At 32.9% G+C, this 67,299-nt stretch overlaps 5 protein-coding genes and 1 long non-coding RNA gene across 8 annotated transcripts; 2 read left to right on the top strand and 4 right to left on the bottom strand.

Annotated features, from left to right (window-relative positions):
• LOC109359338 lies at positions 9,857-11,824 on the top strand. The gene is made up of 2 exons (XM_019603963.1): positions 9,857-10,465; positions 11,791-11,824. The coding sequence occupies exon 1, from the start codon at positions 9,929-9,931 to the stop codon at positions 10,394-10,396; it is 468 nt and encodes a 155-aa protein (XP_019459508.1). The 5' UTR covers positions 9,857-9,928; the 3' UTR covers positions 10,397-10,465; positions 11,791-11,824.
• On the bottom strand, positions 12,579-23,576 carry LOC109361204 (pleiotropic drug resistance protein 2-like). 2 transcript variants are annotated; one of them, XM_019606578.1, is made up of 21 exons: positions 23,406-23,576; positions 22,872-23,225; positions 22,376-22,496; positions 21,752-21,840; positions 21,420-21,504; positions 19,537-19,827; positions 19,162-19,252; positions 18,142-19,042; positions 17,846-18,006; positions 17,602-17,705; positions 17,338-17,503; positions 16,953-17,087; positions 16,572-16,684; positions 15,782-16,114; positions 14,982-15,272; positions 14,800-14,883; positions 14,582-14,715; positions 14,244-14,471; positions 13,809-13,980; positions 13,455-13,709; positions 12,579-12,976 (listed from the first exon to the last, which is right to left on the bottom strand). In XM_019606578.1, the coding sequence occupies exons 1-21, from the start codon at positions 23,489-23,491 to the stop codon at positions 12,707-12,709; spliced, it is 4,464 nt and encodes a 1,487-aa protein (XP_019462123.1). In that variant the 5' UTR covers positions 23,492-23,576; the 3' UTR covers positions 12,579-12,706. The 2 variants fall into 2 exon arrangements, with proteins under 2 accessions (XP_019462123.1, XP_019462124.1); XM_019606579.1 differs by having other exon boundaries at positions 12,592-12,976; positions 23,429-23,534.
• LOC109359313 lies at positions 31,613-37,454 on the bottom strand. The gene is made up of 4 exons (XM_019603930.1): positions 36,311-37,454; positions 33,512-34,792; positions 32,354-32,468; positions 31,613-32,069 (listed from the first exon to the last, which is right to left on the bottom strand). Exons 1-4 carry the CDS (start codon positions 36,902-36,904, stop codon positions 31,837-31,839), a joined length of 2,223 nt encoding a protein of 740 aa, XP_019459475.1. The 5' UTR covers positions 36,905-37,454; the 3' UTR covers positions 31,613-31,836.
• On the top strand, positions 39,616-41,543 carry LOC109360186. Its single transcript, XR_002109134.1, has 3 exons — positions 39,616-39,683; positions 40,215-40,286; positions 41,370-41,543. It is a non-coding gene; the product is annotated as an uncharacterized LOC109360186 (long non-coding RNA).
• Positions 55,682-58,353, bottom strand: LOC109361077 (high mobility group B protein 10-like). 2 transcript variants are annotated; one of them, XM_019606391.1, is made up of 6 exons: positions 58,125-58,353; positions 57,443-57,518; positions 56,912-57,086; positions 56,538-56,648; positions 56,174-56,394; positions 55,682-56,091 (listed from the first exon to the last, which is right to left on the bottom strand). In XM_019606391.1, the coding sequence occupies exons 1-6, from the start codon at positions 58,310-58,312 to the stop codon at positions 55,945-55,947; spliced, it is 918 nt and encodes a 305-aa protein (XP_019461936.1). In that variant the 5' UTR covers positions 58,313-58,353; the 3' UTR covers positions 55,682-55,944. The 2 variants fall into 2 exon arrangements, with proteins under 2 accessions (XP_019461936.1, XP_019461937.1); XM_019606392.1 differs by having other exon boundaries at positions 56,174-56,391; positions 58,125-58,352.
• On the bottom strand, positions 63,122-66,215 carry LOC109361078 (bZIP transcription factor 60). The gene is made up of 3 exons (XM_019606394.1): positions 65,702-66,215; positions 64,499-64,725; positions 63,122-63,570 (listed from the first exon to the last, which is right to left on the bottom strand). The coding sequence occupies exons 1-3, from the start codon at positions 66,100-66,102 to the stop codon at positions 63,314-63,316; spliced, it is 885 nt and encodes a 294-aa protein (XP_019461939.1). The 5' UTR covers positions 66,103-66,215; the 3' UTR covers positions 63,122-63,313.

The following is a 67,299-nucleotide window of genomic DNA, read 5'->3' as shown; positions in this document are numbered from 1 at the left end:
CAAATCATCTCAAACAATTATATGTGTAATGACCAACTAATGTTATGCTTATATGTTTACTTCATTTTAATTGTAGACCCCTTGCCAAACAAATCAGGTAGATTGTGATTATTACGTGCTGAAATTCATGAAGGAAATTATTAAGCAGTGGCCAACTAATGAAATCAAGTTTGTTAGCAAATCATATATAGATGACCAAGTCAAACACATTAGAGAATAATGATCAAAGTTTGTACTTAGTTTAGTAGATTAGTTTTGCACATATTGTACCTTAGGTAATTCAATTAATGTTCAATGTAATGTATATGACTTGATCTATGTAATATATGTTTATGTAAACAATGTAATTAATTTTCAATATATAAATTCAGTTGTGTTCATATAGTTGTCATTTGGTATTTCTGTATGCATTCATTTTGTTGTTATGTTCTGTTTCTATATGCATCAGGATATTTTCTGTTGTGTGCGTAACTTTGTAGCATTAGGAATAATGGTCTTTGACAGCGCTTTTGTATTATTGCGTTGTTGTTATACGCATACAACATCACTTTTTTAACTGTGCGCTATTGATTACGTTGAATTCAACAACACATTCTCAAAAAAACAATGTTGGTTTCGTTGAATACAACAACGTATGAACAGAGAAGCACTGTTGAATACTTATCTCTCATTTATTCTCTTTCAGATATACAACAACGCATGTGGTAAGAAGCACTGTCGATATGACCAAAACTATCTCATCTACAATTAATCGCTTAACACAGTGCTTAATCAATTAATTGCTTGAATGTTACTTATTGTCATTATTAATTGTTCTATATATTTAATTAATTGTCATTAATCAAATGTCATAACGTAATTACTAATTTGAATTTCATTAAAAAAAATGAATTAGTAAAAAAATTATTATATCTTCCACAACGTTTCCTTAAGATTGCGATGTGGAACACTTACCTTCATATTTGAATGGGGAGTTTTTTCACAACGTTTCCTTTAGGTTGTGTTGTTGATTAGGTATCATTGACAGCGACGTCTTCATTATGTGTTGTTGAACATACTATCAGACCTTAAAAAATTAAAATGTTCTCGTATTCTCACACATTCATTAAAAATCCCAACACTCATTTACTCAGCAGCGAAACGCATTATCAAAATCATTCACTCATTCAACACCGAAAATCATTCACTCATTCAACACAAAATTCATTCAACACCATTTTCGAAAATCCTTCACTCGTTTAACCTCAAAATCATCATTTACGCATTCAACACCAAATTGAAAGTGAGTTTTTCTTATAATTATTTGCCTTTTTAATTACATTACATTTAGCTTGTATTGAGTTATAAATATTTTCCTTATAAATGAGTGAAAGTGATTTCACTCATTTAGCTTGTATTGAGTTGGGGTTTCCGACTCATTTAGCTTACATTATGAGTTAGGGTTCCGATCATAATAATACATTTGCTCTACTTGGTGAGCTTAACTCCAAGCCTTAGGGATTTATGCTCATTATATTTTTTGTTAATAGAAAATGGATCAAAAATGGATGAGTGACAAACTATTGACGAAGGAGTATGAAGAAGGAATGAAATCATTTGTTAGGTTTGCAATTGAGAATGCTGAAAACCCTAATAGAATTGTATGTCCTTGCTTAAGATATTGTTACTCAAACCGAATTACTCCAAATTAGTTAAAAGGTCATTTAGTGTGTCATGGTATTGATCAAAGTTACACATGGTGAGATAAGAGACGTTATGGATTATGATGATGAGATGCATATGAAAGACAACTACACAAATGCATATGAAGATGGTCGTTTCGAGGAAATGACAAACATTGTCGAAGAGGATCTTCAGGATTGTCCTGAGATGTTTCAGCGGTTGATAAGTGATGCTGACAAACCATTATATGATGGTTGTACTAAATTCACAAGATTGGCAGTGGTGTCAAGGGTGTATAAGTTGAAATCTGTTAATGGATTGACTGATAAGAGAAAGAAGATAATGAGTCTGATTCAGATATTGATAATGAAACATTGAGCCTTATCATACGAAAATTCGGGAAATTCTTAATGAAAATAGGCTTTAAACGTTTTCAGAAGAAAAAAACGCGTGAGTCAACTAGAAAAGGCAAAGGTAACAAAGAGCATTTCACTTGCCACAAATGTGGTAAGCCAGGACACATTAGATTTCAATGTCCTACTTACCTCATGAAAGTTGATTCGGAGAAGAGCACTCCTCGAGACTTCAAGTCAAAGAAGGCCTACATTGTCTGGGACATACCAGAGGAGGATACGACATCAAGCACCTCAGATGAAGAGGAGATCGCCAATCTATGCCTAATGACTAGAACAAATGAAGTTTGAGACTCAAATTCAAAGGAGGTAAACAATGAGGTATACTCTGACACCTCATCTTCTTCTTCTGATGATTCACATCCTTATGAGGACTTACAGAATGCTTATGTCGAATTGCATGAAGAATTAAAAAAAATTAGCTAGGATTAGTTCTAATAGAAAACGAGTAATCCTTCTAAATGAACAGAAAATAGTTTTATTACATAAAGAATTAGATGAGGTGAAACTTGAGAATGAAAAATTAGATCTAATATTTTCCTGTAATACATGCAATTGCTCAAATGACAATTTATGTCAATCAACTGTCTGTGAGTCTTGCGAAACTTTGAAAAATGAGAATTTGAAACTTAATGAAAAACTCGCAAAACTCGTAGAGAGTCAAAATCAATTAGAAACTATGCTTAGTCAAACTAGAAATGTTGGTGACCATACTAGATTAGGATATATTCCCCATATGCGTAGGAAAAGACCATATAGGAAACTTGTAACTCGACCTAATAAAAAGTTTTATAATAAGAAAGTTCCTACATGTTTCTGTTGTGACACACATGGCCACACTTCCTACTCTTGCTATATCAGGAAGTATGGTATACCTAGTGGTGTATATGTCGGTATGAAAAGGGAGATAACTCCCTGGTTACTAACAGAAAAGGACCCAATATAAATTGGGTACCTGAAAAATGCGAAGATCTATTTTGAAGGTATGTCTACGAGCACACGGACAACATTGGTATCTTGATAGTGGAGGCTCGGGGCATATTAAGGGTGATAGATCGAAATTCCTAGATCTATCATTGAAAGAGAAAGGGTTTGTCACGTATGGAGACAACAACAAAGGAAAGATACTTGGTACCGGGACAATTGGCAACTCTACTCAGGCAGTGATCGAGAATGTACTATATGTTGAAGGCATGGAGCATAATCTATTGAGTATCATCCAACTCTGCAAGAAAGGCAATCATGTATCTTTCTACTCTGAGTGTTGCATAATTCGTGCCAATTTATCTAATAAGGTTAATTCTGACGGATATCGTATAAATAACATCTATATGGTTAACCTAGAAGATGTCACAACATTATTTTCAAAATGTTTTATATCTAAAGAAAATGATATATGGCTTTGGCATAGGCGCATCGCTCGTATTCATGTAAAACATCTAGATAAACTATCTAAAAATAATTTGGTTGAGGGTCTACCAAAACTTGATTTTAAAACTCAAGAAACTTGCGATACTTGTAAAAATGTAAACAAGTTAAGAACGCTTTTGGTAAAAAGAATGTAATATCCATAACAAGACCTTTAGAGCTTCTCCATATGGACTTTTTTGGACCTTCACAAATAATGAATTTTGGTGGTAGTTTCTATGCTTTAGTAATTGTTGATGATTTCTCTAGATTCACATGGACACTGTTTTTATCTTCTAAGAATGATGCATTCAAATCTTTCAAAAACCTTGCCAAACAAATTCAAAATCAGTTTAATCTTAAAAATTTATTCATTCGATCTGATCATGGTGGCGAGTTTAAAAACCAACAGTTTGACAAATTTTGTAATAAACATGGTATCGTACATTTGTTCTCCACTCCTCGTACCCCTCAACAAAATGGAGTTGTTGAGAGGAAGAATCGAGTTCTAGAGGAGCTTGCTAGAACCATGCTAAACGAAAGCAAGGTTCCTAAGTACTTCTAGGTTGATGCAGTGCATACTGCTTGCTATGTGATAAGTCGTATACTCTTGAGGCCTACTTTTATGAACTTTTAAAAGGCCGAAAACCTAATATTGCTCATTTTCATGCTTTTGGATGTAAATGCTTTATTTTAAATAATGGAAAAAGAGCGCTAGGAAAATTTGACTCAAAAGCGAATGAGGGAATATTTTTAGGATATTCTGCATAGTAAAAGCTTATCGAGTGTTTAATAAATATTCCATGCAAGTAGAAGAGTCTGTACATGTTCATTTTGATGAATCTTCTCCAAAAGATAAGAGAAAGATATTTTCTGATGATGGTATAGGTGCTTTAGAAGAAGCATACTCTAAGGACATGGACCAGGACAAAGAAGAATAAGCATAGCAAATTGTCCAAGATGAGCATCAGGACTTGTCGATCACGTGGAAGACTAAGAAAGATCATCCACTTGACAAAGTTATAGGTGATAACTCTACAGGGGTGGTAGCCCGTAGTTCTTTACATAATTTTTGTAACTTCGTTGCTTTCGTATCTCAAATCGAGCCAAAGACTATCAATGAGGCCATTGAGGATGTGTACTGGGGTATAGCTATGCAAGAAGAGCTAAACCTGATCGAGCACAATAATGTATGGGACTTGGTCCCTAAGCCAAAAGAACATCCAGTGATTGGTAACAGATGGGTCTTCCGAAACAAACTAGATGAATCGGGCTTGATCATAAGAAATAAGGCACACTTAGTGGCCAAAGGTTACAACTAGGAGGAAGATATCAATTATGATGAGACCTACGCTCTTGTAGCCAGATTAGAGGCCATTAAGATGCTTCTATCATTTGCATCTATTATGAACTTTAAGCTATTTCAAATGGATATTAAAAGTGTCTTTTTGAATGTCTACATTCAAGATGAGGTGTATGTTGATCAACCTCCCGGCTTTGAAAATTTTAAATATCTGAACCATGTATGTAAGCTCAAGAAGACTCTCTATGGCCTGAAATAGGCTCCTAGAGCTTGGTATGACAGATTGAGCTCTTTCCTTTTGGAAAAAGGGTTCGTGAGGGGTATGGTTGATACTATCCTCTTTATCTGTAGATTAGATTATCATGTATTATTAGTTCAAATATACGTTGATGATATAATTTTCGGATCTACTAACGACATTCTTTGTAGATAATTTTCTGAGATGATGCAGGGAAAATTTGAGATGTCGATGATGAATGAACTGACTTTCTTCCTTGGGCTACAAATTAAACAAATGGAAATTGGCATCTTCATTCATCAATCAAAGTACTGCAAGGAGTTACTCAAAAAGTTCGATATGGAAAAAGGTAAAGAAGCGTCTACACCTATGGCGTCCGCTTGCTATCTAGACAAAGACGAAAAGGGAAAAGCTATTGAGGTAACCAAGTATCGAGGGATAATCGGCTCTTTATTATATTTGACTATGAGTCGCCCCGATATTATATTTAGTGTTTGCATGTGTAATAGATTTCAAGCATTACCTAAAGATTCACATTATAGTGTTGTTAAAAGTATCATGAGATATTTAAAAGGAACAATAAATATGGGATTATGGTATCCTATGCATGCTTCATTATCCTTGGTAGGGTATTCCGATTCCGATTTTGCTGGATGTAAGTTGGATCGGAAGAGCACTAGTGGGACATGTCACTTACTAGGAAGTTCCTTAGTTGCATGGCACAGTAAAAAGCAAGCTTGTATTGCTTTGTCCACTGCCGAAGCGGAATACATTGTCGCCAGTGTGTGTTGCGCTCAAATCCTATTGATGAAGGAGCAACTTAAGGACTTTGGTCTTAATCTAGAAAATATCCCCATTAAATGTGACAATACAAGTGTCATAAACCTATCCAAGAATCTCATTTTGTATTCGAGAACCAAGCATATAGAAATTAGACATCACTTATTGCGTGATCATGTTCAAAAAGGCGATTGTGTGTTTCAATTTGTCGAAACTACTAAACAATTAGCTGATATTTTCACCAAGCCTTTGATGAAAAATATCTTGATTAAGTTGTCTAACACTTTATTATGTGCTTCGCATGTTAAATGTCTAATATGCTTCAAAATGAATACTTGTTGAATGCATTCTATTCCTAATATGATTCATGGTCTAGTATAATAAGCTCTATATGTATATATGTTTGCTTAAAATTGCTTAATTTATGTTAGAAATCTTTGCATGCTTCTAAAACTCAAAAACCTATTTGATTCTACAAATCTGATGACTGTTAATTGATTAACCATGAGTCTTAACCGATTAGAATGAGTTCCAGTAGCCAACACTTTATTTTTCATGAAATTTAATCGATTAATGTCTCATCTTAATCGATTACCTGAGCTTATTTTTCTGAAAATCTGGAATTTTAACTATGATTAATCGATTAAGTACAACTCTTTATCGATTAATGGCATCATATAAAGTAGAAACAACAATGTTTTTTGGCATTTTTTTAAATCCTCTCTATCCCATTTTCTCTCTAAATCTCAGAGACAACAACACAATCTGAATTCTTAGCTTAAAAGAATATTAAACTTCACCCTCTACCCACATTGCACTTCATTTCATCCCTTTACTTCTCAAATTTTCCAAAAACCCCATTTTCCCCAATTCTAAACCCTAAGTTTAGGTTCCTCCCAAAATCCTCCTTCACCTCTCAATTCTCATGGTTTTGCGATCAAAATAGAAAGAGGTCATTCAAAAAGGATTAAGACAACTACGCAACACACACGAAGGGCTCCTATTGCTTCATCTTCGAATCCAAGTGTGAGGCAGGATCATGGAGACCCATACTACTCTCTCATATTGTAGGAGACTCGGTTGTCAAAGTTTCAGGGCAGGAAACCAATTTATATTAGCTATGCCGATTTAATCTGGATGGCGGAACAAAATTTTGAATTTCCGCAAGGCATGCAAGCGCAAGAAGCTGTCACTTTTCTGGAATTAAAGGGAAATATATACCCTGCTTTGATTAGAGAATTTTAAGAAGCTGTCACCTTGTGTTTTGTCCACTGATACCTAACACAAGACCTATCAGATTTAGTGACTATGAAGTGCACACTGATGATCAGATAAATGAAGAAAGAGATCTGATTCACCTGGCACTGATGGCATAGGCATTACCCATAGATGAAATTGATGATCTAATACAGAAGGTGTGGAAGGAAGCAATGGATGAAGAAATCAAATCCATTGAAAGGAATGAAAGATGGAGTCTAATTGAGCTACCAAGAGACAAACATCAAATAGGGGTGAAGTGGATCTTTAAGCAGAAGATAAATCCTGATGGATCAATCTCCAAATACAAGGCCAGATTGGTTGCAAAATGATTTCTACAAAAACAAGGCTTAGACTATATAGAAGTGTTTGCTCTTGTGGCTAGAATTGAGACTATCAGATTGGTTATTACAATTGCTTGTGCAAGAAACTGGACTTTATTTCAGCTTGATGTAAAAGTCTATGTACAACAACCTCCAGGCTTCATAACCAATGGAAAGAAGCATCTAGTTTATAAACTAAACAAGGCTTTGTATGGCCTGAAACAAGCACCCATGGCCTAGAACAGAAGAATAGACCCATTCCTAGACAAACTCAGCTTCCAAAAATGTTCAGTTGAGCATGGAGTGTATGTCAAAGAAGGAAGACAAGGAGAGTTGCTAATCATTTGTTTATGTGTTGATGATCTACTTGTAACTGGATCAAATCCAGAAGGAAATGAAGAATTCAAGAGGACTATGAAATCTGAATTTGATATAACTGGCCTAGGGAGGCTAAGCTACTTCCAAAAGTGTTCAGTTGAGCATGGAGTGTATCTCAATATGAACTCTTGCAACACAACAGGCACCCCTACTGAAACCAATCTGAAACTAACAAGAGATGAGGACGGTGAAGCAGTAAATGAGACTATGTTTAAACAAATAGTTGGATAACTAAAGTTCTTATGCAATAGCGGGTCTAGTGAGCAGGTTTATGTGCAAACCAAATAAAATTCCCATGTTGGATGCTAAAAGAATCTTGAGGCACATCAGATTATCGAATCATGTTTCCAACAAGAAAACAGAAACCTACTCTTGAATTACTTGGCTTTGCATATTCAGACTATGGTGGTGATCTAGTTGAAAGGAAGAGCACATCTGGTTACATATTCCTATTGAATGAAGCTCCCATCTCATGGTGCTCCAAGAAGCAAGAAGTCATTGTTTTGTCAATTTGTGAAGCAGAATACATCTCAGGATGTTATGTTGGATGCCAATTTGTATGGTTGGAAGAATTGCTTAAAGAGATGAAAACAAAAGTGAAAATACCTCTACAACTCTTGATAGACAATATCTCATCCATTAATCTATCAAAGAACTCAGTAAGCCATGGTAGAAGCAAGCATATAGAGGTGAGATTCCACTTTCTAAGAAACATGGTGAACAGAGGAAAGCTTGAGGTTGTGCATTGCAAAACTGATATACAACTTGCAGATGGTTTCACTAAGGCATTAAAACCAGAAAGATTTGTGAAGTTAAGGAGAGGAATAGGTGTTGAAACACCTAGATACTTGAATTAGGGGGGAATAGTAGAAATACAAAGTTCAAGTATATAAATGTAAGTTGGTAAAGTTGTTAGGATTTACCAAATGTAGAAGGTAGTTAATTCAAAGTTAGTTGGTAGTTAAAAAGGCTTACTATAAATAGAATGCAATGTATCTTTGTTATAGTTAGTTGAATTCCTCACATTCAATACAATCATTCATTCTCATCCTATACTTTATCTCTTCTTCTACTCTCAGTTTCATTGTCTTCCTTTCTAAAGTTCTAACAACATCAACACTTATTGAAAATTTCTTAATGTCATAGATGAAAATCAAAACTTTTGAACATTTTAAAGTTAATTACAGTAAAGAAAAGTTGTAGACACTAAGATTTTGTTTGGTTGAAGAGTAGAAAACCATAGAGGATAAAGAATGAATAAAGATAGAAATGAGAAAGAAAAATATAAAAAATGAAGTAGATTTTTATATTGTTTGGCATGAGAGAAAGATAAGATAAAGATAAGAGAATTTGTAGATATGGATTATTGAATGAAAAAAAATTCACACACTAAAAAATAAAAAAAATATATTCACAAGCTAAAAATGAAAAAAGTGTGTGTAAAAATAAATAATAATATTATATAAAGTGGTTAAAGTGTTGATTTTGTCATTTCACGCTTCCTCATGAAGAAATCCACTTTCTCTACAAATTCTCTCCTCTCAAGTTGTTTCCTCTCTTTCTCTATTCAACCAAAGCAAGGTTACAATAAAATACAGGAGCACATCTGTTGTCTCATAGCTGTGTGTTACTCCATATGTCAGAAGATGTGATTGACCAGAAAAATATTTGATAATTACAATTTTAACTTAAATATATTTTTTCGACAAATTAGAGTTAATGATACATGAAGTTGTACAAAAAGTGGAACAACATGTCCCTAAAATACGATCAACTTTTTAGGAGAAAGAGCTTTAATAATCCATTTCTTTCTTTTTTGTTATCATGTGTTGAATTAAAGCCTTTAACTTGCAGATAAAATTAGCTTGGGCGCATAGTGTTTCCATGTAGTAGTCTTTGCCTTTAAGCAACTACTGAAGCATAATAGGTTAACCCTTTGCCAAGCAATCTTTTTCTGCTGATTATAACAAACCAAATATTCTTTTATTTCCATTCAAGTCATTCTACTAACTTTATTCCTCGCATGAATTAAGCTAAAGCCCTTGTTGCTCCCTTATATAATAAACACACCAAAAAATTCACATTGAACTCAACCAACCCAAAACACCACAACTAGTGCAATAAAGTACCAATCTTCATAACCATTCATTCATTCACTTTGAAGAAAATGCCTTCACCAGTAAAACCAAGTCACCATGCATCTGCTGAAGGTGAAAAGCATAAGCAACAACTAGGTAAAGAGATAAGGGACATGGTCTTTGCCATCACTCATGGTGTCACAGGTTTTCAGAAGCAAGGCTCAACAAACCAGCATTTGGAGAATGATGATGAACATGGCTTGAGCATGATCACCCTTGCAGGAACCAACAATGGTGCAACAATGAGAAGTGAAATAGATGAAAAATATGGTAACTCTTCTCATGATGATGATGATGATGAGGTTGAAGCATTGAACACCTATGTTAATAGCAATTTTCAGGCCATTAACAACTCAATCATGCTTGGTGGTAGTTACAGTGCCAATGATCCTGGTGTGCATATGGATATCTCAGATTTCTTCACTGAGCCTCAAAGCCACCATCATAAGGCAGAAAAGCAAGGAAAGAAGAAAGAGAAAGAAGCTTCTAAGTCTTAAAATCATTCACTACATTCTGATTAAGATCAGTGTAGGTGCTGGCTAATAACAGTGGAGTGCAAAAGAATAAATGCAATATACACCATTTCATGATTAGGTTTTGTTGTGTAATTGTTTAAAACCATTTTTAAAGTGTGTTTGAATGATCATGTTTTTGGAATGTGTTTCATACTTTCATGTTTTGTATTTGTACTTTGTTAAAGCATCTTGAATGCAAAGAGTATAGAAGTTGATGATTTGATTATAAATGATGAATAATAATAATTGTCGCTCTGATACCATATTAAGAATCAAAAAGCAAGAAGTAGATGTGAAATTCATTCTTTGAATTGAATGAATGAATTGAATTTTGAATAGTTAAAATGAAATCTTTTTATAAAAGGAAGAAAAAACTAACTACTTTAACATTTAAACTAACTAACCAACTAACCTCTTTTACTACTAGAAACTAATAACTTGGGCTAAAATGGCAGAAGTGCATCCAAAATAGCCATGTTGTTTGGAATGTTAACTACCTTATTGTAGTAAGAAATATTGGTGATGAAATTGTATGGATTACTCAGGTCTAATGAAATTGGCATGCAAGCCCTAAGGGTGCATACACTCTCATTCTTTCAATAGCTCCTCAACTATGACCTTTGTTTTGTAATAAAAAGAACCCATGAAAATGGGTTTGTGTTCCTCCTTAAAACCAATGCTAGAACCTTCTGAATGAGCCGCAGAAGCTATGAGAAGGGATAATTAATTGCTATGATACCATTTTAATTTCTTGGTAATTCAACAAGAAAGAAAAGAAGAAAATTGAAAGAGCAAAAGGAGAAGAAAATCTATTGAACTTTCATTATTGGAATTAACTTTGCACAAAGGCAAAGTGTAGAGAATTTATACAATGGAGAAATTAGTAATTGCTTGAAACCCAAGTTACCATTTAAAGTAAAACTAATCCTAATTACCATAACTAAAAACTATTTAAGAATGAGTCATCTTTAGTAACCCTTATGCTAGAATGTATAAAACATTGGGAGGGTTGTATGTTGAGTCAAGCATCAAATTTAATAGGTACCTTATTTTATCATTGCAATTCATATAAACGGCTAATCAAAAGATAGAACAATGTTTGGTTCTTGATAAACTAGAGTTTAGTTGCCACGGTCAGCAATATGAGTAAAACCATGAGTAATCAAGCTTCAATTCATTCGAGTGACACATGATCGGAGGGACAATCACACACTCCGAAAGAGATTAGTTCCTTACTCATAAGATGAGGGGATAGTCTTGGTAGTACCAAAAAAACTTCACTTCCTAGTTAGTATCAGGTTGGAAACTGATTGAGATCCACATATAGGTGCTGACCAAAAACAGTGGAGTGCCAAAGAATTAATACAATATACACCATTGCATGATTTGAATCTCTTGTGTAACTGTTTAACAAACTGGTTAATCATTTTTAAGTATGTTGTTTCAATAACTGACCTAGGCTTTGATGGTTTTTCATGGTTAGTAAGTGGTGCCATATTATGAGAGTTCTATGCACTATTTAATCATTCCTACTAGTAATACTGGTTTGTGCAGAATTTGTCTTATTGGTGTTAAAGTTTCATCTCAAAATCAATCGCTAATGAGATTAGTAGCCGAACAGGTATTTAAACAATGCCTAAGAGAATAAAACAGACAATGTTAGACTTATTTCTTAACATGCCTCCTTCCTTTTAGTCATTGGATCTTGTTGCGGGTGTTGAGGCTCTTCATTTGGAGAACATCCAACATTTATCTGTATTTGCTTTGATGCCTCAGCAGGTCTGCATAAATCCTGGAAATTTCTCTGCTTGTGAACCAAACGTGCATTTAGTAGGCTTCAAAAACATATTGTTATTCGTAATTTGGATGAATATCTCATTCATATCTTTGATGTGGTCTCTAGTTGAGGTGGATTTGACAATCATATCATTTATGTAAACTTCCGGGATCGATTTGATTTTCGAATACCAGTACCCACACATGTTTTAAATTATGGACACAATTACGATTGCAGGTATATTGCCTTTGTCATAATTGAGGAGAACTATAAGCTTAAAACATTAGCAAAACCTTCTGAAATCACAAAATAAGGGCAACAATTACAGTTGCATATAGTAAAACCTGTAGGCATTTAATAATAATAAATAAATTTCTCTATTGAAGATTAAATAGCCAAATTGAAGATTTAACAAGACATTAACTCCAAGATATAGGTTGTGTACATTTGTTCTATTGTTAAATCTACTCAGTGCCCTTTTTACAGCACTTTCCATATCCATTCCTCTGTGATTCTTATCTTTTTTGGAAATTTAGGAACTTGATGCCATATGCAAATACAAAAAGGAAGAGAAGGGCAAAAGCAATGTGAGTAACTGCAACAACTCCAAGGAAGCCATGTTCAAAACCCAAGTGCCTCTCAAGGTATTCTTTTACTGTCATTGGTTTATAACCAAGAACCTCTATTGGATCATTCTTGTCACCCACCAAAGATGTCACCAGGCCATTTAGAGTCCAAGACACAGGAGATGCCCAATAATACCACCTCCACCATATTGGAATTTGCTGCAAATGTCAAAAGCAATTCATGGTTTTAGAACATGGTATTAAATTATGGAGTTAGATTAGAGAAGTATTATTTAAACAATTGTTTTAATACAACTTCTCGCGATACTTGATAGTTTATACGTGAAGTGCGTGTGCATTATCATTGTCTCGAGAAGTTGTCAAAATCAATTGTTCAAATCACGCTTTCGTATAAATAATCAAAAGTATTTTCAAATGAGTGACTCTGGTTGCCGACAATGATCCATGGATTGGACCCCAACCAGGAAGCAGTCTGAAGTATTCCTATCTACCCCGGGTGATTATTTACTGGATGAGTACTTCTAGTCAATACTAGCCAGTGCTAAACAAGACTTCTATCCTTTCTAATTTTGAGAGATTGTGAAACACTCTCCATTAATTGAATAGTGCAAGCTAATATGCACTATCCATTTTGTTAATCCCAGGGTACAAATGAACATTGCTATGATACACATACCATTTTTACTATGATAAAACCAGAGAACAGGTTCCAGAAACTGATGAAGAAAGACATAACAATTGCAGCAACTTGATGGCTTGGAGTCAGAGCTACAGTCATCATTCCATAAAGTGTGAAGTACAAAAAGCACATGAATATGAAGTAATAGAACCACAAGAAATTGTCAACACGTGGTTCGAAACCAATCATCCAGTACAGGATAATGCTATAAGCCAGACTCTGGATGGCAACATATATTACTTCAATTGCTACCTGCAAGGTAATAGTTACTTAATGAATTTTTTTATTTTGCTAAGTTTGTCTGTTAAACGGTTTTATCTTGCTCGAAGTGAAGAGATCAACTTGTTTTACCTGACCAAATGCATAAGGCAGTTCTGAGTACATTCCGGCTGCTCTTTCACGGTAGAAAACTGTTCTTTCTGTTGCAACAACAGGTTGCACGGTGCTAGTGTTGGAGGTTCCAAGGAAAATAACAGCTGCATACATAGCTCCAAGGAGATTCAACAGGTCTTGTTCATTTTCCCTGCAAACATAATATTTCGTCGGCACCTAGTGTATACAATTTTGACTCAAATAATATTTTTCATGAACACGCTGATAAAGAAATTGCGGATTGCATTTTTTCAGATAAGGAAAGGAAGAGTTCTTATTTAGGCATGCAGCTAAAAAGATTACCAAAATGATTCTTTTTAATCCTTCTATTTTCTTAATTTATCAAGGATGATGTTTACTGTTTCTATATATTCTAGCTAAGGATGATTATATCCAAATAACTTCAAGACTTACGTCTTATCTCCTTTATTCCAGAATATTAGTCCAAAGAAGACACCAATAACTATTGTGATGAAGAATCTGATGGCATTATACTCTGGATTCCTCCAATATGAGCGGCGCTGTTTCCAGAAGCAAGCTTTGCATTGAGTAACAAAGGATTGGGAGTACTTATCTGGAAAGTAAAGTTCCTTTGTTCCAGGTACTGGTGTGCTTAGTTCCTTAATAAGTTCTTGATTCTTTCTGGAAAAGTGTTGTAAAAGTCAGGACAAGTAAATATTCATAAACAATTTCAGATAAAATGGGTAAAAATAAGCAGGTTGATCTCTGGGAATATGACTGAGTGGCCTTACAGGTAAAGATCTGACTTGGTGTATAATTCAGCAAAGTCTATATCAAGCTGAGATTCAAATTCTGGAGTAGTGATATCCAACATCCATGTGGCCGGATTATATCCCTCTTTAATCTTAGGAACTCCCGTAATAGCCTGAAAAATATTATACACATTTAGTAAGAATACTGGCATCTTAATGATTCAAGAATTCATACATTATTCAGGTAGAAAATTTACTTCAAAGTACTCTATAAGGTTCTGAGAATTTCGACCAAGGGGACCGCCATATATCACTTGTCCACCTTTCTTCATCAAAAGCAGCTGAAGGCAAGATGTAATTGAAGAGTGAGTATGGTGCCTTCAAAGCTTTTTTAAACGAAAAACAATGTCATTTAAAAATTCTTGTTATTCATATATACCTCATCAAAAGCTTCAAATATGTCAATGCTTGGTTGATGAATTGTGCATACAACAGTTCGCCCCGTATCCACTGTATTTCTGACAGTACGCATAACAACTGCTGCAGCTCTTGCATCAACACCGGTTGTTGGCTCATCCATAAAGATAATGGAAGGATTTGCAACCAATTCTACAGCGATGGTAAGCCTCTTTCTCTGTTCAGTTGTCAAGCCACTTATTCCTGGAAGGCCTACTATAAAACTCCTAAATGGGTGTAGTTCAACCAACTCCATAACCTCCTCAATGAACATCTATAAAATAGAAAGTAGAGTAGTAAAATTTAAGTACAATTCTGAAGAAACCTCTTGATCTGGTGTTTTGCTTTGTCAAGTTTTCTTCATCTTTCTTTCTTTTATGAGGATTCGTTGTTATTTTTCATAAATAAAAATGAGAGTTCTTTATCATCTTGCCATGTATTTCCTTTCTCTTCACCGATTTTTTTTTTCCGGAAAGAGAAACTGTAATGCTAAAGATCATAAACTATATTTTATAATCAATTACAACAAAATAAAACAATTGTAGAATTGTTGGTTATATATCTACTGATAGAAATTACAATGTTGGTTACAACCTTAAGCTAACAAATTTTGAAACCATGATCTCACTATCCATGCTTGTCCGTGAAGCAAAAGAAGGTGCACTAGATCAATAGATCATTGTCAAGATTCAGACCTAGGGGGCAGATACATATTTCAAATAGACAGAGACAAGAATCTGCAAAAGGATGTTTAACATGAGAATTGGTTAGAATAAAACATACCTTCCGTGTTTCTTTCTTAACCTCCCTACCGAGGCGCAGCCAAGAAGAAAACATAAGAGATTCATAGACTGTAACATTTGGAGAATGGATATCATTTTGTTCACAATAGCCACTAATCCGAGCAAAAGTTGCTTGGTTCTTTGGGTAACCAGAAACGCTGATGCTTCCTTCAATATAACCATTAGTTTTTCTTCCTGCAAGCACATCCATCAACGTGGTTTTTCCAGCACCACTTACACCAACTAATGCAGTTAAAATTCCAGGTCTGAAAGCACCATTTATATCTCTTAGTAGTTGGAGTCTACTCTCTTCAACTCCTTTTTTCTTCATTTCCTGATAATAAATCACCGAAATTACATTTTGAACATTTGGAGCTTTGATTCCATAATATAATTTCAAAATAATTTTGAATTTAGTGTTCAAGTTATATGATTTTATTTTAGAAAACAGCTATATGAAAACTAATTTTGATGTTCTTTCAGCAATTAGTTCTTTCCTATGTTCCAAATGTTTTCACCTGTCTTTCAATAATGATCAAAATAAACTGATTATGCACAAGTCATAAATATATGTATGTGTGTGTTTGTATATTCTTTTTATGCCTAATATAGAACTACCATGGAAGTTGAGTTACAATTGTGAGTGCATAAAAAAAGTTCAGATGTTTAGAATAGCCAGAAAAATACAAATGTGAAAGCATATGATATAAAACTTCATTATATAAAATTGTATCAGAAGAGAGTAATACAGGGATGTGATTACAAAGGGTCAATAGGATATTGGAATTTACCATTGGCATATCAATGTAGTAATTCACATTTTCAAAAGCAAGTGACAGAGATGGAAAGGGCAACACCATTCCCCTCTTAGATTTTGCAATCTCTCCTGATTTTATATCAATTCCTGTAATAATTAAAATCATCTTTATGTTATTTCCAAGAGGGATATGAGTAAATTGCACAATGTTAAAACTAAAAATGTAAAGGTCACTTCAGTGTTTCAAGATGTGGTACACTTGAAACAAAGGTAAACTTTTTTCAAGTACAGAAGTTACATTTCTTCTGACTAGAAGCATACCATGATTTATATAATAATTCAACATTATGTTGCTCATGATCTCATCAAGGGTATCTGTTTTACTATTTATATGCAGAGAAAAAGCTAAGGTTACCTTCAAACCATTCAGAAACTGAAACTGAACTCTGCCCTGTAGTTCCTGTTGTCATTTCTTTCATTGAGGATGATGCAGTTATGCCTTTGCTTTTGTCTTTCTCTTCCACTACAATAGATTTAGAATTTCCCAATGCTGCAATTTAATTTAAAACATTATCAGATTGAGTTTTTCAGATGTCACTGTCTGCTATGCAGCAAGACTGGTAGCTTCGCTTTCTCGATTTGGTTATCTTCCCTTCTTGTTATCTTTGTAATTGGTATATTTCTCTCTTCCTCTATACTTATCTTCTCTATTAAAACTTCTACCAAAAAAGGCTTAAGAACAATTTAAGAAACAAAATCTTATAGCTGTGGGTCAAAGAAAGATTAGAATGGAAACTTACGGTTTAAATAAGTTAGAGCCAGAATGAAAGCAACATTGAAAAGTAGAGAAAAGCCTATAAGAGCTCCAATAGATATCCAGTACCAATATTCTTCTGTATACATGCCTCTGGCCCTGAGAAGAGCCTTCCCAACAGTGGGTTCAGGAATTCTTGGATCAGTATTAGGCTGTGAAAAGTGAAGAATCAGCAACAAAATACTAATGAAGCAATGCTATAAATAAATATTGAAGACCAATAATTATCTCCGCATCTATAAGATCTTACAGCACTCCATCTTTTGTCTAGGAACTCATTGATGGTTATTGCATTTTGTCCATACATCATAGGTGATACATAATAGCCCCATATCATCCATGGCTCAATATCATCTGTAAAAGGAGAGAGAGATTACCTTCATTAGATTATATGAAAAAACATTTACTAACATGAAGAATGGAAAATTTCATTTAATACGAATACTTTTATGTGAGTATAGTCATATGGTATAATGAGAAAATGCCAGTGTTACCTCTTGAAACAATAAATCCACTTAGGACAAAAACAAGTAAGATTGCAAGGGAAGCAAGTGTTGTTGCCAAAACTTTTGTTCTTCCAATTGCAGCAAGAAAGCGAAAAAGAGCTAAAGCCATTTGATTCACACAGAAGAATGCCAACAATTGACCAAAAAACCTGTAAGCGGTGTTTGGGTACATCATTGAAAAAAATTTGTTCAACACTAAAACTAAATAACGATAGAAGAGTATACTAATTAACTCATTTCTGTGTTCTTGACAAATACACTTTATACAAATTGCACTTTCTTACCTGCTAGCTGCAGGAGCAAAGCCAATAGTATGATAAGTAAGGATGACCCATAATCCTGACTCCAATAAAGAGATAGGAACTCTGAGGACCCAGATGGGCAACGCAAATGCCCATGCTGGATAAAACATGAAATCTCTTTGCTTGAAGAAAACCGGAAGACTAATAAGAGTCAACGCAAGCTCTGCGGTTCCGTTGAACATTATATTGATGAGACTGAAGAAGAGTGCACCATAATATTTTCCTCCATCTTGAAGTTGACCATGCTTCATTTCTGTTCTTAAAAATACTGTCGTCGTTATTATAGACATGATAGTGATCTGAAAAGTCTTAAATATATATACGAAAGAGTTGCGCTTCATCAACAGCCATTCTCTTGAAAAGCATGCCTTGAAGAGTTCCCATTGTGAGATTCCATACTTTTCTTTAACTAATGCAGCACGATGAGCTTTCGAAGGATCAAACGATACTCGAAGCTCTTCAGAAAGTTGTTGACCGATGCTGAAATTGTTGAAGTGGGCTACAAACTCAGGCACACTGACATATTGGTAAGGTATGTCCCTTCTGAACCAGTACTGTTCTTGGTCCTTTCTGGATGTTACCTCCTGTAGAAAATCTGCAACTCCTTTCCTTTCTGGGCATTTGAAGCCTAAGCTTTCGAAGAAGTCCAGAACACTCTCACGGGGACCTTGATAGACAATCTCACCTTCTGAAAGTAATATTATGTCATCAAAAAGGTTATATGTTTCTGGTGCAGGTTGCAGAAGTGATATTATCATGGTAACATCCATGATATGGACCATCTGCCTCATAAAACTGACAATTTGGAAGGTTGTGGAACTATCCAAACCAGTTGAAATTTCATCCATAAAGAAAGCTTTTGCTGGTCCTACTAGCATCTCACCTGAATTCAGTATATTGAAGTCACTGCTTATGAGTAATGACAAAATAGGTGATTCTGCACAGAAAATGTAAGTTACATACTAAAAGTATTGCTTAACTTGAAATTTCCAGTTCACATACCAGTAGTTAAACGCTTCTTTTGTCCACCAGATATGCCCCTTCTCATTTCATCTCCAACCAAAATATCAGCACATATTTCCATTCCAAGAATCTATTTATTTAGCTCAGTAAATTAGATAAGAAAAAAGTAGCATGTATAGTAAATTCTGTCACAAATCAATGAAAATGGATTTTACCAAACATGTGTACGTTTTATAAAACCATGTACTATAGTTTGAAGGGTGCAACTGCAAATTCTAAACCAGTCCACACTTGCACTTAATGGCACACATAATTTGAATTGGAGACTAAATTGGAAATGAAATAAATTTGCATAGACAAAAGCATCATGTTACTTAAGAAGCAAATGATTAAACAGAAATAGCTGCTCCAAACCTTGAGAATATAATCTGTAACAAGACTTGTTTCTTGACCTTCTATTGCCATGGCTTTCATGAAAGCATCTATCTCAGGATCTGGTTTAATACCATGTACTAGTTCCCTTCTTGACAGTTCTTCTAGTAAATCATACCATGTTCCAACTCCCAAGCAGCGTCCGGCGAAGTCCAGTGTCTCTCTCACTGTCATTTCTCCATGGTGAAGATCATGCTGACTAATATAAGCACATGTTCTTTGAGGAACAAACTCTGATAATTCATGGCCACAGTAAGTCACTCTTCCTGATACCTGTTGATAAATTTTCCAATGCAGAGTTATGTGTTGAAATTTATGTTCTCAAGCATAGTTACATGGTTGTATCATTCACTCACACCATATACTGCATACTGAATTAGTTCATTGTAACGAAAGTCTTGTCATAAATGACTTGTGTACAGTGCACTGATATGCATGATAACTATGTTTTTTAAGTAAATTGTTTAGACTAGGATTGGCCCATATCCAGAATTATGAAGCGTAATCCATTATTAAGTGGCTTGAAATGCAAATAATAGTCGCCATGATTATGAACATGCTGTTAGGAGTCTTAGGACAGAAGGGTAAAAGTGTAAGAGTTCGTTTGCGAGATGGACTTTCGAGACAAAGGAAAGACTTGTGACATGAAATAATGGTTCTGAACTCATCACTTTCCCTTCATTTTCCTCTAAAACTCAACTTACAAACCATCTCTAAAAGGGGTAATTGGTTTGAAGTTGGAAGAATAAAAGGAATGCAGAAACAGATAAAGCTGTAGTTAGAGGGGATCATACAGATAAATAAATAAATAAGGGGGAATGGGAAACCTAAAAGGCTTTGTCCCTTTCTTCTTCATTCTAGTTTCAAGTGTTCCATAAATTAGTTCATTCCCTCTCAGTTTCTATCAATTTTTATTTTCTCTCAGGGTTCCTAACACATACTCATCATCATGACTGTGTCAGTGTATGCTTAGAGGGGAATAAATTCCTTCATTCCCTCTCGATTATGTTTATTAATTCAAAACAAATAATCACTATTTAACAAGTTTTCTATATAGTTCATATATATATTTAATAAAATTCCCAGGTATGTACACTTCTTAAATATGAGATAATTTTGTTTTAGTACCGTAAGGATATCTTCTCACACCCTATGGATAAGAAATTAAATTATTAACCTTTTGATTATCTTGGAATCTAATGGTCTTATGTTATTATATCAACGCTTTATTAATAAATATATAATAATTTGATAATTGAGCTTGCTCAGCCTACAAGGGCTTCAATGTCATTTAACAAATACTTTTAGGAATTATAGTATGTATTAATAAGTATTTTGTACCAATTATTCATATGTTAATAATCTTAATTAACACTAATTCTTAAACAAGTTACACATATAAATAAACAAAAATATATTTACTATGTAAAAAACTTTAGAAGTATGTATAAAAAACTTTACAAAGAGATTGTATAGATATTAAATTCTCATTATACACTTTGATTTGTATCACATTATTTGAAACCAACATTTTAGTACCACCCTTTCAAAAATAAAGAGAAGGGTCTCACGAGTCTCTCTTGCTATTTTATTCCCTTTATTTATTAAAGGAATCATATGAAAGATTGTAATATCAAATAATATAATTAAATAAAAATTAGTATGTCACTTTGTACCATAATATGTTTGCTTGCCCTATTCTGTAAATTATTTTTTAGTCTCAAACTCTTAATTAAAGTTCAAAACATTAGCGAGCAACTTGTAACCAAAGGAAAAAGCATCAGCTACATTTAAATAGTAACTTTTTTGTTGTATAATAATAAATTTATCATTGCTAAAAGAGAGAAAGAGGGTGAGTGACCAACCCTTAGATCTTGGTCCAATTTCCCAGCAAGTGCTTGCAGGAGTGTCGTTTTCCCTGATCCTGGAGGCCCTAGAAGTAAAGCCATTCTAGAAATAGAAAGAAAGACAACAAAAACTAGTTACCAAAATATCAACTCATTTATTCATAAATACAAGTGGTATATTTTTCAGGGTTGGTTTGCGAGTTGAATTTTAAAGGATAATGAAGAGAGAAATATTTGAGTCATAAAATTTACTTGTGAGTGATCTTTTTATTCTACTTTTTTTCACTCCTAAATGCTGTTTTATAAAGTGTAGACATACAATGAGAATTAACATTTCATATCTCATGTACCTTGACGGTTTCACAATTCCACTCACATCTTTGAGAATCTTGATAACCCTTTGCTTGGAAGGTAAAAGTTTGACATATCCCAAAACTCCCTATTAGCCACAACCAGGAATCAGATTCATAAGATAATTGGCCATTATATTTCAAAGAAGGCAGGAAACATGTCACATAAAATATATTCACCTACATATTTGTAAGAAAACTAAAACTAGAATGGAAAAGAAAAAAATGGATGTAAGATTGCTTCATATTGCATCCCCTCTTAAAATGTAAATAATGATTATAGTATTATGCTTCTTTTTATTCTTTCATTGATCAAATGCTAATGGGATTAATTCTAGTTTGATGGCCATAACATGCACTCAGGTGTACCAAAGTTCAGTATATAGAGTTTATTATAAAAAAAATCTTGTAATAATAATATAAAAAATGACGAAACACTGAATTAGGTGTTGTATATCACAATAACACATAGAATCTGGTGTTGTATATAGGAACTAGTACAGCTCACCATGTAACTATGGTTGTGTGAACTATCCGCATCATAAGAGCTGTTTCTTCAAAATTATTTTAATAGAAACTAAATATGTACTTGTAGAAAATAAGTTTTTGTTTGATAAAATATACCTCTACCGTATTCAGGGTAGCATTCAGCAGTGTTGGCAGTGCCCTGGTACCAATATATGCATCCCCTTCAACTGATAAATCTTCAAACCGGACTTCAATCTTGGGAATCTCAATTTCAGCCCTTCAATATACATCAAAAGCCAATTAGTCATTTTCATTCACAAAACCGATAATTTAATCCGATATATCAAATTAAATCAAACATAAAAAAAAATGGTCTTGAATTAGGACTATTAGAGGCTATTTGTGAATTGATTTTTTAGAGGGGAATGAAAAGAAATACGAGATTGGAGAGTCTTATTACAAATGTATTCAATAACTCTTAAACATTTCCCTTTCATTTCTTAACTTCTGAAAACCAATTCACAAACAAATCTTTATTATACTTATCAATATAATATTAAGGGGGTTTCCGAGTCTCTCCAACTATATCGCTATACCGATTTAAAATGCTAATACAAAACCAACACCAAAAGGAAAAAGAAGGGGTAAAAACCTGTCAATCCTGTCCCTAATCTTATGGAGAAACTTCTCATTGTCCTCTTCAGCAATTCTCAGTATAGTCTCAAGTAGATTCTTCTTTTCTTGCACTCCAAGCTTAGTGATATCAACTTCTTGATAGTTAACTTTCCCATCATCTAGAACTTGCCTCAATATTCCTTTCCTCAACCTATCATATGTTGGAAGCCTCTCTATAGCAACCCATTTCAGATTCTCTTCTTCATCAACTTCCCTTATACTTCTCTGAAACAAATCACCCTCTTCTAAGCTTATTGACCTTGAAAGATCCTCTCTAGCCACTAATTCTGCTTCCATAACAGTCAAATCTGGTTTTTCCTTTGGTTCTCCCCTGTGTAGTTCCAAGTGTGAGTGTTTATTTGAGGAACGAAAAATCATATGTGTATTAAATCGCGTACATAATATTGCATTTTCCAGAGTCCTCGCAACGGCATGGCAATTGCATTGCGGTAAATGCAATGGCAACCACAACTTAATACTTCATAAACGTAATGAACCAAAGAACTTGAACATAAAAAATGGATAAATACTCACAAAAATGTATATGTATATGCCTGGAAGTTTCAAGCTTTGTGGAACCAGAAAGCTCCATATCATGAATTGTACTCAACTTTAAATGTACATATTATAATTTGGTGTTATATGTTCTAAGCCAAAATTACAATTTTTTTTGTATAACCAACGCCATCGTCTATAAAGCATCAACAATTCAATAACCTTCACGTGAAATATTCAACACGTATTTGATATTGATACTTTCCGATACTTGATTGATATGTATTCATAGCATATCAAAATTATATTTTAGAAAAATAAATAATTTATAAATCTAATACTTTCTAGATACTTTCTAATACTCTTCAAATATTTTTCCGATACCTCATAGATATCCAAAATATCACACAATATCATGTTAAACGAGAGAAAGACATGACACAATAACTAAGTAGAAGACAGAAACATAACATGCAATCTACTAAGTTGACTTGTAGCAAGAGAAATAAAACAAAATATGTGTATTGCATAGAGAATGAATAAGAAATGCACATGCATAATGTTAATCGTCAATGAATCGGGATTGATCATCTTATGATAATATGAACTTCATTTTGTATTCAGTGATGTCTATAAAATATGTTCCTTATTTGGAAATTCATAATAATAATTATATGTATACTGTGTTTTGTGGATTTTATGTACATATTTTATGTGTACCCTAAACGTATTGTATCCTGCATTTTCAAGAAAATGTGTATCAGCATATTGGATATGATAGTGGATACATGTTATATATGGTATACTTTCGGGTGTCTAGCTGTCTTTCCCAACAAGTGTCGTTCCCAGATATTAAACTCTTTAAATTTTGGTCTATGTGAGGATCTAGTGAAGCCTTACACCACTATACCAATTACTTGGTTGAATTTCACATATGAAAAATGAAAAGATGAGATAGATTTTCACATATGAAAAATGAAAAGATGAGATAGATAATAGTTAGTGAATTATATATGTAATAACTAGGAATCTCTATATTGAGATAACTCACTGATTTTGTGAAAACTCCATAAAGAGAAGTAGGATTGAAGGATGTGAAATAGAAAATCTTGATTTCCCTTTGCAGCAATGTCTTGCCGTCTTGGATGTCTCAAGTGAGAGAAGATAAATTTTTATGTGACACTTATGTGACTATTTTCTTCTTCTGTATCATTTAATAAGTAACGTCTTAGCTATATTATTATTACTTTTTGGCTAACATCAGAGTTCAGTTACCACTGAAGTAGCTGTCTTACTAACTTTGGTTGTCTTGTATCACTGATTCATGTAAAGATTATGGTTATGAATTCCAATATTGAAGAGTTTAGTACTGAAATATGAAACTGTAATCGTATTTTATATTATTTTATTAAAACTAATTTAAATTTGGACCATTAATATTTATTATAGGACACATGTCACATGGCACAACAATATATCTATCATGCAATTATATCACTCAAAATTCGTTATAATTGGCTACAACTGGTCATACAGATTGATTTTCATTTAAACCGTACCAATCATATTTTATTTAAAATTACAACTTTTATGAAAAATTGACTTATATTTTAGTAAAATGTTGTTGTGGAGGATATACACAAGGTCGGTGCATTTGTTTATAATTGGAAAACATTTTGTTTTAACAAATGTTGTAAGTGGAAGTATTTATCAACTTATTTATTAGTTTTTCAACATCATAATAGTATAATATATATAATTTCATCGGTATATAGTTTAAACAGCAAATCACTAATTGAAGTTGTTGAACTGCTACATGCCATTATCATGACTGGTACGATATTAATGACAGTGTCTTTTAAGTAAATATCTCATTAATGTTTAAATTAATTCCAACAAGCTATGATACCAACAATCATGCATCAGTCGAAATCATTTATATGAATCAAACTATATGATAATATTTTATCTTAAAATACATCTAAATCTTTCTTAATTATTTCACCTATTATTAACTTTTCACTTATATCCACCTTTAGAAAGTAGACTAACCTCAAATTTTTCATAATCTTAATCATTACTAAGCTTCTAATAGTATTTTCTAAACATATCGAAACCAAATAAAATGTGTACTTCTCTCATTATTGCTATTAGTGTGTCGACCAGCACTCTGTGCCAATCGACCCACATTCATATTTTTTTAAATATATAATGTATCAGCTTCATGTTATACTATTTAAGAAAAACAATTTAAATATAAAAAATGCAATATATGAACTCAGTAGAGAATGAAAATATAAATAAGAGAGTGTATGGAAGATTAATAATACACTAATATAAATAAGAGAGTGTATGGAAGATTAATAATATACTAATATAAAAAATGAAAGCAATGGAATATATGGAAGTTTATATCAGTTATTAATGAGAAATTTTACAAAAGATAAATTTAGAATATAAAAATTAAGTCATGGTGGTTATTATTTATTTTAGCTTTATTAATAGTATAGAAGTATAGATATAGATATAGATATGGATAGATTATAGAAATTTATATAAACATGAAATTATAAGTTATATAGTTAAAATAGAGAAACATAAAATACTTCATGGGTAGTTATTTTATGTTTATTAGTATTAGTATTAGTATAGATAAACATGAAATTAAAAGTTATAAAAGATAAAATAGAGAAACATAAAATACTCTATGGGTGGTTATTTTATGTTTTCTCTTTATATTAGTATAAATATAGATATAAATATTAGTATAGAAGTATAGATATAGATACTACAAAACATACATTTAATATTAGGTAACATTAAAAGTATAAAGTATTAAAATTTACCAAGTTTTATTGAAAGAAACATATAATTGTCTTATAATTAAGAGTCTAATATATTGTAAATATTTATACGCAATGATACATTAACAATGTAACAACCTATTATAATGTTAGTGTATATATTTTTTCCTATAATTAAATACTAAGAATTAAGCCTCAATTTATATTTCATAGCTATAATATTTTTAAAGTTTTAAGTTTTCTAAGAATTTGTTATAGTGGATAACAAATTAGAGAATCAAGTGTAATTGAACAACCAACAAGGCATTGATCTAATAATGTAAGGTTCTACTGTATCTTAAATATTCTTAATGTTTAAGGTTCGATTCCTGAAAGCTATACTTATTGAAAGAGAAGTCACGAACCCCGAAAGAGATTAGTTCCTTACCGAAAAGGTGAAGATACTTTTGGTAGTATAAAAAAATTGTAATAGCAAATTAGCACATTTATTTTTAACTTGCACGTATCACGTATGTAATTTTGAATAAAAAGATTTGAAAACCATTCGGAGTAAAAATATGTGATTGATGAGAGGAACACTTCTTTGAAACCATTTTTGAAACTACAATATGATTCTAAAACACTTGACTATGGGGTGATGACATTAAGTGTCTCTCAATTTAATTTATGTCACTCTTTATGTCAAAAATAGGAAGTGACATAAAGCGTACCAAAAGTAATATTATCTCTAATAAATTCACGTGAGTATGAGTTGGACTGCCATAAATATTAATTGAATCTAAATAATCAAATATTGAATTGGGGTGATGACATTAAGTGTCTCTCAATTTAATTTATGCCACTCTTTATGTCAAAAATAGGAAGTGACATAAAGCGTACCAAAAGTAATATTATCCCTGATATATTCACGTGAGTATGAGTTGGACTGCCATAAATATTAATTGAATCTAAATAATTAAATATTGAATTTGAATAAGGTTCTATACACACAAGGTTAATTTAACCTTGAATGTGAGTTAACTTACATGTCAAATTTGATGATAGATCCGATTAAATATAATGCATATCCCTTCTTTTATATATATATTAGATGAAAATTTAGAGAATCATTAATATATAAAATGATATACACATTGTGATTATACATCATTTGTACGAAAGTCCTGAGTAACTAGTAAAAACAATTGAAGAAACACAAATAAAAATATTAAATTATATTAATAAATAAGTTGTTACAACAAAATGCAGTGTACCAAAAAAACAACATGTGCTATCTATTTAATCAAAGAAATATCACTATTCTATATAAAATTGAATTTACTCATACAAATATGAATAATGAATGACTATGTGATGAGTTATGTTTATTCATTATCCGACTCTAAATATGGATTGTTCTAAACCTGGTCATAAAGTCAATAAAAACCCAATTATATATTAATCCAATTATAATTAGGTTAAAGAGGGTAAGCCGTGGAATCCGCCTACTATTAAGCACATTCAATATTAGTGGTCAAGTGTCTAGCCTTTGTTTTGTTGGGATTTAGGAAAGCTTTGAAGTAATGTTTAAAAAAAGAGAGTTGAAGATTATAATTATTGTTGCAAATACATTTAGGTGTGATAGTCTGATTTGGTCCAGATTCGGTTTTAGATGAAAATTTGGAACCAAACCGAATAGAATAAGATGGTTTATTTTCGTTTAATTCATTTCATTATCATTCATGTTAAGGGTGAGTAGGATCTGACCCTACCCATTCACTCAGTATGATCTAATTATGATCTTGTTCTAATGGTGTCGGGTCTCATTAGGTTTAGAGCTGAGTTCGGGTTCAAAAATTAGACCAAACAATATTTAGGACCGAGTGGGGACCAAACATGACCCAACTCGACCCGTCCTATGAGCACTCACTCATCATATTTGTATGTGTCTCTATTTAAATATGTAGAAAATTATAACACTTTATTGGTCGAAAATATTATTGATTCTCTAAATTTTTAATCATATATACATATATCATTTTATATTTCAAATTACATATTCATAATAATAAATAATATCGAGAAGATTTTATCTAAAATGAGTATATATGTTATTTAGTTGGTCTAGGATCGGGTCAAGTTTAAAAGTTGACTCAATCGATTTTAGGGGTAGGGTTAGCTTCGGGTATAGGGTCGGATCCATGTTCAAAAAATGACTCAACCAACATTTAGGGTCGGGTAAGTACAAACCTTAACCCGTCCCAACCCGGCCATGCTCACCCCTGATCCATGGTATAAAAATAGAAAAAAGTTGAACCAAATATATAGTTTTTGGATCTATTTGGTTCATCCGTTTGCTTATTTTCAGTTAAAAGTAAAAAAAAATATTAATTCTTTTTATAAAATTTCAGTGGTTTTACATAAAAATATCTAATTCACTTAATACATATAGACATATTTTACGTAACAAACATCCAACATAAGTATTAAAACATAACAGTAAATTGAACCTCTAACAAATAGAAATTATACAATATTTCAATTCAACAATAATTGTAGGCTGTAGTTTCAGTTGGGTTTTGTTGATTAAAAATTATGAAACTATGAATGGAATGGAATTATTCTATCTGTGTCATTATTATTGGGACTACACATATTCTCACCATTTATATCACCCGCTACTGAAAATGAGAAATGGAACTTTTTTTAGTTGTCAACATCACTAACTATATCGGTGTAAGAAAAGTAAACCAAAGAATAAGAGGAGAAAAGAATTGTGAAACTGATTCAATTTATTGAATTCTATTTATTTTTTTGTTATCTAATTACACTTAACAAACTTTTATTTATAGAAGGGATTACAAGCCATGTCACCTAGTCTAACAAACTAGAAGGCTAAGATAAACTAAAACTTCAACAGAAAACTACTTTAGTTTTGATTAGTAAAATTGATTACAAATATCAACTAATATCATCAATTATTCTAATAGCATGTCGAATCAATCAAAAAATTATCTTTTTTAGAAACAACCAAAACAAAGTCATTTTGAGGTGAGAAAAAATTAAGTATTTTAACTTATTTATAATTATATTTATCATTTATTAGCTTATCTTATAGCAAAGTCTTTGTTGTTTACTTAAATTTTAAATTTATTGTGGGTTTTTTGTTGCAGGGGTAGTGCGTACGTTGTTTTATTATTTTTTCAACTTGTTTGTAACATTTTATAGTAATGATATCTTCTTTATTAGTTGTTTAATTAGTTCTAATAGTTTTTAAATTTAAAATATAAATTTATTAACTAATGATAGATAATATTATAATTTTTTTAGAATTTTTAATATAAACCGATTCAATCTTTTAGTGTTTGAGGTATTGGTTGTACCTATAGCTGTCAAAATGGGTGGGCCCGATCGGGCCAGCCTGTTAAAGCCCAAAAATCTATAGGGCTTGGGTATCATTTTAGGTACTTTTTATTAAATCTAGACTTTTTAGCCTGACCAGACTATTATAAATCCGAGTTTGGGCCGGGCTTACCCTGATGGGTTCAGGCTACCCGTTTTACTTATATGTTTTAATCTTTTTTGAGACTTTTGGTTTGGTAATAAGCACTAAATGAAAATTTAAAAAAATAACTTATAATAAAAAATAGATAATAAGTATTATATTATTGTGTATTTGATTAGATTTAAATTTTACCAAAAAATATATATTTACAACAAAACTAAAATTAACATAAATTGTTTATCATAAAGAACTTCACACAACCAAATTTAATATAATAGTTCTCAATGAAAGTATTGACAAATAACATACAAAAGATAATATTTTTTATAATATCTAAATGTCTATATACTAAAGTGAAGTTATAAATTATAATGTGTTAGAGAGTAACAATCCAATAGAAATGAGAGATTTAATAAATGAGAGATTTAATAAGTTGATTGCCGCTGAAGAAAGCATTTGATTTGCAATAAAAATAGGTAGAATGCTATATTCAACCATATAAAAGGTTTAAAAGGTAACATTATATTGAAAAATGGAAAAATTATAACTTCGAGAACAATTATATTTAGTTTAGTGATATATATTTAACCTTAATCTAATTCATTTTGCTCATCCTTGAGAACTGAAGTTGACATGACCCTAAAAATAATAATACTATAAACATGCTAATAAAACATCTCACAGTCAAATGTAACATTGAGTAGATGGAAACCAACATAATATATACATATATGTGGGACAGGTTTTAGGATTTTTTTTAGTAATACTAAATATATCCTTTTGTCTTTTTGGCTAAGAAACTAATCATTTTTATGATTCGTGACTGTCATTCCCAACAAGTGCCGTTCCCATGAATCGAACCATCGATCTTGGGAATCCAATTGAGCCTTACATCACTAGACCAACGCCTTGTTGGTTGACAGGTTTTAGTATAACTAAAGGTATCCTCTCACCTATGGTAGGAAACTAATCTCTTTCAGAGTGTATGACTGTCCCTCCAATAAGAGTGACTCTTAGAAATTAACATTTGAACTTTTGGTAGTTAAAGTTAAGAGAATAATGTATCTCCTTATATAAGGAGATAACTTATCTCCTCTAACCAATAAAAATGTGACATGTGTGCTATTTTGATTATTTTTAAAAATATTTTTATAGAAAATGGTGAAACATGACACATGTCATGATTTCACTGGTAGGAAGGAGATAACTTATCTCCTTATGTAAGGAGATACTCCATTCCCTAAAGTTAATTTGGACACTAAAGCACAATAAAATAACAAGTTGGCACAGTATACTTGTTAGAAATTGTTGAACTTCATGACCCAAACTAACACTAATTATAGGCTAACTACTGAAAACAAATATAACAACAATGAAATATATCCGGTTTGACGGAGTGCAGAGTTTTTCTTAATCTTCAGCTATATGTGGAAGTATTGAGTGATATAGTCAAGGAGTAATAATTAATTAATAGTGCATGTTGCTATTTAATACTACTACCATTTTTAAAAAATTAAATGGGGTTATGGGATTTGCTATAGTGGATGAGGTGTTCAGATTTCAATCATTGATATAAATCTTTAGATAATATATTAGATATTACACATTTTTTAATTTCATACATTCCTATATTAGCAGAAACTTGGTTTGGGAAGTATTTCCTCAAAGCCAGAAACCAGTTGAGAGAGGTTTTGTTATATTCATTTCCACTCTAATAAGATAAAGGTCCTCATCAACTTTATCGTGCTTTTATGTGCTAAAAGCATTGAACTTCATAATTGACCACAAAAGAGACCCTCTAGACCAATATATATATCCATTGAGTCATTCACTTGTAAATTTGTAACTAAGTCACACAAGCCCATAGGGGTAGTGGACTATAAAATTGACCGCAAGAATTAGGAGGATTTTTCCACTATAACCCATATAAGTTCAATGAGCACCTGTATTCCTTTTTTTATGTTTTCATTTTCTTGATTCTTTCTTCCAAGGAAAAGAAATAAACCAATCTATTTGTACATAAGGTTGGTGTGAGATCATACAAACAAAATTCTATACAAGGTTACAATTAAAAACAAAATAGCAAAGGTATATAGTAACCCATTGTGTAATAAAAATTGTGGGTTATTATAATCTGCCTCGGCCATTCATCTAAACCATCAATCAAGAAAGTATCCTCCTATGGCATCAGCTGACTCTGAAGCCTGAACTGCTTCCGCTATTTTAATTAACATCATGGCCTTATACATTGACAAATCTGCATTCTCGGCTAGAGATTGAGCCCATTTGCGTTTTTCTATGGCTACTTCCATGGATATCTTTGCCGAGGCGTTCGCTTCTTCAATCCTAAGCATTGCATCTTTTTGCATGGCAACTTGTTCAGCTGCGAATTCTGAAATTCAATAGAAGATGAGATAGCTTATATAACATGTTAAATTCACAACCACTAAGATCTTCAAACAAACAGGTTAAATTCTAGCTTTTATTGCATAATGATGTGGCCAAATTAAAAGACTTTTTCTTAGTTAATTATCTAAAGATACCTAAATAGTCAAGGAAAACCATTATAACAAAATTCACAACAACCATAATGAGGATCAAAATATTCAAAGTTGCAACATTCTAATAGAAGCAATCCTCATTCTATATTGTGAAATAAATAAATCAACAAACTACCTTTCCACGCACTAGCTTGATCGCCTCTACATAACCGACGTGGCTGCCTCCTGAAGGATCTCCTCTTTTGCAGCAAAGGGTTATGTTCAAGTGAAGATCTCTTTAATTGATGAACCTGATACAAAAAAGTCAACCCTGTCAATCAGATAATTGAGATGCAGAGCAAATTAAAATATAACAATGTTCCTATGAAGCAAAGACATCGTCACTTCTCGAGATGCCGGAATGTTAGACACACTTCTTACACGTACACCTCTCCAATACCTATCTAATTCTACACCACTCGGGTAAGACACTGCTCAGACACATGCTGAACACGATTGAGACAACGGGCCAACAGCCCAAAATGTATTGCTACATGAAGGACGCAACTCTTTGGGAAAAAATTAAAATAGTAATAATGATTTCCAAAACGGCCTTAGATAGATCAGATCTTTTAATAATTTATGGATGTGCATGAATACATGGAGAATAGACAAGTTCATCTTGTTTTGGAATCTTTTTTTATGAATAAACAAGGTGCTTACATAGGAAAATGTAAAGCTTAGCAAGGTGCTTACATATTTAATTACTTTTGACTTCTGCAGAGCCTATAGTGTTGTCCTATATTTAAAACAAATTCAGTGTCGGATGGTCTATTTCATGTCTGGTGTGTGTGTGCTTTGAACGTGTGATCAAGGTAAAAATGTGGCCACAGGTATCCCTATTAAGACAGACCCTATCTGTTACAAAAATAAATAAATGCCCATTAATGCTGAATTAAGAAATATAACCAGTTCTAAAAGCCTAAAACTCCTGAATATAAATATACATTGGAAAAGAAAATGAGATGCAGTAGTCCTAAGGTAAGTATTTACTTCTCGATTTTCCAAGGGGCAGAATGACATAAGATTGCTGTACAGTATTCCCTACCACTATACTATTTTTATAATTTTTAAAAAACATTGACTTTATATTTTATACATAGTAAAAGAATAAAAATTCAAATTCCATAATCTTGGATCCTCTCAATGTATGATTGTGGGATGAAAAGCCAAGTAAAGCATCATATTGTGCTATAATAACTTTTAAGAGGAAAATTATATACCACAAACGGGCAATCTAGCACTAATGTATTCCACGCACAACACAATATTTAAAACATGATAGAAATTTTACCTGGAAAACCCTGACTAGAAAGGAATGTCTTTGCTTCCGTTTTCTCATCCAATAACTATATACAGCTTCTATAACTTCCTTGCTACCCAGATCCTGACAATCACAGGGTACAGATTTTTCTTCAAAAGAATATACTGGATCACAATAATAAACCTTCTCCAAAGCATCAATAATTAACTCAAAATTATCCTCTGATACATGTTCTTGAAACTCATTATTGAACTTCCTCAGCCATTCCTCATCTCTAGAATCCATGTCATAATTCGCAGTTTTCCTTGTCATTGCCCTGGATAACTCATCACCATTTGTAGATATATAAGTATCTGGTCTGTGATAAGTAAAACTGTTACTGTCTGCATAACCAAAGACCTCTCGCACCACTGGTACTGGAATAAATCCGGTGAGAGAAGCAGGGATGCTACGATCAGAACACTCCTTATAAAGGTATTTAAAGACAATCCAGTCCTGAAAATTAGCAAATTCCAGCACCCATCCATTGTCCAATGAAAACAATATCACATGGGTTAACCGATTAGCAGAACAGGGTCTCATCACTTTTTCTGCTTTGAAAGTGCATATCATCAATCCATCTTTCTTTACAAAGAGAAACCATTCTCGTAAAGCAGACATTTCTAAAGTGACAATTGCTCCTTCTACCCTGTCATATTCGTCAATTGCAGAACAGAAACATGAATCAAGTCCTTCAGTTGAATCAACTGTAGCAGAACTGTTAGCCAAACTTCTAAGTTTCCTGCCAGTTGCTACACCAGACAATGAGATGTTGCTTTTCCTACAAGCCACTAAATCAGAAGCTACTGCCCTATTACTTTTACGTAAACCCACAAGTGAAGGATTTTCAGCTTTCTTTTTCCTGAGTGAACGTCTCCTCCTCTGAATGCCTTTAGTTCTGTATTGTCTATTCCGACCAGCTAACCTGGAACTGTTGATAGAGGAATGTAAGGATGAACTGTCATTCATTTCAGTAACATCAGGTGTAACAGTTCCACTATCAGAAGATTCTCTAGTGAGGGCATCACATAATATTCGCCGTTCATTTTGGAATTCAGGGAAATCAATTTCCAGCTCGACATCTTCAACATCACTATGCACATTTATCAGATTATGTACAAGAAAAAATGACCTATACATTGATTTTAAAAGAATCACATAATGCAAATACTTAAAATAGGGAGGAACAGCAGAAAAGTCCACCCAGAACGATGGCATGAACTGTGTGATCCCAAATAACTGGCATATTCCGATGTTGGCAGTAGGAGGACCCTGAAACATGATAAAAACCAGATATAACATTAGGTCATGGAGCAAAACAGTGACAACAATTATTTCCCTCAAAACAATTTACTCAAATAATTTATTAGAAATTAAAAAACAAAGATGGTTAATAATTAAGAAATGCATTACAAATGTTTATTCATATCATTACTAATTATTAAGGGTGCCAAACAGATAGATTTTGGATTGGCATTGAATGTGTTAAATGTAAATAATAATTAAGAATCAACAATCTTAATAAATACTTAAACCAACAACTAATAAAATAAGCCTCAACATCTTAAAATCATTGAGTATTCTTAAAAGAACTTCAAATACCAAATAAGTCTAACAAGCATAACTAAATATAAAAGAAAAGCAATTATTGGACAATGATGTCAATTACCAAAGCCAACTGAGTAATGTAAATTGTAGTCCGTTGTGAATTGCTAAAATCAAAATGGCAGTAATGTAAATTACCTTAAAAAGGTACAATAATGTCAACTAACAAATGCAAAAGAACATTTCAGTAAATTGCCAAAAATCAGGTCATTGATGTCTTTTCCTAAAAATTAAACAATCTGTCTACATAAGGGTGAGTCTCGTCACTGAGTCGCCTTTATATTTTCTGTCTACATAGACTCGGATTGGAAGATGAAATGATAAGAACAAAACATGAATAAAATGTTAAAGGCTGCTGTGTGAGCGTGAATCTAAGTGTAGCCAGTGCAAAAATAATACATGAGTCATTGACAAGGCCGCTTGAGTATGAAACACAGATGGATCGTTAGAATGAAGACTACGACCGAAAAAGAAGAGGGCTGATTCGCAGCACTGCATTGAAGAATTGACATTTGACAAAAACCCTAGACCTTATTCATCAAAATTACTTTTGGTATAGTCATCAAAATTATTAAATAACTGGTCTGAATAATTATCTTTTTTATATTTTATTGTTAAGTAAATTAGTTAATTAGGTAACTAGAAGCATCAAGCTTTTAAATGTTCATAAGAGACTAGAGGATACCAAATATGAACCAACATTTACAGATCACAATGCATACAACACGGAGTCTGTAAACTTTTCAATAAAGGCTGAGAGGGAACATGTATTGCCAATAACAATTTGGGTGAAACATAATAGTTTGGAGAACACAAAGGGTGGTCACAGACTGATGATTTCATCAACAGATTTAAATAGAAACCAACTATTGACACTATAAATCCATCCCATGTTACCGAGAGATGATAAAGAAAACAGTGTGATGGCAGGGTTTGGGATATTGGGTGAAGGGATCCAATGGATGTCATGGATAATCAGCTATGGATTATCCATACAGCATGTAAATTGGATAATAGTTTCATAATAAGGTAAAAAAAAACATGTACCCAAATGAACACACCCATAAGCATTACTAACAAGAATGGATAAATCTAAAAGACTAAACAAAGATTTGCAAATTGAAAATACCACACTAGCAAAAACAGCACATCATAAAGAAAAACCTCAAAAATAAACAAATTTACCTTCAGGAACTGTATGCCCCGTGATGCAAAAACACCACAGATTGGGTCAGATAGAAAGAAAGCTGAAAGTTCTTCCAATTTCACACTTGCTCTTCTTATGTATCTCAACACCAAAAACAACAAATACGAAAACAAATCACTATATGGCTTCACAATAACCGCAAGCACAATGTGGCTCCCATTTCCACCTTCTTTTTCTTCTTTCTTTTTCTTTCTAGAAAGTTCTGAATTTTCAGTACCAAACCTCTTCCTCTTCCTACTATATACAATGCCAAACATTCTATCAACCAAACCATCATTCACTTCTCTCGTTACTAAAGAAATACTTTTTTCCCCTTCCCTTGTTATTGCCACGTCATCATCTTTGTTTCCGGCAAAGACGGAAGCGGCCTCCGCGGTGTGGCGTCTGACGGTGGCTTTTGTGGTAGTTGGCGGCGGCTTATGACAATCATCGTCTTCCTTAAGTTTCTTTTTCTTTGGCTTGTCGGTTTCCGGCAATAGTCGCCGGCCGGAGCGGAGAACACGGTCAGAGTTGGGGGCCTTAGCCACCAACCCGGTAACTTTTGTGGTACGTCTCATCCTAACTGTTGGCATTACCGTACAATTTCACTCTAAAACGACACCGTAACAAGCAAAAGTGCAAAACTCAATTACTTGGTGGTTACTCAACAGAGTCACTGAGTTGACTCAGCACCGATTCTAAAACCAAAACTTAGAAATGAAACGACGACGTAGCATCGCAAGACGCGATTTTCTTAGTGGTTCCTCAAAAGAGTCACGGAGTTGAAAACCAAAACTTAAAACTTGATATAAAAGAAACAAACGACGCCGCACCGCAAGACTCGAGTTAGCCGTTACTTCACTGAGTCACCGAGTTGACTCAGTACCGAGTCATAATGCAAAGGTTCCATCAAAAACCGTTTTCCCCCCACAGAACTATAACTAGGAAGTTGAAGCGGTTGTAGGTAATAGTAATAAAGAAAAGAAAACGTCATGGAATATGGAATTGAACAACATGGATAGAAGAAAAGAAAGAATCATAAAATGAAAAGAGAGATGGTTAAAGAGTGAGATCTGCGATGATAGAGAGAAAGAAAGAGCGGGAGATAGCGCGGGTTAAGAACAGAGAGAGAATTATGGAAAAGTGTGTTTAATTATTATTTTGTTATATTATCATGACTATATTATGAGTGACTACTATTTTAAACAAATATCACTTTTATGAATTAAACCTAGATATTAATTAACCTGAAAATCTAATGTAATAGTATAGGACTAGACGGATACCATGTTGCGTTGTTGCTATTTATGATTAATAAAACCGCTCTGAGTGAAAGGAAAGGTGGAAAGAGAAAGGATGTGTTTTGGTCGAGTGATGAGAGCCGTGTGATTGAAAGAACTAACGGGTGTGATTTAATTAGCACGTAGTTTGATGGGTCCTTTGTAAAGAGCGATTTATTCTTGTGTCTCACGTCTTGAAAAGCAGATAGAGGGACATATAGCAGGGATATTTTAAGGACAGATATAAGAGTATATCTTTTGAAAAGACAAGTTTATCCTTGAAGCAAAAAATGCATGAGGAACAAGAAGGGAGTGTAGGACGTTGTACCCTTAAATTAGGCATGACCATCGTCTTTTTTTTGTTGATGGGAAACATAAGGAAAACAAGAACAAAAATTAGTTATTAGTCTATAAAATAGGGTCACGCATGGGGGAGGATGATTCCAGATAAAAAGGGCTTTTTTTTAACTCTCAACTTAGCAAATGCATCCTCTCAACTTAGCAAACGCATCCACAGTAAAGTTTAAGGAGTGATTAATATAACAAACATATATCTCCCAAGGGAGAAGAAGTAGGTTGTGAGCTTCCTCAATAAAAGCTACATAAGCTACATGGGCGTGAAGAATAATGGATCTACCAGATATTGAGCAATCAACAACAACTGAGCTATCAGAAACACAAATAACCTTGGGAAATTAATTTTATCTTGTCAAATTTAAACTCTTGATAACACTAAGAAGGTCGACAAGGAAGGCATCACTAATCCCTTCAACTTTGCTAAACCCACACAACCATGTGCTAGTATGGTTACTAATGAGACCACCACATCCAATATTAGATGTCATAGACATGCAACTATCATAAACACTAATTTTCACAAAATTCTCTGGAAGTGAAGACCATAATTCAATAACAAAATGGGGAACAAACTCCTCTTGATTCAAAGCAAAATCAACACCACCAATACTATTAACTAAGGCTATTGAACTAATTCGGTATTCATTCGAAACTCGATCCGTTATTTAGCTCGATAAACTTGGTTAATGAACCAAATAAGTTGAAATTGAGCTCGTTAAATAAATAAACCGAACTTGAGTTGGATATAGTTCGACTCAATAGGTTCATGAGCTGACTCGATAGATTTATATATATATATATATATATATATATAAACTTATTTTTATGTTTACTATGACTCATACATTATTTTTTATATTTATTATTATTATATATATAAACAAGATTACCTTTTGAATTATTTTTACAAAATTTAATTAAGTATTTGAGTTGTCCAAATGAACTATTCGAACTGAACCGAACAATTCACGAATTTTAACCGAGCCGAACTCGAGCTAAAAAAATTACTCGTACTGAATTCGAATCGAGTTTCGAGCTAAGTCAATCCTTATCGAGCTGAACCAAACTGAGCTCTGGTTCGACTCGGTTCGGCTCGTTTCTAGCCCTACCATTAACAATATTACGCATAACATGATGAATCGAATAAGGGGCAGGATCCATAATCATTTATTCCTCCACTTCCAACTCCACCAAAAACTATGAAAGAGTTGTTGATTATTTGTAACCCACATAAAAGAAATAATGTCCTCAACTGCAGTAAGGGCAGACACAAAGATAGTGATTAATGTCCTCAACTAGAGTAGAACATCGGGAGCATGTAGAGGAAGAAGATAGATTACATGTGAACCATAATAAGTTATAAGGGAGAGACTTATTATAACGCCTATATTTTTTAATCTATTCATATATTGTACTAGAGTATGATATAATATATTTATGATTAGTAGCATAGTTAGATTGATTCTTTTAAATTATAAGATTTGTTATAGGTTTATCAATCCAAATTGCCTTATGACTAATATAAATTTTTGGAATAATAACAATAAGAAATGTATTTAGTAATTGATTAAAATAGAATATAATAATATGTTATTAATATTCTTATATGATAATTATATATGCATATTTCAATTGATTTAAAAAGAGTTAAGAAAAATAAAAATAAAAGGGATTGTCCCTTTCTTTGGGGAGGAACCAGAACGTAACATTGGGGAGGAGGAGAAGAAGAAAAGTGGTGAGTCATTATCTTCTTCCTCCATTGTTTTTCTTTTCCTTTCTCTCATTCTCTTTCTTTATCTCTTTCTTTCTCTACTCCTCTCTACCTTCTATTGAGTGAAGGTGTAGCAAAAAGGTGAGTTCCTTTTGTTGGTATTTTGTTTTCTTCTCCAGTTTTTAGGATGCATGTTTATATGAGCATCAACAATAGAACATATGATGATAATTGTATGTTAATCTATCATTTATAGATACTATTTCACATGATTATAGTGACTTTATGTTAATTAGGGTTAGTTTTTTTCCCATTCTGTTTAGTTTCTAATACTACACTGATTTTATGTTAAATTGGTGTGTATGTATATATATATAATTTTACATATTCATGCGGATTAAATTACAATGTTACATTAGTTATGTGCAAAAATGGGTTATCAAAATAACTCATTGTTCGGTATAGCTAGTGACCAAGTTTTTATATGAGGTTTTTGGTGTTTGAGTACTTCTATTAATTAGTACTGGTATGCTATGATGATGTTAATGTCATCAGGAATTTGTTCTAGTGTTGAAGGAACACCAGTAAGCTTACGCGAAGCTCAAGCACCCAACCATAATACTCAAGGTGAGAGAGACTTTATTCTTGGCCCTTGTGGTCTTGGTCTTTGTGTCATAGCATGGTCCGATGACCTTAAAGTCGGATGCAAGCTTGTATTACCTTTGTTTTTTGTGTGTGTATAATAATCAATATTGAGAACAGTATAGTTAGTAAACCCATATTGATTAATGGTGTGATGGATTCTGTGAATGTTGTGATATCCAAAGTATATGTTTATAAATAGTGTGAATGTTGTGATGAATTTGTAGCTGATGTGGTTGAAATGAAATGATTGTTGTTGATGTTACATACACTTATGTATGTACATAAAAATAGAATGGAAATGTAGTTTCAGTACATATAAAATGGTATTTGACATACATACATTCATCATAACATTGGAGGAAGGTTTGTGGCAGAATGGAAAGATTCAAGATAGTAATATCTTGGGAAATGAATAGGGGTGGTTAATGATGGTGATTCATCATGAAAACCTTGAGGGTTGCTTGGGTAGGGTAGTCCAGTGATGGTCCAGGTTGATCCCCTGTAGATCAGGATAGCCTTGCTTAACCAAGTGATTTCTGACACCCCCTTTGAGTTATCTGGATCGGTGAGAGAGCTCCTGGTATGAGAGTCACCTGGTCTGATAGGTGTACTTAGTTATTGTATTATATCATACAGGATGTCTTGTACTCCCGATTGCTTTCCAAAAGGAGTTGAGTTGAAAAATAATGGGAGTTGAGTTGAAAAGTGAAAGGTTGAATATGGATTCATATGCATTGCATTTGATATTGGACTAGTTGGTGATACATTGCATAGTTTATGCACCATACTCATGAGATTGAGTTTTATGTTTGAGAAATGTGATATGTTTATTTTATAATATGATTGTTAATGTTGTGCTATAATCGTTTATGTTGTGTCATGTCGCTTATACTGTGTTATAATCGCTTATGTTGAGTTATGATTGTCCATGTTATGATATATATTATTTATATTATGTTATGATACTTAATTTCCATATAATTCCACATATTGTGCCTTAAAAGGATAACTTACTCTCTCTTTGTTTTTGTATATTGTGTACTGGTATATCTTATGATCATACAGATAACAAGCAACACTTCTCCCCAAGAAATGGTAGAGGATCTGGTTCCTGTTAGTAGCATAGGAATATAGGGTTGGTGTGTGATTGGAATGATATGTTGGATACTTATATTTTTGGAAGACTAGTAAAATGGGTTACCTTAGGTGTTCTGTTCTGTTTTGTATTATGTTTTTGTGTATTGGGGTACCAGTACCCTGTTGTAAGGATGAAATTAACTTCTGATACTCTAGGAACACAAGTTTTACTTTACTTGGAAAAACTATAAGTTATTTGTATGTATGCAACTAAAACTAACTAGAAATTGCATTCCCATAGATAGATCATAGTTATTATGTAGTTGTTTGTAAAACATGTTATATATGACTTTTAGTCATGACATTTTGATGGATATTATCACATGTGCTTTTATTAGGTTGCTTTAGAATGACAAAAGTATTGATAAGTAAATATATATACTTAGTCATTAAAATAAGGACAATTGATTCTTGGAAAAAAAATTATTTATTCACATAATTATAGAAAATGAACTTGAATTGTTGAAGTCTTAAAAATATATTGTTATGTCATTTGGGCCATGGTTTTTAATTAGAAACTCATATTTATTAAATGTATCCACAATAAATAAAATCTATGAAGGAAGAAATTCATAGTCATAAATAGTTGTTGAGAAATAAATTCTATAAAAACATTTTTATTTATTTATTTATTTCACAAAAGAATCGGGTTGTTACACTTATGAAGAACTAACCATAACATAAAGTTGTATTTCTTTGGGATTTGTAATTTCCAAGGTTGCTTCCAAGGAAAACTCTTGTCCCAAGTAGCCAAGGATTAAGACAACAACCAAGAATAAACAAATGAAACACAATATCTACCACCCAATGTATGCTTCCAACGCCAAGATTGAAGAAAAGGTGCACCATTTCGCCCAACCATGGTAATGATACAATTCCTAACGTCCTCGGGGATGACCGTATAAAATCTATCAATGGCCCCAAAGATCACGCACCCTCACCTTAGAATCTGAGATGTGGAAAAAGTTAACCTGATTAAACAATGGACCACTACCAATTCACTCATCAAACTAGAGTGTAGTATTACCCTCTTGAAGCGAAAACTCAAACCCCTCAGACAAAATAGATGTTGCCTTAATTAAGCTCCTTTAGGTAAGGGGAGACATTTCCATAATATTGATGGAGATAAGTACCTTTAAGGTTGATACTTTCAAAGAGTTGAACCCAAAGGCAATGAAATTCATGTAACATCCTTCAAACAAGTTTTCTTAAGAGAATCGTATTAGCAGTTCTAGTGTTTCTCACACCAAGGCCACCATGAGACTTAGGAGTAGTTATTTTCTCCCAATTCATCAAGTGTCAACCCTTACTAGTTTGATCCTTACTCCAAAAGAATTTGTGAGTTGTCCAAACGATTCTCTCACAAACCATAGAAGGAAGCCAAGCTAACACATATTATAGACTAGGGGAAAAAAATAAGAGACTTTGTCAGACACAACTTTCTAGTCCTATTTAACAACTTGGCTTTCCATGAAGCCAAGTGTTGATCCTACGGTCCGGGACATGTTGAAATAAATGTTTTTTCACCCTTACCAATACCCAAATGCACACCAAGATATCTTCCAAGACTTGAAGAAAGACATATAGACTAAATGGTAGTAAAATTCTCTCTCCTAATGTGAGACACTGTTGTGGAGCAAAATAATTCGAGATTTATGCCAGATGCCTGAGAGAAGTCCTTCAAAACATCAGAAATAACTATAATCTGACTAGAAGAGGCATATGCAAAAAGGAGGATACCATTTGTAAATAATAAATGAGATAAACCTAGACTCTGATGGGTCAAATGCATAGATTTCCAAGTGCCATCCTCCACAAGATCCTGAATAAGAAGAAAGAGTCTCTCCATACAAAAGATGAAGAAATAAGAAGACAAAGTATCACCTTAAAAACTTGTATTAGAGTGCAGCAGTTTGCTGTAGTTGAATTTTTTGAAAAGATAATGTTAAAGAAAACTTAATAGATTTTAATTAATTTTGATATTTCTAAAAATATCATTTGTATACTTCAAATTTCATTTTAAAAGTATTTATTCTTGAGGAGGGATCCACTTACTTCAAGAGTAAGTTTTTTAAATTTATTCCACATCTTAGCCATCAATTCTAGGGAAATTCAATGGTTTTAATTAGTGAGTAGATCTAAACCATTAGATGTCCATAAAATTGATGGCTAAGATGAGGAGTAAGTTTTATCTTAGAATAAGTAGATCCCCACTCTTTATTCTTTAAACAAGTTTTCATAACCTTTAAAAGGACATAGATTATTTATACATTTTTCAAACAATATCATCAGAGGAAATTTAGGTAATTAAATCTATTTTTAGATAATATGAAAAAAATTAAATGACTAACTAATATTTTTCATATGTGTTATTTGTTTTTGTATATATTCGTCATTGTTTTTTTACCAAAAACAAATACCTGTAATTGCTTTTAGGATACCTATTAATACAACTATATAAATATTTATCCAAATTATTTCTTTTTTAATTAAATATTTGTAATAAGAGGTAGTTCACTTATACAAAAGCTGAAAAATCATCCTAAAAATGGATTATGAGTGTTCGCAATAGTTTGGATTAAGTTTTAGGTAAAAAGTCATTCAATTTAAAAACATGATTAGCATGTAATTTTTTTCTGTTGTGTTAATTTACATTAAGATATATATGATCTAATTCAATTCAATTATTATATGTAGTTTTGACTCGGTTTGACCCTATTTTTTTTTATAAAATATTGGCACATATCATTTAAAACTCATAAACATGACTAAAATATTAAGAAGAAAGAAGTAAATGATTCTATAAGAAGAAATATGACATTCTCGGGGTTGATGATCCAAGATGGAAAGCACATGTAGTTGTGAAAGGCTTTAATCAAAAGAAATGTATTGACTTTAATGAGATATTCTCATATGTTATTTGTCATGCTTTCATTCGTGTTTTATTTGCTTTTGTTGCTATATTTAACTTGGAGTTGGAACAACTTGATGTAAGGACAACATTTCTACATAGGGAGCTGAAAAAAGATATTTATATGGAACAACTCGAGGGGTTTTCTATTCATGGCAAGGAGCAACTTGTGTGTCGATTGATGAAATCTTTATATGACTTTATGCAAGCTCCAAGACACTGGTATAAGTTGTTTTATTCTTTCATGATCAGACAAGATTATTACAAAAGTCAATTTGATAATTGTATTTATTTCCAAATTTTTTTAAATGAGACTTTCATATACTTGTTACTTTATTTTGATATATGTTAATTGCATTATGTGACAAGTCTTTGCTCAATAAATTGAAAACTCAACTTAGTAATGAGTTTGAGATGAAAGAATTATGTGCAACTCAAAAAATTCTTGATATAGAGATTAACAAGGATCATCAAGTTGGTAAACTATTCTTATCTCAACAAAAATATATTGAGAAAATGCTTGAAATCTTTAATATGAAAGGTTGGAAACTTGTTTCTACTCTGCTTCCTCAACACTTCAAGTTATCTTCATATCTTTGCTCACATACGTAGGAAGAGATGAAGAATACGTCACATGTTCTTTGTACCAGTGCAATTGATAGTCTTCTGTATGTCATGGTGTGCATCAGACCAGACTTAACATATGTTGTTAGCATGGTGAGTTAGTATATGCATAATCAAGACAAAGATTGTTGAAATGGTGTAAAATAGATTTTTTAGTATCTAAATAAAAGGTACATGTGACATTGGCTTCATATTTGATAGAAACAATGCTACAATCGATGATGTTATAGTTAGAGAAAGTAAATATCCTATCATTAAGGATAATCACATTACTGATTCTCATGCCTTAATATGGTGATCCTTAATTATAACAATCACACCATATTGACTATCAATTATTGTAAAGATCATTAGCATTAGTTTGGTCATTAAGTTTAGGATCGTGATGATTGTCTCTAGCATGATTCTAGGATCATGATTGTAATTCTCTTCTTGTATTTAAGCTCACTTGCTGTATGATATCAGTAACATAATTCAATATCATTTTTCTATCTTGGTATTAGAGCGCTTAAGCTTGAAGGCTCTTGATCCAACAAAGTCAATCATGTCTTCCGCTGCAAACACAAACCAGAAACATGATTTTCCATCAACCGTCTCTGTCAAGTTGGACAGAGATAACTATCCTCTGTGGAAATCATTGGTCTTACCATTGATTAGAGGTTGCAAACTTGAAGGCTATATTCTAGGGACAAAAGAATGTCCAGAACAATTTGTTGCAACAAATGGCACAACTATGACATTCAATCCTAGCTATGAGGATTGGCAAGCTCTTGATCAGGCCCTCTTAGGATGGCTGATGAATTCCATGTCAATTGATGTTGCAACTCAATTGTTGCATTGTGAAACCTCTAAGAAACTTTGGGATGAAGCTCAAAGCCTTGCAGGTGCACACACCAGATCAAGAATCATCTATCTGAAATCAGAATTTCACAACACACGTAAAGGAGAAATGAAGATGGAGCAATATCTTGCCAAGATGAAGAATCTTGCTGACAAACTAAAACTGGCAGGATCACCCATTTCCAACTCTGATCTAATGATTCAGACACTAAATGGGTTGGACTCTGAATACAATCCAGTGGTAGTCAAACTATATGACCAGATTAACATAAGCTGGGTTGAATTGCAAACTCAATTACTAGCCTTTGAGAGTAGATTAGAGCAACTCAACAACTTCAGCAACCTTAACTTGAATGCATCTGCAAATTTTGCTAGCAAAAATGAGTCTAAAGGCAACAAATTTGGATCACGAGACAATTGGAGAGGTTCTAATTGGAGAGGATCTAACTGGAGAGGATCTAACTCCCAAGGCATGAGAGGAGGCAGAGGAAGAGTAAGGATGTCAAAACCAACTTGTCAGGTATGCAGCAGATTTGGTCATACTGCAGTACAATGCTATTATCGCTTTGATAAGTCCTATACAGGAAAAGATCACTATACTGAGGGTGAGAAATCAGAAGCACACAGTGCATACATAACCACACCTTATCATGGTCATGACTATGACTGGTACTTTGACAGTGGAGCCAGCAATCATGTGGCACACCAAACTGACAAAGTCCAAGACATTCGTGAAAACAATGGTAAGCATTCCCTGTTAGTTGGTAATGGTGAGAGGCTGAAAGTAATAGCCTCAGGCTCAACCAAATTGAATAATCTCAATCTACATGAAGTGTTGTATGTTCGAGAAATCACAAAAAATTTATTGAGTGTTTCTAAGTTAACTGCTGACAACAATATACTTGTTGAATTTGATGCAAATTGTTGTTATGTGAAGGACAAACTAACAGGGAAGGCACTTCTAAAGGGGAAACTTAAAAATGGCTTGTACCAACTGTGTGCAAATAAAGACTCTTATGTCTACATGTCTCTCAAAGAAAATTGGCATAGAAAGCTTGGACATCCAAATAATAAGGTTCTGGAAAAGGTGCTGAAAGAATGCAATGTGAAGACATCCTCTAGTGACACATTCACATTCTGTGAAGCATGTCAATATGGCAAACTGCACTTGCTACCTTTCAATTCTTCTTCCTCTCACGCTAAGGAAATTTTACACTTAATACATACTGATGTTTGGGGTCCTGCCCCAGTCTTGTCCTCAACTGGTTTTAAATATTATGTTCTCTTTATTGATGACTTTAGCAGATTCACTTGGGTTTTTCCTTTAAAACAGAAATCAGAAACCATACATGCCTTTACTCAGTTCAAAATTATGGTTGAAAATCAATTTAACAAGAAAATAAAAATCATTCAATGTGATGGAGGTGGTGAATATAAACCTGTCCAAAAGATTGCTATAGATTCAAGAATTATCTTTAGAATGTCTTGTCCATACACCTCACAACAAAATGGTAGGGCTGAAAGAAAGCATAGACATATCACTGAACTAGGACTAACACTCTTAGCTCAAGCCAAAATGCCCTTACATTACTGGTGGGAAGCTTTCTCAACTGCCACTTACCTAGTCAATAGATTACCATCATCCTTAAATCCAAATAAGAGCCCATACTCCTTAATTTTCCAAAAAGAACCAAACTATGATGATTTGAAACCATTTGGTTGTGCCTGCTACCCTTGCCTCAAACCATACAATCAACACAAGCTTCAATTTCACACTGCCAGATGTGTGTTTCTAGGATACAGTAATTCACACAAAGGATACAAGTGCATCAACTCTCATGGGAGAATTTTTGTCTCAAGACATGTGATCTTCAATGAGGATCACTTTCCCTTTCATGATGGTTTTATTGACACAAGAAACCCATTAAAGAAATTAACTGAGAATCCTTGTACTATGCTTCCTACTTACCCTGCAGGTGTTATTATAAGCAACACAACTGAACCCAACAACACTGCTGAAAGTAACAATAATGCTGTCAATCATCAAGAAGATAATTCACTTACCAATTCAGCTAACAATGAAGGCCAACTAGAACTTAGTGAGTCTTTTAAGAATGATGATCACAATACTTCAAGAGAAAGTGAAGCACATGATTCAAATTCAGCAGAACCAGTTGAGAGCAGCAGCCAAGTTGCACCTGATCAACAAAATTCACAAGCCAACACTCATGGAATGTACACTAGAAGTAAAGCAGGAATTTACAAGCCTAAGCAACCTTACATAGGATTGACAGAGGAACACACAACTAACAAAGAACCAAGGAATGTCAAAGAAGCACTGATCGAACCAAAATGGAAAGAGGCCATGGATGCAGAATTTAAGGCTCTAATGTCTAATCAAACTTGGACATTAGTACCATTTAAGGGTCAAGACAACATCATAGACTCAAAATGGATCTTCAAAACTAAATACAAGTCAGATGGCTCACTTGAAAGAAGGAAAGCAAGACTGGTTGCAAGAGGGTATCAACAAACAGCAGGCATAAACTTTGATGAAACATTCAGCCTTGTGGTCAAGTCAAGCTCAGTAAGAATTATCTTGGCTATTGTTGTACATCTCAATTGGGAAGTAAGGCAACTGGACATAAACAATGCATTCTTAAAGGGAACTCTCAAGCAAACTGTGTTCATGTATCAACCTGAGGGATACATAGACTCAATGAGGCCTAATCACATATGCAAATTGTCAAAAGCCATATATGGCCTGAAACAGGCACCAAGAGCCTGGTTTGACAGCCTGAAAAATACTCTACTAAAATGGGGATTTCAAAACACCAAAAGTGACTCATCTCTCTTTGCTCTTAGAGGTAAAAATCATGTCACATTTCTCCTTATTTATGTTGATGACATAATAGTGACAGGTAACAACAGTGAATTTTTAAAGGCATTCATCAATCAACTTAATGCTTCATTCTCACTGAAAGACCTTGGACACTTGCACTATTTTCTGGGTATTGAAGTTCATAGAAATGATAGTGGAATGTATCTAAAACAAGCAAAGTACATAATAGATATACTCAGGAAATTCAACATGGAAAAAGCATCAGGATGTCCAACACCAATGGTGTTTGGTAGGCAATACATTACTGAAGGGGAACCAATGTCCAATCCTACTTTGTACAGACAAGCCATAGATGCACTATAATATCTGACTAACACTAGGCCTGACATTGCATTTGCTGTCAACAAGCTCAGCCAATACATGAGTTCTCCTACCATGGATCACTGGCAAGGGATAAAGAGAATACTGAGATATCTTCAAGGCACAATTGATCTATCTCTGCACATAAAACCCTCAAATGATCTTGACATAATAGGGTTTTCTGATGCAGATTGGGCTACCAGTTCTGATGATAGAAAATCCATGGCAGGATAGTGTGTGTTTCTTGGTGAAACACTAGTTTCTTGGTCCTTAAGAAAGCAAAAAGTTGTGTCACGATCTAGCACAGAATCAGAATACAGGGCCTTGGCTGATCTTGGAGCAGAAATTGCTTGGGTGAGCTCACTGCTGACAGAACTAAAGCTTCCAATTCCTAGAAAACCAGTCTTATGGTGTGATAACTTAAGTGCTAAGTCACTTGCATCCAACCCAGTTATGCATGCACGAACCAAACACATTGAGATAGATGTGCATTACATACGTGATCAAGTCTTACAGAATCAAGTCATTGTGGCCTATGTTCCTACAGCTGATCAAATTGCAGATTGCTTAACTAAACCTCTCACTCACACAAGATTCAACATGTTAAGGGACAAACTTGGAATGACTATGTCACCTCCAGCTTGAGAGGGGGGGTTAGAGAAAGTAAATATCCTATCATTAAGGACAATCACATTACTGATTCTCATGCCTTAATATGGTGATCCTTAATTATAACAATCACACCATATTGACTATCAATTATTGTAAAGATCATTAGCATTAGTTTGGTCATTAAGTTTAGGATCGTGATGATTGTCTCTAGCATGATTCTAGGATCATGATTGTAATTCTCTTCTTGTATTTAAGCTCACTTGCTGTATGATATCAGTAACATAATTCAATATCATTTTTCTATCTGTTATAGGTTATGTTGATTTGGATTATGACGGTAATATTAACATAATAAGATCTCTTTCTGGTTACATCTTTACTCTCTTTAATATTACTATCATGTGGAATGTTACACTTCAATCCATTGATGTGACTGAAACAAAATATATCTCTACAACAAAGGAATAGTCGGATGTAAAGTGAAGAAGAGGAGAGAGTTATCACATGTTATTCGTGTAAAACAACTTATCACGTTTCACATTATAATTAGACAACAATACCACAACCAATAGTAAGTCTCTTTCTCAATTAGGTTGCGAAGAGGAAAGAAAAGAATGACAAGGTTTTGAGATATTAGAAAAATATATTTCATCTATACTATCTATACTATTTATCTATACTTCTATATTATTTAATAAAGTTAAAACAAAATATAACTATTAGACCATAGTATAATTTATGGCTCCTTATTTTGGTTCTCACTGTCTTCTAATTTCTACCAAAAAACTATATAATCATATATAACCTAATATCTTTCTCTATACAATGCATCTTTCATGTTATTTGTTAACTTATTCTTCTTTCTTACATTATAACTATCACATTTTCTCCAACAAATAATTAATTTAATTTCTTTTGTTCCTATTTTTCTTTTAACTGGATGTGAACTATGACAACTAACTATCATGATATAATAAAACTAAACTATATTACTACGATTTATTAAACTTATAATAGAATTACACTTTACAAATAATAGGAAAACATGTTGAATACACTAGTAACTATGAAATCTTTACTTTCTTCATTTTATCTTTTTTGGCATCCAAAATTAAACTCACCAAGAAACCCTAAATTTCCTACCCTCAACTTCCTCCAAAAAAAAAACCAGTATGAGATGATGACGAAAAATAGAATACTCGATAATCACAATGTGCATTTTTTTACATCAAATATTGTTGAAAATGAATACATGCAGTTTAGAACCCATAAACCAACCCATGTCGCTGGCTTTCCTGCAAAATAAATTTCCTACTCATGTGTTGCAACTTAATCTTTAGAGATGATGAATGAAAAAGGGAAAAAAATGTATTTCATGGATTTAAAATCATTCTATTTCTTTCATTATCTTTTAACTTTTGCCATATATAAAACTTTTAACTTTATACACTAACATTGTATCATCCATTATTGATATTTATTTATTATTGACTTTTTAAAAAAAATACAAATGAATGATAAATGATTATCGACTGTATATAAATCTTTACACCGACAATACATATATATTATATTCATAAATTAATCAAGAAATCCACAATGAATCCTTTTTAGAGATTATTACCAAGTATTTGGTTGAGATTTACAATGTGCTGTTAATATTATTAACTACCCTGGACGATTATATTTTCTTGGGAATTTCTATTTATATATGCAACTTTTGTAGGATGTATGATAAAAACCTATTACTTTTTTATACTACCAAGAGTATTTCATCACCTTTTTAGATAAAGAACTAATATTATTTGGAGTTCGTGGCTACCCTTCTCAACAAATGTCGCTCACAAGAAAAAATCTATCACTTGAATATATGATTATCAATGTTAGATGCAAATTTCTAAAATAACATTTTAAATGGTTAGTTTTTATGAATAAATCTTTATAAAATAAGACAGAATAAAGATTTATTCATAAAAAGCAATCTGAACTCTGAAAAAACAAGAGGTTATAATATTGCTAGACTTATCTACCTATTAGTTTTCAGTAGAATATGTATAATAAGTATGCAATCACCTATATTTGTGTACAAGTTTTATTGTTCTAATTTCCGCTTACAAGAATCCTCATCTAAGACTTGTAGGGTTTTATAAGATTAGCATTTTAATATAATTTAAGACTGAATTTAAAACTCTTAAAACTTTAACAGGATTGAATAGAGTCTTAAGTATAATGATAACTGATTCACTCTAGTTTAATACTTAAAATCATATTGAATATAAGAGTAGAGTTTTAAGGTAAGGGTCCAGGGATTACATCGGTATAATCAACTTTTAAACAAAAAATCATCCGTTCCAAATTCAGAATTTGGCCGAACGTCCCTAGTGATAATAGTTCACAACCAGAAAAGTTAATAGAATGTTCTTATTTGGGGAATGTGAATCAAATAATGAGAGGGTGAATCAAATAGTAAAATTGCATGAGTGAATTTTGACTTGAGAGGTTTAAGTGGTAGGAAATGGTAAAGAAATATGAAATAAACAATGTGACTACATACTAGATACATAATTGTGGATGATGTTAAGATTGGTAATTTTCATTCTATGCGACTCTTCTCACATAATGAGAAGGAAATATTTTTTCCATATAATTATACTCTAAATCTAAATTAAAAGTTTACAAATATCAACCTATGTTGATTTTTCTTTGTTGTTTTAGAGTACTTCCTTCTCCCTTACTAGAGAGGAGTCTCACTCCCATTTAACTCCCTCTTTGCCCCATCAGAAAATTTGTTTTTAACAACTATGAGCATCTCGATTAAAGAATATCATTTTCATTCTTAGTTAGATCTTACATATTATTTTATAATTTATTACATTTTTCAAATTATAAATAACATTTAGTTTAACAAATACAATATGCTTTTTATTTGGTTCCCATAATTTAATCACACTTTTATATTTTATAATAATGAATAATTTCTCTCTCTTCATTTTTACCTTTTGATAGAGTATATTAACATATTCTATCAGATATGGAAGATATAAAAAATTAGAGGTAGTTCAACCATTATTTTGGGTTGTATGTTGGTCCAAGGTTACTGGAATTGGGATGAGCCTTTGTGTTGTTGGAGAGTGATTGGGCGAGGTTGAATTTTGTGGCCGCATGACTGGATTGTGCTATTGATGTGCCATTATTTTGTGTTGTATGTTGGTCTAAGGTTATGGGAATTGGGTGGAGCCTTTGTGTTGTTGGAGAGTGATTGGGCAAAGTTGAATTTTGTGGCTGCATGACTGGATTGTGCTATTGATGTATTAAAAATGGATTTTAATCATCATTTAAAAAATCGTAAGCAATAAAATGAGGTGTGTGTAACTTGGCAAAAGGAAATTGGGATTCATCGAAAATAACATGTCTAGAAATGAATATTTTTTTGTTGGACAAATCATAACATTTATATCCTCTATAATTGGATGGGTATTCTAAAAACACACATGGAGAAGAGTGACGTTGTAATTTATTTATGTTAGTGGATGGAAAGAAAGGGTAGCATAAACAACCAAAAACCCGCATATGTGTATAAGTAGGATTCTGACGATGTAGAATTTGAGTTGGAGATATGTGTTTGAAAGATTTGTTTGGGAGAATTTTCAAAAAATATATTGCCATTTCCAATGCATGATGCCAAAATGACGAGGGCATTGAAGCATGACTAAGGATGATGTGAATTATGTTGTTTATGGTTCGTATTTTCGTTCAGCTTTGCCATTTTGTAGAGAGGTGAGTGGCATGAAAACCGAAAAATAAGACCATTTTTGTCAAAAAATTTTTTTGAAAAGTTCATTATCAAATTCTTTCCCATTATCATATTGAAAACATTTAATGGTCTTTTCAAACTGTGTCTTAATAAGAGCACTAAGGGATGGAAAAATTGAGTATACTTGGGATTTTTTGCTAATGGAAAAAATCCGCAAGAAGTTAGAGTATTCATAAAAAAAAGAATATAATATGTACACCAAGTGGTGCTTAAATAGGAGAGATCGATAAATCAGTATGCATAATATCAAATGGCATCAATGTATTAGAAGTTGAAACATAAAATGACAACATGATGTTTATCAAAAAACACAAGATTGACAAACATTATAAAATGATAAATTTTGACAGCAAATAAATTTATTTTTGCTAAGGGAGTGTAGAATAGATGGTCCTGGATCTCCCAATCTATTGTGTCATAAACTAGGAGTAATAGCTGAAAAAGTCGACGAATATGTGGCTTGATGACTGTTGGTGATAAGATATAGATCTTTGATGCTATCACATCTCATTATTGGTATCCGCGTCTAAAGGTCCTTCACATAGAACCCAAAAGGATCAAATTCAATAGAAATATTATTGCAAGTTGTAAGACGATGCACACAAATCAAATTTTTTAGAAGTTTTGGGGCATGTAGGACGTTTTTAAATTTAATGGTGGATGTAGTGGGGAAAGGGATGATTATCCATAACTCTGAATTGGAATTCCTTGTCCACTACTAACAATTATATTCTTATTTGAAGTGCTCATATTAAAATAAGACGAAAGATTATATTGAGATGTTGTCATATGAGAGGTTGCTCCAATATCCATATACCAATTTATGTGAGGAACATTGAGTGACATTGTATGCATAGTTGGCTCTGTAGGTGCATAAGAAGGAGCGCTTGCAACATAGGCTTGTACACATTGGCCTAAAATCCCTAGCTGTGTTGTTTGGCTATTGTGAAGAGAATACGGGCAGGGAGAGATGTCCTAAAAGCCCTTGTTGGTAGTGTTGTTGTTGTTGCCAAGGGGGTCGTGAATTGTTGCTTCTGATGTTGCTGGTTGTTGCCGCATCCACTAACGTGACCGCCTTTCCCGCTATCGTGTCCACCGCCAACACTATGATGACAGTTTCTGCTATTCATGGTGGTGTTATTCCGATTTCCACCCTTTTTCCCACCTTTGCTATGTGAGGAATTTCCATAATAAGGGAGGATTTCATCAAAATCCTTAGATGTTGCAGTAACCATGGCCATATTCGGTCATGTTGCTGCCATCTTCTAGTGTAAGCATAAAGCGAGCTTGATAGAAGGGAGGAAGAGGGCTGCTTTGTCAGATTAGTGTGGCGACCCCTTTATAGGCATCAGGGAGGCTAGACACCATTTGAAGAACAAGATGTTGATTCGAAACCGGTGCACCTACATTTTTCAATTGATATGAAAGCATCTTGAGTCGTACAATATGCCAAAGCATTTGGAAAATCTTCCATTCGAGTAGTGAAGAATTCTTGCTCAAGTGTGACTACACGTGAGTGTTGGTTATCTTGAAAGATGTCTTGTAACCGATTCCACGCCTCCATGGCAATAGAGTCAGGTTCAAGAATGGTGGTCAGAAGGTCATTCGAAATAGTGGAATAAATGCACTGAAGAACCGTAACATCTAGGGTGGACCACAATTCTGCTTCTTCATCGGTTTCAGGCAGTTTATTTTCCTTGTCGTTTTCCGCTGGAATGATGTTGTGAATGACCTTGTGAGCACGTTCCATATTGAACGTTTTCCAATTCAAGAATGGCAGAGATATGGTTCTTGATGTTGGATACAACAAAAGCTGGGTGGAAGAAATTTTTTGAACCACACATGGTTGTTTAGAGGTAAAGGGAAGACAAGGAGGGAGGAGACAATTAGTTTTAGGAGAAGAAGATAAGAATGTTTCCTGGATCTCTTGATACCATGAAAGGAATTTTTTCCTTGATTGTATTTTCATTCAAATCATGAATATATACAAGAGTATCAACATAATTTAAGACTTCATATTAGGTAAGATATTTCCTATCCTAATATAGAAGATATGGAAAATGTTTACAAGAAAATTACCAGATTCTATTAGATATGGAAGACATGGACCCACATCCTCTTATAAGAATACGCATAAGAATGTTCTGGTACAAGAAGTATTCTTAAGAAATAAGAATCCCACATTGATGAGTGAAGATTATAGAAATATGAATACTACAAGAAGGCATGGATGGAGATGCTTTGACAGCTTTTCAATACAAGCCTTTTATATACATAGTACTTACTTACACTAGTGAAAGAGATATGGAAGGTTGATAAACAACTATTCCAACCCTGTTTCTGCTTTTTCAAAACATACAGAACTGCAGAACTAGCTCAACAAAAAGAGTGAACTATTGGATGCATAGTCACACACCCAAATACCAAAAGGACCTACCTATAATAACAAAAGTAGTAGAGTTACTTGGATTTCTCAGTCATTTTAAGAGTTAAGGGGAAGCTAGTTATCTGTCTCAGGTAACAAAGGTATATAGTAGTCACCACTAACACTAGGCCCCTTCCATTCCATGGTATTTTTCTGTTTGGTGTCACTGATCATTGCTTCCTTAGATTTTTCCTTGATCTTCTTGCTTTCCTCTACATAAGGCTGCATGAAATGTAATATAGTTAAGAATTGGTAAAGACAAATCATTCAAAAAGCAATGGATATTATGTTAGATTCATTGTACTTGTTTCTCAGTTTCCGACATCTTGTTCCATGCATCGGTAGCCACACGTAGAATGTTTGTGCCATCTGAGACCTCGCCCGAAGTTTTCAATCGAGCACATTCATTCTTGAGGAAAATCTGATATCCATTTCTTCCCCGGGGAGCACCTCGGCGTTTCTTCTTTTCTTCGCCAATGGAAGGGGCCGGTAGAACCACTTGCTCTCCTACAAATTCATCCCCCGCTAAAAGTTGCAATCCATGAAAAGTAATACATTAGAACAACCTCACAACCTACACTTTAGCCACCTTTAAACTCATCCAAAAGATGGAAACTGATGTCTAAGGACTTGGAAAGTGTTCAGTTAAGTGCATAAAAGTGACAAACCTGTAGTTTGGCAAGAGGGATAAGGGCACATCTTTGTCACCATTTGACCATCTTGAATATTTTTGAGCTGAGAAAGACTAGCTCTTGATTTCCACTTCCCCTTCAATGAACCTTTAAAAAAATGATAAGGGTGAAGGAAGAAAAAAAGAGAGTCCTTAAGCTTAAACTTTAAACACTACATACATTTCAGCCTAAAACCAAAATGAAACAAAAAAGAGTAGTAAATGTAAATACCTTAAAAAAGAGTAGTAAATGTAAAATTTGTAAATCATATAAAAAAAACTGTGAAGAAACATCTTCATATATCAAACATGTGTGAAGTATCAAATGCAATGAATACGTAAAGTAACCACAAATTTGTCTCTTGGATTAACCTTTGTTGCTGCTAGCAGCAGCAGAATGTTTTGAAGGAGACCTGTAGAAGTATAATCGCTCGTATTGGTAAAGAAAACGCGCATATAGCCTTTCAACTTGACCAGATAACTTCGCGTTACATCCTTCCAATTTTAAGGCAGAGACAACTTCACCCCATTTCTTTCCTCTAGCAACCTGGAACCAATCAATAGCATGATATTAAATTTGGATACATTTGATATGCACATATAAGCTGCAAATTAGAGCATATAGGGAAGTGACTCAAGTAAGAACAATTCTCATATATAAAAACTGTGAGAACAATAAATCTGAGTCCTAATCAATCTAGTTATTGCTCGCATGATCACTTCTTTAAATCTTTATCATTCAAATGAGATTTAATGGTCCATATTAACTATTCTCATTTCTCACAATAACAATTATTCTCACCCGAGTCACTTTCGTACCATATATACATTTTAAACAAATAATATACAAATAGAACTAAATCTAAGGTGAATTCAGTGTTAGTCATTGGGCAAAAGTTCTACCTGATGATACCCTCCTCTTTTGGTAACCTCCAAGTAAAACAGGTACAAGTCCAGCAATGTTTCTCTGACATTGACACTGCAAAAGGTGTAATTGGAATAGAGCATTATATATACCTCCTACTCATCATGAGTTGTCTCTTGAAATTGCATATAAAATTGGTAAGTAATATATCATATTTCATATCAAAATTTTCTTGAGAGACATATACCATTTAGAAAATAAAATAGAATTTTGTTAATCTCAGCCCAACATGGGATAAAATTTGAATCGGAAAATGTTACATTTAAAAATGAGTGTAATATATATTTACTGTCAATGTAAAGATTTATACACGATCAGTACATCGTTCATTTGTATTATTTTCTGAAGAGTAAATCATAACAAAGCACGAACGGTAGATGCTAGATGATTCAGTGACATTGTATAAAACTCATACCTAATAGTGGATACATTTTTTCCTCTCAAAATATAAGAAACAATAGTAAATAACTTCAAGATCACTTTTTAGCAGCCAACACAAAAACCACTCAACTTTATTTGCATGCAATTTCAGACCAATAATTTCAATAATTTCACCACTCACACAAACACATACCAAAAAGCTATAACCAAAGCAGAAAAAGGGTAGCGCATTAAAGATAAAGTTCATGAGGGTGTGATGTAATAACCATGTATACTCACATTAGACCGAGTCCAGAGGAGTCCAACAACTCAGTGAGTTTCATGTAGAAGCTGTCTGAACCATCAGCATTAGTAACAGTGGCATTGGTGCTTTGAAAGCTTTGAAAGCCTTTGACTTGGGTCACTGTCTCTGATGATGGTGATGGAAATGGAAATGGAACCATATTTCGTTCTTCCTTGTCTTCCATTGTGTTTGAGAAAGTAAACTAATTTGACCTACAATCTCAAAGTTCAACTCACTTTTATTGTGTTTAATGTGTTAAATTAAATATATAAATAGTTGGGTGCTTCTGTCACTGTTGAATGGGATATATATGTGGAAAGTGGAGACTATATGACAGCAAGACCGGACACACTAGCACGTGGCTGTGTTATGTTTTTTACTTTTTACCATTTTATCGTGTATGGTGCAAAAAGAGTCATTTTTATTTTTATTTAGAGAAAAAGTATTCTTTGCAAGAGTTTTTTACTACAGAATCTATATTATTTACTATTTATTTTTAAATATTACTGATTCTTAAATAAAATAATACAAATCAATAATAAATAATATATTAATATAAATTTTTATCTTCTCAATACATAAATATTACATTATTTTATTTATTTATTTTAACAATAGTCTTGCTTTTTGAATAAACTAGGGAGGATCATAATTCTAGGAAATCATACTATTTCAACTAGGGTATCTACTGATGATTCATAGGGTAAGACATTTGGTCTTGAATCAAAACATTAGACTTATTTGTGATTCTTTAGTCTTATGATGTCTTAATAATAGTAGAACTCTCCAATAATCGGAGTCTTTCCAATTGTACTCAGATCTGAAAGTTTCACAGGTTATAATTATTGGTAATTTTCTAAAAAATTACCTGAATTTAAATAGCATGCATAACCCCTTTTACTAAAATGCTTACAGACAATTATAATCAAATTTATAAAAAAAACCAATTATTTACATGAATGAAGTAACCAAAATCTTCCATTAAGCTTATTTGTAAGGCTTAAGCAACAATCCTTCACAAATCTAAAAATAGTAATCAAAAGTTCTCTCTAACGATTCCAATCGCGTGAACAAATCACACCCTAACATTTATTTAACTAGCAAATTCTCTAACATTTAAAGTGACGCTAGCTCTCTTACGATAATTTTGTTTATACATAAATACTACAACTCGAACCTTTATTTAAAATAAGTACACACATATTAGTCGAGGCAAGCAAAGCAAACACAAGTCAAGCTTGGCCTTGCTAACAGCTCGGAGGACATCTTCTATTCCAAAAGAGTGTATTACTTTATATGCTACTATTTGTGATTAATCATAAAAATGTTTAATTATTAAGTTCTTAACTTAAATATATTTTTTCAATCAATCACAATGCACAAATAATGATACATTATATGAGACAACAGATGTGTTCAGAGCCAAATAGGCAGAAGCCCAATCACAAATGCTTGCAAGGGCCAGAGACTTGCACTACAAGGTTTGATAATAATACAATTGTATGCATGTATTTCTGCCGTTCCAGGAAAGTGTGTTACTTTATATGTTACTTCCTCTAATTAATTGGAGAAAAAAATTGAAGTTAAAAAATTAATAAAAATTGAAGTTAAAAAATTAATAATAAAGTATTTTTAAGATAAATTAGGAGAAGTAACACATGTATTAGAAGGAAAATAACTTCCATAGTAATTGGTTCTGAAGCTAGATTGTTATGAAATTATGAAATTGTAATGACCTCCTCGGTTATCACACTTGTTTCATAAATTACACTTACTTTGATATTTACTTTGTCATAATACTTATACCTTAAACGTAGAAGGAGGTTAGTATAATTTTTAAAATACTAAAACTAGGTGTGACAGATATAATTATGCAAAATGTTAGTATAATATTCCCTATAGGGATAAGAGTCATATCACTATTATAAAGAAATATATTTAAATTAAAAACTTACTAATAAAATATTTATATCATATAGAATGATACATCTTTTGAAATAAAAGATGTTCTTTTATATTATAAGGACAATAACTTTCATGTAGAATTTGAATGTTAGTTACAAAGTTAGTTAAGTAATTGGTTCTAAAGCTAGTTTGTTAAGAGATTGTAATGACTTCCTACATTATTACACTTATTTCATAAATTACACTAACTTTTATATTTACTTTTATATAATACTTACGCCTTAAACATATAGGGAGGTCATTGTAATTTCTAAAACTAGGTGTGCCAGATGTAATTATGCAAAATGTTAGTATAATTTCCCCTATAAGGATAAGTCTTGTCACTATTATAAAGAAAACTTCCATGTTGGTCAAGAGGACTTATATTTTTATGAGTACATAATCTATTGTGGGTAACAAATATAAGGATGCAACTATTTTTATTTGTATATGACTTGGGATGGTTTATGGTTTGATACATCAACTAAACAAATGTATGAGCACTAGTAGAATTGAGAAATCATATATTCACTTGAAAATTAAAGCTATAATGGGCACGAAACTAGCTTGGGAAAAGCTTAATTCTTAATAGAACAACAATATAAGATATTGGCTTAATTCATAAACATTGGTTTAAATTATGTAAATAACTTTTTTGGGCATTAGATTGTGTGTATTTAACCTCTCTTATACTAGTCTCCTTTTCTTAATTGTTTGAGGTGTAGTCTTTAATGACCAGACTAATGGTGGTGAAATTTACATTCACTTTTCAAATATGTGTTTCAAATTATGGACCACATCATGTGATGTGATCGCAATATTGCAGGTACAATGACAACTACAACTACGTCACACCACAATTACATTGTAACATTGAATCATAATGATGTGACTGCAACGGACCACAGTGCAACCACGTCAGGTTGCAACACAACTGTATCTTTAGTGTACACTTCCTTTGTGCCTAGATGACTTGAAATAGCTTCCTTAGGATTCTACCTCAAGTCAAAGTCATAAGTCTTTCGCTTGCCAACTTAGGAATATGGGGCTCGTTGATCTTGGTTTCGATTCTAGAGATCGAGATTCGAATTAGCTCTTTTCAAACTAAAAATAAAGTGAGGAGAGTGAGCAAGCAACTTCCTAAAAAATGGAAAGAAATGAGAGTTCTTTCACTTCAAACCGCATCAATATCAAAAATATTTTTTTACTCACAAAATAATCTACACTACAACGGTCACAAACCGCATCGCAATGACCGCAATCACAATAATCATAATCGCGACCACAATTTAAAACACTGAAGATAAAATAAAATTTAGTGTTTCTTGTGGCTCACTAAAAGTGGGGAAAGACAGAAATTGATGATGGATCTAATCATGCATAATGGTAACTTTGATTTCATTTTCTTGTTCCTTTTGCATCTTGCTTCTTCATTCTAGTTATCTACATTCATCTTCTATAACTACATCCTGATAAGTGCCCATTTTACCTATTCTACACAAACTTTTGGTTTCCTTTAATTAACAATTTGGTTCCTTTACCTGGTTTGGTTAAGCAAAGAGTAGCACTTAGTTTGGTTTTGCTGGGTTGTTTCACCTCTCAACACAAATGATCTCTGCCTCTATAGTGCAATTGATAGTGTATGCTTTGCCTATAGGTTGTATCGAGCTATTTTTATAACTTCTGATTGGCTTAATTGGGAGTTGGACAAATTATTAAATGTTGTCATCATTCGACCAAACAAATAATTTCTATAGGGCGTTTTAATTTTGTAGAAATCACTATAATTTCAATATAATGTATATCAATGTTAATCACTTAATTTTTGGAATTTATAGAAATTAAACAATCCTATGTAGCCAGGTTAAAAAATGTTGCTCATGTAGGGCTACTAGGATTTTTATTCAGTGTGAGATCATGGTCATGGATGAGAAGTGGTTTTGGAGAGGCAGTGATGATACCAATGGAGAAGCCATGCCAAACTGGACATCACATCATTTATCTCATATTTGTATTATTTTTTCTGCCAATGACTTGTAGTTGGGATAAATAAAATAAAGAGTAAAAACCTATTTGGTCCCTCAAATTTTTTTGTTATATTAATTTAGTTTGAAAATTAAAAAAAAACAAACTAGTTTCAAAAATACCAAATGTAAATCAAACTAATTATTTTTAGCATTTTTTATGACTCCCTCCAGAAACTATTTTGCCTCATATTCATGACCTTTAAATACTAGTTTGAATTCTTTATTTTTCGATAATCAAATTGATTTACATGAAAATTTATAGCGATCAAAGTAGGTATTCAGTCTAGAATAAATTTAGTATATTATATTTAGAAAGAGAAGCAAAGTATGGAACATGTGATGTTTATGTGCTCACTTGAGTTCCTTTTTGCAGGTAAAAGCTAACAAGCAGATAAACTGTTAAGATATAGCTCACACAAACAGATACAAACAAGAAGATTATGATAAAGGATAAACACCAGAACACAATAGATAAGCTGAACAAGAAATAAACAATTTTTGCAAGTATACAACTCAGCAAAGAGAGCATGGGAGTTCAAGAAACCTCTACTACTCCATAGACCTTAACTAAATTAAGGTAACCTATTTGAAAACTTGGAGAAATTACAGATACCTATTTGGCAACCATATTTGACAAACAGAACAATTGAATAAATAGGACCCTATAATGTAATTTTCAAATATGTCCCAATAGTTAAGGGAAAGGTTAAAGGCTGTTGTTAGCAAACAATGATCTACTTAAAACAGTTCAGAAGTATTAACAAAGTACTTAATTTTTCCTCCTACAAATACAGGGACCCATTAGAAACTTCTTATATATAAACCTACTTAAAAACTCAGTAAAATTATAATGACCAACAACAGCCAAGCCTTGGTCTTGTTATGCGAGATCAACTACATAGTTCGAATAATATCATAATGTTCTATCATAAATTGTGTCAGTTGAAAAATAATGATCAGCGAACTAATTTTAACCTACGAAACAAAACCATGGGTAACTAAAAGTGCATAGAAACGGACCCCAGATGATGCAAACAAAAGGTTTAAATGTAGTCTAAAATGCAAAAACAAACGGCTTCCATATTTCAGAGAGGAACATAACATATTATAGTCTTGTGATAAGTTAAAAGTACATAGAAGCTGGTCTTGTATAATAACTACCCCATCTACAACCACAATAAAAAAGGGAAAGAATAAACATAGAAGGCCCCACTTCACAAGATATAGAACAAGAGAAAATCCAATTTCATCTTTGTTCTTGAAGCTCGGCATCTTCTACTGTTTACAAATGATTGCACCTGAAAATACTCGGAGATCTTACTTTCTGGTCCTTTTAGAACCACCTTTCTGAGACCTTTCTTCTGCTCCATGTTTTCTCTTGGAAGTACTATTGTTAACAACAGCATCAGGGGTAGACTGAGTTGGCACATGATGCCCATGAACCACAGCAGGGAACCCAACAGCAGGGATTCTGCAACATGAAGATGATCACTATCTAAAACCAATGGCAATCTAAGCTCAGCTTCATATAACATTCTCTAGCAAAGTTTCACATGGGACTTGAGATTCATTGTTGAAATTTTAAAGTCTCACTTAAAGACTAAAGGTGATTCTCTTTATTCTATGAGTTGTTTGGTATTTGAATGCTTTATAAATGTTAAATTTTATCAAAACATGGTTGAGGCCCAAGTTTTATCATGGGATACTGTGATTAGTGTCATCTACAAGGCATGATGTAACTATCCCATAAAAGTTTTCAATTCAGATATGACACGCTAAATACAAATAATTCGACTCTACATGCTTTTGCAATATCCATAAAGACACCTATATATGATGTGAACATCTGGTCCACACACAATTAGAAAAGCACAACAAGATACTTATAAAACTAATGGGCAACACAATGCACGAGACTCCCACCTAGTGGAGTATGAGGATGGTAGATGTACACAGTCTTAACCTCACAAGCAAAAGACTGTTTTCAGGATTTGAAAATATGACCTCAAGGTCATAGGACAAACAAACTTACCACTGCATCGAGGCTCACCCTGAAAAATAATTATAAAACTAAGAAAAAGAAATAGTTAACTTCGAAAAACTTCCCGTCCCAAAATGATCTAGGCACACACATTGTTAAGTTTCATTTTATCAAGTGAGCATGAACAAATGCATTCCTAAGATTTTTGGTTACTTAAGATAATATAAGGTTCAGAGAGGGCCGTTAGATGATATTGTGAACTGAAGCATATGCCCAACATTCACTCAAGAAATGAACCAAACTGAGTTTGGCTCCCTTTGTCTTGCAAATAACTTTGAGATATATAATTATAATGCCTGGAAAAAAAAACAGCAATGACAATAAAACGGAAGCAGTCAATATGATTTGCAAGCCTTACCCATCAAGAGCACAGCAGACTCCTGCTCGGTCATGGGAGCACCAAATGCAGCACCACGCGATTGCAAGCAAAGCCGCAAAGCATGGTTCTCAGCATAGCAGCACTGGAGCAAATACCCCAGTCTTCTGCATTCCCCTTCAAAATACTTGCTTTTCATCTCGAGGTCTTTTACATGCAATTTCTTCCTCTCTCTTGATCTCACAGCAGCATCCCTGTTCCTCACCTGCCTGAAAAGTCAGATGTTCCACACAATCCTTAGAACCATGATATTCATAACGGAACATATCACGAAAAAACCAATACAACAACAACCAAGCCTCATTCCACTAACATCTAAATGAAGTCGGTTACACGAAAAACCCTACTTAGACTCTATCAAAATCCAAATTTGCAATACAATTGTTTGAATGCAAGGGCTAAGGAGAGAAAACAAATATAGAAAATGTAAAGTGATTTGTTAAACATTACAAATTTGATGTTTGTTAAAAGAAATTTTATAACATATTTCAATATCATCCATTACCCCCTGCCATCAACAAAACCAGGTTTTAAATTGTGATGGCAAACTAAACTGGAAATAATGCAGTTTTACTAGCTTCCAGCAACTACAATTTGCCACCGCATTGACTGGAAAATGTAACATAACCACATCCGCAATTTAAAACCATGAATAACAACGAACACATTTTAACAAAAATTCCCTTAAATTTTGGGGAACAACAAAAAAGGTAGCAACAACTTTTGATGCACTACTTTTATAAAAGGACTGCAAGGACAATATTTTTCAATATAAATAAAGGGTGACCCAGTGAACAAGGCTCCCACCCAGTGGACCTCTTAGCCAGTCGGGATTTCGGGAAGGATAGATGCACTTGCCAGTGAAAAAACTGTTTTAAGGATTTCAAAGCATGAACTCCGGATCAAAAGGTAAGCAACCTTACTGCTATGTGGAGATTCACTCAATTTAAATCCATTGAATAAATCTAAATTTGAAATCACATACATCACTACATCTTTTTTTATTAAATATTGGTCACAAAAACATCAAACTGAAAAATCTACACCATACGTTAAAGGCTCCAACAGTAACAAAATTTAAGAACACACACTCACAACTTCACCAAAACAAGTAGGTGAAACTAACACAAACAAAAATTGAAACAAAATGATATCAGTTATAGCACAAAGTATCAATTGTTTTACCTTCTTTCTTTCTTCGACAAGGTTTCGTCAGCACCATTTTCTTCAGCGGTTCCAGCAACGACTCCATCCTTATCCGAACGACTCGATCCACCGTCGGACTCTCCACACGGCGGCGGCTCATCGACGAATATCTCGGAAAGAAGCTTGTCGTATTCAGCATCGGAAGACGGCGTGGAAGAAACGATGTCGTTAGCGTGGTCGTCAGAAAATAAAAAGTTTTCAATCTGAGAAATAACAGTGTTGGGCGAGGAGTTATGGTCGTCTGCGGTAGGGACCACGGGATTGTTATTACAACTACTGTTGTTGTTTTCAGAGTAGGGAAATAGAAAATCAAGGTCTAGTTGTTGGGGTAATTGGTTGAGGAAAGTGTCCCAATCGATTTGTTCGAGTGGGTCTTCCATGGAACTATAGAAGTAGTGTATATATAATATATATATATGATATGGTTTTGTTAATTAGAGATCCTCCATATAGAAGAGGGAAAGGTTTGAGAGGGAGAAAAACAGAGAGAGGATTTTATGGAGTTATTTTTTGTGTTGTCTTGGTGAGTAAGGAAAAGAGATGAAAAGGGGAAACCGTGTGAAACTGAAATGTCTTCTGATGCCATCACCTGGCCAATGGGATTGCGTCTAGTAGAAAATATGGTATACGTGGCACGTTCAAACCAATATTCTTTATTTTATTTTCTAATCTTTGTTTTTCGTGGCTTTATTCCAGAAATTAATGTTGTCATAAAAATTTATATATAATTATATATTATTAATGATATAATTTATATATAGTTAATATTTTATTAATAGTGTAAAAAAATTCTAATATTGGATGTATTCAAATTTTTTGAATTATTTTATGCTTCAAAAAAATATCTTTTTATTATTTTACGCTAAAGTGTCCACCAGAATGAATACACTGATTAATAATTAAATTTATTGGTGCAACAAAAAATATTAATTTATTGGGATATATGTTTATTCAAGTTAAAATATCACATTAATAAATCATTGATCTAATGAAATTAGATTGTATCGGATATTTAGATAAATCAAAAACAGTCTCCAAGTAAGTATTCGAATAAAATAATTCTTTCATAGAGTGAAATAAATTTGTTATACAAAAAGTGGTCATTATCTCTCAATTTAACACAATAGTTTATTCTAGAATAACACAAAAGTGGACATTAAAATGCCTAGGCTGCTAGTAATTTTATGATTAGTAACTTATCCATGCATATGTATATGGTGATATTTTTTTGTCAAATAATTAAGAGTACACATATTACCCGTGTTTTTATACAAGATTGATTGATTTTAACATAGATTTAAAATAATATAAATATTAATTTTTTTAAAGATATATATATATATATATATATATATTGTGTAATAACTTTATAAAACCAACATCCTTGATGTTCCTAACTTTAAAAATAGAAGGGGATAGAAGAAGAGAAAGATGAAACAAAAATGAGATTTGTGAAAGGAGATTCAAATCACATTTAATGTGAAGTACAATTTAAAAACAAATAGATCAAACAATTATTAAAATATACAATATATAAAAATAGAAGATGCAATGTGTGAAGGTACATAGAAATAACA

The sequence above is a fragment of the Lupinus angustifolius genome, chromosome LG11 (assembly GCF_001865875.1).
Source record: "Lupinus angustifolius cultivar Tanjil chromosome LG11, LupAngTanjil_v1.0, whole genome shotgun sequence".
Lineage (NCBI taxonomy): Eukaryota > Viridiplantae > Streptophyta > Magnoliopsida > Fabales > Fabaceae > Lupinus > Lupinus angustifolius.
The sequence above is the reverse complement of the archived record's forward strand: the minus strand, read 5'-3'. Positions and strand labels throughout refer to the sequence as shown.

What these genes read in the sequence shown, in the direction of transcription:
- LOC109359338 (XM_019603963.1), top strand. Translation starts at nt 9,929, where the DNA reads ATGCCTTCACCAGTAAAACCAAGTCACCATGCATCTGCTGAAGGTGAA.
- LOC109361204 (XM_019606578.1), bottom strand. Translation starts at nt 23,491, where the DNA reads ATGATATGGAGCTTTCTGGTTCCACAAAGCTTGAAACTTCCAGGCATA. An exon ending in TGGATTTATTGTTTCAAGAG is followed by an intron (nt 17,706 to 17,845) that starts GTAACACTGGCA and finishes CTCCTTTTACAG; the next exon opens with ATGATATTGAGCCATGGATG. An exon ending in AGTTTCTGAATGGTTTGAAG is followed by an intron (nt 16,685 to 16,952) that starts GTAACCTTAGCT and finishes TAATTATTACAG; the next exon opens with GAATTGATATAAAATCAGGA.
- LOC109359313 (XM_019603930.1), bottom strand. Translation starts at nt 36,904, where the DNA reads ATGCCAACAGTTAGGATGAGACGTACCACAAAAGTTACCGGGTTGGTG. An exon ending in TTCTAGTCAGGGTTTTCCAG is followed by an intron (nt 32,469 to 33,511) that starts GTAAAATTTCTA and finishes TTTTTGTATCAG; the next exon opens with GTTCATCAATTAAAGAGATC. An exon ending in TCAAGCTAGTGCGTGGAAAG is followed by an intron (nt 32,070 to 32,353) that starts GTAGTTTGTTGA and finishes ATTGAATTTCAG; the next exon opens with AATTCGCAGCTGAACAAGTT.
- LOC109361077 (XM_019606391.1), bottom strand. Translation starts at nt 58,312, where the DNA reads ATGGAAGACAAGGAAGAACGAAATATGGTTCCATTTCCATTTCCATCA. An exon ending in AAAGAGGAGGGTATCATCAG is followed by an intron (nt 57,087 to 57,442) that starts GTAGAACTTTTG and finishes GATTGGTTCCAG; the next exon opens with GTTGCTAGAGGAAAGAAATG. An exon ending in TCCCTCTTGCCAAACTACAG is followed by an intron (nt 56,395 to 56,537) that starts GTTTGTCACTTT and finishes TGCAACTTTTAG; the next exon opens with CGGGGGATGAATTTGTAGGA.
- LOC109361078 (XM_019606394.1), bottom strand. Translation starts at nt 66,102, where the DNA reads ATGGAAGACCCACTCGAACAAATCGATTGGGACACTTTCCTCAACCAA. An exon ending in TTGTCGAAGAAAGAAAGAAG is followed by an intron (nt 64,726 to 65,701) that starts GTAAAACAATTG and finishes CTGACTTTTCAG; the next exon opens with GCAGGTGAGGAACAGGGATG. An exon ending in GTCTGCTGTGCTCTTGATGG is followed by an intron (nt 63,571 to 64,498) that starts GTAAGGCTTGCA and finishes TTCATGTTGCAG; the next exon opens with AATCCCTGCTGTTGGGTTCC.